The following is a 72089-nucleotide window of genomic DNA, read 5'->3' as shown; positions in this document are numbered from 1 at the left end:
AAATTGTGCGACAAATTTAACTACGTACAATCGGTAGACTTTAGGGAAATGAACCGTGGTAATTACACAAGCCGCGCCCTGCACCTAAACAGAAAAGGAAGGTTAAGCTACTTTCGCAGTCAAGTGAACTGTTCTACAAACGTAGCAAAGAAAAGGATGCTGTCGCCCTAGAAGCAAGATTTGTCAGAACATCTGCAGCTGATGTTTGCACTGCTTTTGCTGTTGATGTTGGAAATACTACTTCCCTGGACACTGGTGTGATGAACCTGCACACACACACACACACACACACACACACACACACACACACACACACACACACACACACACTCACTCACTCTCCTGGAAATGGAAAAAAGAATACATTGACACCGGTGTGTCAGACCCACCATACTTGCTCCGGACACTGCGAGAGGGCTGTACAAGCAATGATCACGCGCACGGCACAGCGGACACACCAGGAACCGCGGTGTTGGCCGTCGAATGGCGCTAGCTGCGCAGCATTTGTGCACCGCCGCCGTCAGTGTCAGCCAGTTTGCTGTGGCATATGGAGCTCCATCGCAGTCTTTAACACTGGTAGCATGCCGCGACAGCGTGGACGTGAACCGTATGTGCAGTTGATGGACTTTGAGCGAGGGCGTATAGTGGGCATGCGGGAGGCCGGGTGGACGTACCGCCGAATTGCTCAACACGTGGGGTGTGAGGTCTCCACAGTACATCGATGTTGTCGCCAGTGGTCGGCGGAAGGTGCACGTGCCCGTCGACCTGGGACCGGACCGCAGCGACGCACGGATGCACGCCAAGACCGTAGGATCCTACGCAGTGCCGTAGGGGACCGCACCGCCACTTCCCAGCAAATTAGGGACACTGTTGCTCCTGGGGTATCGGCGAGGACCATTCGCAACCGTCTCCATGAAGCTGGGCTACAGTCCCGCACACCGTTAGGCCGTCTTCCGCTCACGCCCCAACATCGTGCAGCCCGCCTCCAGTGGTGTCGCGACAGGCGTGAATGGAGGGACGAATGGAGACGTGTCGTCTTCAACGATGAGAGTCGCTTCCGCCTTGGTGCCAATGATGGCCGTATGCGTGTTTGGCGCAGTGCAGGTGAGCGCCACAATCAGGACTGCATACGACCGAGGCACACAGGGCCAACACCCGGCATCATGGTGTGGGGAGCGATCTCCTACACTGGCCGTACACCACTGGTGATCGTCGAGGGGACACTGAATAGTGCACGGTACATCCAAACCGTCATCGAACCCATCGTTCTACCATTCCTAGACCGGCAAGGGAACTTGCTGTTCCAACAGGACAATGCACGTCCGCATGTATCCCGTGCCACCCAACGTGCTCTAGAAGGTGTAAGTCAACTACCCTGGCCAGCATGATCTCCGGATCTGTCCCCCATTGAGCATGTTTGGGACTGGATGAAGCGTCGTCTCAAGCGGTCTGCACGTCCAGCACGAACGCTGGTCCAACTGAGGCGCCAGGTGGAAATGGCATGGCAAGCCGTTCCACAGGACTACATCCAGCATCTCTACGATCGTCTCCATGGGAGAATAGCAGCCTGCATTGCTGCTTAAGGTGGATATACACTGTACTAGTGCCGACATTGTGCATGCTCTGTTGCCTGTGTCTATGTGCCTGTGGTTCTGTCAGTGTGATCATGTGATGTATCTGGCCCCAGGAACGTGTCAATAAAATTTCTCCTTCCTGGGACAATGAATTCACGGTGTTCTTATTTCAATTTCCAGGAGTGTATATATATATACACACACACACACACACACACACACACACACACACACACACACACACACACACACAAGATGATGTGACTTACCGAACGAAAATGCTGGCAGGTCGATACACACACAAACAAACACAAACACACACACGAAATTCAAGCTTTTGCAACAAACTGTTGCTTCATCAGGAAAGAGGGAAGGAGAGGGAAAGACGAAAGGATGTGGGTTTTAAGGGAGAGGGTAAGGAGTCATTCCAATCCCGGGAGCTGAAAGACTTACCTTAGGGAGAAAAAAAGACAGGTATACACTCGCGCGCGCGCACACACACACACACACACACACACACACACACACACACACACACACACACACATATCGATCCGCACATACACAGACACAAGCAGACTGACATCTCTGCCCAACCTCTTTGCATTTACACACATTATATACTACACGGCAATCACACCAGTGTCCAGGGAAGTAGTATTTCCAAGATCAACAGCAAAAGCAGTGCAAACATCAGCTGCAAATCTTCTGACAGCAGAAGTAGCACCTGGATCAATGTTGAGAACCACAGGGAACAGGAAGCCCTCACAAAAGGCCCAAAACTTTTTATTCCCAAAGGTAGGGAAAAACCAGTATAACAAGTAGAACAATAGATTCAAAGAAATTCAATTTAAAAATACTGCATCCAAATGTTTAATGTGCATCCAACAAATCAGAAAATTGGAAGTGTTTTTACCTGCTGAAGTGCCCAACATTTTCGTAATGACTGCGCACGGTTTGAAGGAGAATGAACTAAATGTCTTCAGTCTAATGGGATATAAAAATGTAGCATATTACTGCAGAACTGTACACAGAAGTGTGGGAGTAGCAATATATGTAGACAGCAAAGTAGAGGAATTGCACTCCCTGGAGGATAAACTACACAGAATTTTGCTTTGAGTAAAAATCTCGAGGAAAGGTGCCTTGTAATAGGAATATATCCACCACCTACTTCATGCACTGAAAGATTTTCACTGGAAATTGATATGCTACTGCTTAAACTCACGAATCAATACACTTATGTAATACTAGCTGGTGACAAATACACAGGGTGAGTCAGTAAGTACTGCCACCTAGGATAGCTCCTGAAAGATGATAGCCGAAAAGTTGGTGTGACAAATGTTGCACGGGTCAACGGGGGCAATTATATGATGTCGGTTTTTTGTTGCTAGGTGGGATCACGTCAGAGATATGAAGGTACACTGTTTTTTTCACCTCTTCAGGGATATTTGCACAAATGTGGCCATTAACCTTATGCTGAATATATTGAAGGAAATGGAGGCCTGTAATGGCCAGTGGTTACATTTGTGGCCATTGTGTTCCCATAAGTTGGTTACCCTGTCTCTAGTTCATTATCTCTGACTGTTACGGAGAGAGACGTGTGGTGACTATCGACTGAGTCACGTGTAATATCTGTTTCGCCAAGCTCTTTGCGGCATTCTGTTGCCGGGCGCGAAAGTTTACACACGTGGACAGAGAATCACGAATGCATCTACTGTATGTGTGTGCCTCTGATAAATAAAATAGTGTTTATTACATGTGGTATAGTGTGCACCATTGGATTCGGCAGTCTTACAACAGTAAAACCCATACTGGTGACCCCGAATTTTGTGCGCGAGTGCTACGACAAACTTTTGTACCGTCGAGCAGTACACAGTGGATCGCTTGCCGCCCATTACACCACACACGTGCCAACTAAGTTGACCAACGGATGCGTCGGCACAGTTTTCCAACTATCCACGTTGTGTTCGCAATAGTTCGACGCAGTTCCCGCACACACCTACCAGCAGTACTCGACAGGAGAGTGCTCCTGCATTCCCACAGCCACAAATGCTGGTATCAGGTACGAACAATAACTTACCGTTATCTTACGTGATTCGGCAGTCTTGTGCCAGTGTTCCGTAACACAACGTTTTTCGCGCACAAAACTGAATTTGAACATTTTACGTCGAGTACGAACTTTCCACGTGTTCCGAGTGCTCGACAGCGGCCGACAATGTGCTCGAACCCCTGTGACTGTGTGATAAGGAACACCACTCAGTCCATGATATGAAGATTGTAGCACTGCATTGATACCGACGGTCATCGCTTTGAACACCTTCTGTAAATGGACGTTCGTACCAACTTTGTGACCTTCATTGATCTCCAAAGACCTTACTGTTCCACACCATTGAATTTGTCTCAAAAGCCACTATCAAAAAATAAGTACCAAACTATAGCATTCCATTTAAAATGGCAAAGTTGACCTTCATATCTATGACAACTCCACCTAGCAACAAAAAACCAACATATTATGGCCCCCATTGCCCCAGGCAACTTTTGTCCCACAAACTTTTCAGCTCCTATCATACTTTGAGTTGTTATTGTGGCAACAGTTAGTGACTCACCCTGTAGATATCCTTAAAGTCAGTGGCTACACAAGGAGTTTTCAAGGCATCGTAAGGACAGACACCCTCCAGTTTCATGTGACAAATCCATCACGGCTTACAGACACATCTGGCACATTAATAGACCATGATCTGTCAAATATACCTACAGACAGGTTATTACTACTGTTGTTGCAGACCATTTTGGACAAACAACTTAACTGCGAGATCACATAAAAACAGAGGAAAAAGGAAGTGGCTGAATTTAGACAAACTAACCTTAGAAATCTGAGCAGGCTAGAATTTTTGCTAGAAGAATAGCGTGGTACGATGTGTACATAGAACAGAGTGCAAAAAAGAGCTGGGAATCTTGAATTACGACACTACATAGGGACAGATTGTCCTAAAATATACAGAACTACTAGGGTTACACCACACAAAAAAAAAATGTTTACTACAAAAATTAAAAAGCAAGAGATGAACTGATTTAACTCTTTGAAACATCAGAAAGGAAAATGTCAGGTCAGTCTTGAGGCTTACAAGTGTAAGAAGGAAGCATACACTGGTATGATAAGAGAAGCAAAGGCAAGCCACAAAAAAATCTAAAATACAATCTAACATCTCTAAAACAGTCTGCAAGTACATAAATGGAAACAGAAAAGAATCGGATGCCTTGAAAAATACAAATATAGTTGACAAGAGAAGGGAAATAAGTGACCTATCCACAAATAGTGTGCAATATTTTCAACCAGCACTATATAGCTATACTGGAGAAACTTCTAAAACAAAACATATCAGCATCAAAAAGATTGGGAAGTCCTAAAAATGTGGCTGAGAGTTGATATGTCCTTCCTACAGATGAACCTTGAAAAAATTGTAGCACTAAAAAATAAAAATACAGGACTTGTGGATGGCATTTCAGAAAAAACAGTCACACACTGTGCTAGATATGTTGCTAAACCTATAGCATTCCTGATACATTTAGTAATGAAGCAACGAGTATTCCCGAAGTGTTTGAAGTAAAGATGTGCCAGTTTTCAAAGGAGGGGATATAAGAGACCGTGGAAACGGTCGGCCAATAACCGTCACACCTGTTTTGTCTAAATGGTAAAAGCAGTGATTACAGATGACAAACTTTGTAACACACATCAGTGAGGCAATGGATCATCAAAAGAAAGTATCTAGTGTCTATTTAGACCGTTCAAAAGCCTTTGATTGTGTCTGCCATTAAACTCCTACAGAATCTGGACTGCTATGGCACAAGAGAGAAAGCTGCTGGAAACAGACAACAGTGTACTGAAATAAAATAAAAATCTGGAAATACAGAGAGAAATGTTTACTCTTATTTTCTGCAGGTAAATTGTGCAGTAGGTCAGGATTCAGTACTACAATCTCTGCTCTATCTTTATATCAATGATATGCCCACTGCTGTAAATAAAGTGATCATGCATGCCGATGACAACTTCACTAGTATGTAGTGACTCAGTGACGGAGTTGGAAAAAAGAGCCAGTAAAAACTTACAAATGGCAGAAAGGTATTTTACAGATACTGACTTATTGGTCAACAGGAAGACGACTATGTTTACAAATTTTGAAACAAACAAAACCAACAGATCAGAGGAATTTACAGAGTGTATTGGGGTGTACACTTAGAATCAGTGGACTGTAACAGTTTTCTGGGTGTAGATGTGGACAAATGTCTCATGTGGAAACCACACTGACAGGATCTGTTCCAAAATAAGTACAAATATATTTGTAATGAAAAAAAATTGCTGTACAGTGGACACAGAAACCTTGCTTAATATGTACTATGGACTTTCCTTCCCACACGTATTTTACTGTACCCCAACACGAGGTGATGCAGCAGATGTCCATGAATAAAAAAATCCTAAAGCTTCAAAAGAAAGCCATTACATGCACAGCTAAACTAATGCCTCGAGAATCCTGCAAAAACAAATTTGAGGAATTTAAAATATTAACTGTACCAAGTCTGTACATATATGAGAGAATACTTCTAATGGTAAAGTGTACAGCACCTCTAAACAGAGAGACTACCACCTAGTATCAAGAGCATCAAGCAACTAAGCATGTTCAAAAGAAAACTCAAGGGACACCTCATCTCTGGATGCTGGTATAAGGTGAAACAGTACTTGCTGACAAATCAATAGGACAAATGTTATTTGGAATTAATCTCATGTAGTTCGTGAACGAACTAGTTCGAGAGAGCATTCCCACAGGCGAAGTACACGAAACAGTTCACGGATAACCTAGCTCCTTAGTTCGTTTGCTCTTTTCCGAAGACCGACGGACAACAGCGAGACGGAGAGAAAGCCTGCAGTTGGCTTTAAAAAAAATCACGTGCTTAGAAATCAAGAATAAAGTTGGTAGAGTGCAGTTACCTCAGAGGGAGAATCGAGATATTTTAGTGGCTGATCCTACTGCTAGTGACCCTTTGGCGTCTTATTCTAGTAGCAGCAGTAATGAAAATAAAAAAAGACTATATGGGACGAGTATGACCAAGAAACAAGAAAAATCACTAGACCAGATAACCAACTTGCTGCCGGTATTCGCGAACTCTATAAATACCTCAACGAAGAGTATTTAGATCGAAAAGAAGATCCGCTCGAGTGGTGGCACGAGCGTCTTCAGTTACATCCTCATGTACATGCATGTGTGTTAAAGAGATTTTGCATAGTAGAGACATTAGTGCCCTGTGAACGCGTTTTTTCTGTTACGGAAAAAATCCTTAATGAACGAATAACATTATCAATGAACAAAGTTTCCAAATTAATGTTTTTACATAATAATATGTACATTTTTGTAATATTTCACTTGAAAATTAGAAGACTGATTATTTAAAGAATGATAATGCAAAGCACAAAATGTATGCTTTAGAATATAATCTCACTCAGTCGGTCATAGTTATTTTTTCTATGTCTAATTGTTCGGTAGCAAATTAGAAGTGTTAGTGTTTCTTCTGTTAATGATGAAAGTATTATTGCTTGTGCCATATAGTACTTAACCTGTAGCTAAAGCAGAAATATTTTTGTTGGTTATTTCCAAAACTTTAAAAAAGTCTATTATTTATGAAAGTGTATTTTTATTTAAAAAAAAGCACAGAATTTGAAATAGACACAGGAGTACGACAAAGAACTAGACTGTTTAGCATTTGCTGATGACGTGGCACTGATTGCACAAGACATTACCGATGCACAGAAACGGCTAGAATTATTACAAGAAAAGGCAGCTAAAATAGGATTACAAATTTCATTTGAAAAAACAAAATTTCAGACTGACATCAAAGATGCGCCCTCTGATCTCAAAATTGGTAATAACTACATCTCTCGAGTAAAAGAATTTAAATATTTAGGTGAATGGATTGCAGAAAATTGTAATGAAAAGAAATCTGTCAGAGCAAGAGTCCAGAAAATGGAGACGGCGTTTCAGTTAACAAAAAACACCTACAACAAAAAGTCTCATGGAACTGCAAAATACGACACTATACAACAGTAATTAGACCCGAAGCTCTCTACGCATTTGAGACACTAAACTTTCAACACAGAATACTGAAAGAGGAATTAGAAGTGAAAGAACGTGCGATAATGAGGAAAATCCTAGGACCAAGAACTAAAGATGGGGTACATTATCCAAAACCCAATGCAGAAATATATAAAAATATCTCCAAAATAACAGACACAAAGCACATGAGAAGAATCCAATTCATGGGGCACTTAGAAAGAATGGACTCAAACAGGTTAATGCACAAAATCCATACATTTTTAAAGAACAAAACTACAAGACCGAACTGGTACAAACAGACGGAAAAAGACCTCAGATATTTAGGGTCTCCAAATCTACATGATAGAAATGAAATCAGAAAAATCACAAACACACAGGGTTTTGAGGAAGAAGAGAGAAAAACCTAACTGACATACATGGTCTACACAACGAAAGCTAGCCCATTCGTTGTTTATGAAGGAATACTGGGCTAAAAGAAAGGCCAACGAATGTTGATTACGCGTGGTCCTAAGTGATCCATCCGCGAAGAAGAATAAGAAGAAGATTAAAAAAAGCATTTAGCATATTCTGTAAGTAATATTCCTACACTGAACTAATAAATAAATAAATATTTTTTAAAATTAAAATACTACAAGTGCACTGTACATAAAGTAAAGTGGTTTACTACCCCATTTTACCCATTTGTATAAATAACTAGTTTATTTGCCCTTCCTAAGTCTAATTACTCGACATAAAACTGTGATAATACAGGCATTGGTACCACTGGTCATTATTTAAAAGACCAGCATAACAAATAAAAGAGCGTGTGCAGCAGCGGTACCAAAGGGAGTGAACTGTCTTTCCGGAAATCGAGATGGGAGCTAACGAACTAAAAGAGCGACCTAGTTCGCAACAGAACCGTGAGCTAAACTGAACATTCCCAGTCGCGAACTGTTATGCGCAAGACTAGTTGGAATGTCTAATTTTCCTGAAAGAAGGAAAAAGAAAATTAAGTGTAGTGCTGAAAATACAGAAGAAAACGTGCAGACTAAGACTCAGAATTGCAATAATGTATAAATGTCCTAATTTTTCTATGCAGTGTGTTTAACATAGATGAAGTAAAAGAGTCTTCAGTTCTTCTACACATATTATTATTCGGGACCTGAAGACTGACCTTGTGGCCGTAAGACCCATCGAAGGGCAACCTAAGTGTCGGAACCAGGTCCGAGCGCTGGCCACGCTACGCGGATAGGGGAACGCCTCCCGTAATAGGAGGTAGCTGCCGAATGTATGTCAATAGGTAGCTCCGGACCGAGGCCCCGTGGGCTTCTCTGGGGGCCCTCTGTAGTGGAGGGTTGCTGCTGAATATACTGAACAGGCAGTGCCACGCAGGATCTACAGGCCGACCTCGTAGTAAGTCCCCTTTTCTGCCGTCGGGGGGCAAACAAGAGTTGGAACCAGGTCCGGTCTCATATGGTGGGAGACCGTCACGAATATGTTGAATAAGTGACTGTTATGGGGCCCTCTGTAGTGGAGGGTTGCTACCGAATATGCCGAACAGGTGATGCCAGACCAGTCCACAGTTGAAGGGTTGTTGGCCAGGGCCATCGTTAGAGGAGTCGGGCCACGTTCTTTAACGTGGGAATCACTAGTAACAGAGAGCCATTTGGCCACGATGTTACCCTGTCAACTGCATGGCAACGACCCTTAGAACTGTCACGTTTCTACCCGATCCCTAGCTCACACGAGTTAGGTCGTAAAGGGCGAGACTGGCAGATCGTCAATGCAGTAGAGGATCGCGTCGGCGACCTCGTCGGAAACCCGTCACGCGCTGCAAGAGGAGTCTCGCTAACACGAGTAGCGTGGTGGTAAAAGACCATGCGAACAAGCGGTAAACGCTGGGATAGCCGTCTGAGGTGTCGGTTCACGTGGTGGCGTGAAATAGTATCCGAACTCTGTTTGGTAACGGCGATGTCCCTTGGCAGACCACACGGCGTTTACTCACAAAACTGCCGGAAGCTACCCAATCCCGCGCCTCAATAGGTAGAACCCACGGGCAACGGGCACTTTCTGGTATGCAGGAGATGTGTGGTAGAGGATTGCGCAAGCGACCTCTGACAGTAACTCGTCAATGTGACAAGAGAAATCTTGTTAAAACGAGTACCCCTTTAAAGGGAGCCATGGGGTAGCTGCTGGGGTAGTCGTCAGAGGTGTCGGTTCACGCGTGAACTAGTATCCAAGTTCTCCTGCGGGAGATACGATGAGCCCCTTGGCAGACCGCACAGCAGTTACCCATAAAACTGCCCTTTTCTACCTCATCCCTGGTTATCGCCTTTTTCCAGGGCAACGGGCGACTCAGGCAGTATAAGATGTGCGGTAGAGGACCCGAATTTAAATGTCCTCTGCGGTTACTCGTCTAACGTGGCGGGACTAAATGCCAACACGAGTAGTAATTATTATTATTATTATTATTATTATTATTATTATTATTATTATTATTATTATTATTATTATTATTATTAGCAGTATGTCAGAAAACAACAACAATTAGGTTGTAAACTTTCCCTATGTGTGCTAGACTGCTGTGTAAATGAACACAGGCTATCATATATCACTAAACAAAAATATTATCAGTAAACTTTACTACAGAATTATTTCATGGAACAAATGACAAATTTGCAAGAAATTTGTTTCTTTCTGTATAAATTTGCAACATAACACACCTAAATCATTGTAAAACTGATCAGAAAAAATATAAAAAATGGGAGACCTAATCATTTCTGAGAGTGAAGTGATTATGATCATCATAGTTTTAGCAGTGGTGATGGCTTGCCTTTGTCTTCGCTTGCCACTAATACATGGAGTAAAATTTATTGTGGTAGTACAAAGTGTCCCAACTTCAATGTTTATGTTGGTGTAATGGGCAAATTGGAAGATGAAGGTAGCAACATGGCACAGCATAATTTGCTTTCTGTTTTTCGGTTATGATTTGATTGAACATTTAACACTTCAAACTAACTTGCATGCCACCTAAAAAGCCACACGTGTAACCAAAAACAAAGTGTTTTTCTAGCAAATAATATTGTCGTGGGAATAAAATGCCCCCTTAGTTACTGTGACACTTGGTCTTGCTGTAAAGAGTTGAGGGACAACTGTACAAGTTCACTCATGCCCCTAAAAAGTTTTGGAGGGCTACTAACACACATCCATTTCAACAACGACAACATGACGCCACGAAGAGAGTCTCCAAATTATGGTATACTTTTATAAAGTAAGAGCTACGTTTGACCACATCAAGCAGTTGACGAATGCAAGGCGACATTCAAAGGTAGTATTATTTATAAATAATACGTGCCCAAAAAACCCACCAGAAGCGCATTTACAGTAAGGCTTCAGGCCGATGAATAGTTTGTGATTTTTAAGTGTACACTGCAAAAATAGATAGAGCTGAGGATAATTTAGGGCAAAGAGCTGTATCTGACTTGTGCTAGGGTCTGGAAATGGAAGGTTACCACACGATTTCTGACAACTGCCTTACAAGTTTGCCACTAGCAGAAAGCTGAAACAACATGGGATACACAGTTGTGGTACCTTCATGTGTGACCACAAAGGTTTGGCACAAATGAAGCACGAAGAACTCAGTAGAACGGAATCTAATTGGCCAGTAAGGAATGATGGAATATCCTGTATAACAATGGAAGGACAATTTTTTAACTACGATCAATTCTCCAGATGACGTTTCTGTCGTGAACAGAAACGAGACTGACGGCAGCATGAAGCAAATTTCTTATCCTGACACAGCTAACACATATCGTGCAAATACAGAATGCACTGAAAGCTGACACCGTTCTATACAACTGACAGAAAATCGTGAAGGCCGCGATTAATATTTGTTTCTGTATTTTGTCCATTTATCAGTTGCGATGTATACCGGTATGAGATTACGACTAGGAATTTAGAGTTAATGTTTTAACTGGTTAAATAAGTACTAGAAATGTGACAGGTTTACCACGTAATACACCACACCCCGACAGATTCAAACAACAGGTGCCGACAGAAAAGAAAAAGTCAGAAGCGACACACACACACACACACACACACACACACACACACACACACACACACACTCTCTGCAGCAGGGGCCTCTAAAATGTCGTGCAAACTGTGGTATGAAAAAACACTTATGCTTGTCACCTGACAAGACCGCTTTCATTCCTTTCCATAATTAGTTATTTTGAGTCTATCCAGGCTGTGACGTACGTTTTCTACTCACCGTGTATATCTCTAAGATTTGCCACAGTGTTTTCACATGAAGCCAACCTCCAACATTCATTCGAATGTGTAAGAATGTAATAAATTCAAATGTTTATTTCCTTACTCTGTATCTGATTTAATTTAATAAAATTCCACCTGAAATTCAGCAGTTTTATGTTACGTTCCATAAAATGATTACCAGATACGGCAAGATAAGAGCACCGCTTGTCATTAACAGCCCCGCCTTCGCACTCGTGCGGCTGCAGACCAGTGCATCACAATTTGCCAGAGACTGTGACCACATACTGGACACTGAGGTTGTCGTCAGGCACCATCTCCTCCGTGAAGTGTACACGGGTGAGCTGCCGCAGGGGAAGGGGAAGGGGAGTGGGAGTGGGCAAAACTACTGCCAGCTGCAGACAATTGTGAGCTCCCTCTCCACAAGGAGGCTCGTCAAGACTAATCGGTCCTGGGTTCGATACCGGAGGACGTGGCAGACCGTGCAGTGCCGGCCTCACGGCACGCGTACTCTCGCCTGCCGGACACCGCCGTCGAGCCGATCTCCCGGGGCTTCCCCGGATGTCTGGAGAAGGGAAGACTGACGAGACGGGGCGGCTAGCTGCCCACAGCCGACGGCACTAGTTTCGCAGTCGGTCGAAGAAAAAGAATCGAGTTTGCATAAAATTCACACTTTCGAAGTAACGGTTTGAGACGACCCTCAAGTTTCCTTCCATCCGTAATGCAGTAATGTAAATCTCACACGGTCCACAATCGGCACCGTCAATACACGTGTATTTTGTCGACAGACACACTCCGTAAATGATTTCTTCTTTGAAGGTATTTTGAAATTTTCATATCCTCGTGCAATATTTTTGAAGTCAGTCTCGTGATTTACAATCTATAGTGCTGATGACTTGATGCAGATATGGGATAGACATGTAGAGAGAGAGACTATCAGTTCCACCGACAAAATCCGAACGTGAAGCATTGTGCTTCCTTCTAGAGACACTAATATTCCTAAACTGACTAACGTTGCCACTAGGTATATCTCGCACATGCACTGTTTTTATGTTTGTACAGGGTGGCGTAGGGGAACGGGAAATTTTGAACGTTACAGTTGGCAGCACTGTAGCACCAGCAGATGTTGGAAACTTTGCACAACTGATGTTAACGCATTGGCATTTAGTAATCGTGTAGAACTGGACTGGTGCGGAACGTGCAGTAGCTGTGAGGGCGTTTTACAAAAATGGTGATAGTTCGACTGCCGCACAGAGAACATTCCGACAGCATTACCAGCTCGGACGTCACGGACGTGTCCCATCTGCGCATGCGATTACAACGTGGGTGTGTAATTTTGAAGAAACAGGATCTGCCTTGAAAAGAAACCTCCAGGTAGCATTCCAACGGTACGTACCCCAGAGAACATTGCAGCTGCTAGGGCTGCAATCGAGAGAAGTCCTCGCCGCTCCGTTCGACAGCACGCATCTTCGCTAGGGATTAAGCGACGAAGCTTACGGAGAATACTGCACGAATTAGACTTCCATCCCTATAAGTTTCAGATTGCGCAACACTTACACGAACACATGTGGAGTTTAGTAGCCAGATATTGGCTAAAATCAACGAGGACACGAATTTCCTTGGTAACTTATGGATATCAGACGAAGCCCATTTCCACCTGAACGGATTCGTGAACAAACAGAATTTTCGTTATCGGGCACAGGACAATCTTTGTGAGTTTCAACAGCGACCACTACATAGCGCCAAGGTCACAATACGGTGTGCTGAATCATGTCACGGTGTTATCGGCCCTTATTTTTTTGAACGTGAGGATGATAGTGCAGTGACAGTAACATCCGCTCGATATGTTGAAATGCTTCTAACATTCATTACACCGAGACTGTACGAGCTTAATCTTAACGTCGAAAACGTGTGGTTTCAGCAGGACAGAGCCACGTCACCCACTGCTCGACAATCGATGGCAGCAGTTCGTCAATTGTTTGGAAGACGCATTATTTCACGTAACGGTGACATTGCACGGCCTGCGAGATCCCATCTTCCTGTGGGGATATCTTAAAGGCGAGGTGTACCGTACATGTCCTGCAACAATCCATGAACTGAAGGAGAACATTGAAAATGAAATCACTGGCACTCCCCGAGATTTCCTACACCGCGCATTGCAGAGTTTTCGTAACAGGCTGTTAGAGTGTGAACACCAAATGGGAGCACATCTTTCCGATGTCACCTTTAAAAAGTAAAGAGACAGTTTTGGACATTTTGATTGTTAAGACATACTGAATAATGGCATACTGAATACGTTCACTTTCGTTAATAAACTACTAGTTTTATGAATTTATTCATGGAAATGACGTTATTTCCCCCCCTCCCCCCTGGGGGGGGGGGGGGTGCACCAAAGTGTTATCCACCTTTGCGATTGTGGCCAGTACAATGAACAGCTTTCCCTGGTCTGCAACCAGACAGTGGAACCCGGTACAGTGATGGTGACTTGTCCCGTGTAACACAGTTCTGTCATACGATGCTGCAGATAAAACCCTGGTGCTAGGCCAGCAACATAGATCAGAAAACGCGTGATTGGCATATCAGAGAGTGAACGTCAGACACAAAGCTGAGGAGAGTGTTTTTAGTAGTAGGGGCGAGTTATTTTGCGACTGACCTCAGACGTGATGCGCTATTTTTGACGAGATTCTCCAGTTGGGGGCGGCAGGGGGGGGGGGGGGGGGAGCAGTTGCTGTTGGGCCGCAGTGTTCTTTAATTTGGTAACTGCACTGTCAGGTGGGAATGAGATGACTATTTACGACTAAAGGCACCGAACAGCCAGGCCGTCAGTGCTCTCGTGTTAATGATGTACCGACGAGCACAGAGAACAATCTTATTTCAAAAAACGGCAATAAAATGGAAAACCGAGTTGCATTCCCCTTCGAGAACTGTAAGGCAACCACAATAATGTGAGCTGCAGGAAAGCCCGTAATAAAATCCCGACGAGATGCTGCACGACAACTAGATGAAATAGTGGATGAAGTAAAGACATCATTAACAAGGAGTCAGGTGTGTGTCGCTAGGTGACTACTTATAAATAATCAGTGACCGAGCCACTCTGTGACACGTTAAAATCTGACATTCTATATTAGGGAAAAATTTCCGGAAATCAGACAAAATCTTGAAACACGAACACTACTCGCCTCATTATCAGTTACAATAGAGGGCAAGTCCTATGGGAGAGCCAGATCGACACTCGTATCGACATATAACACACACTCAAAATACCTCATGCTGATGTCTGTGTCCCACATCAGTGACAAGCTGGGGGCAGTCTTGCATCTTAAAAAGAAGCCACGTGTCAATGTAGAATGTTCCACTACGAGCTGTATAACGGTTACTCCTTCAGACCCTCCCAGGTGGAAGGAAGTAACCCAAGGACACACTGAACGTTTTACAGAACGTAGTTCATTACTCCTCACTTTCAACAACTGAAAGTCCTGCCGACACGTGGCCTTCCCGGTCAGAAATGGGGGGACAGCGTACACGGAGGGGGGTTGTTCGACAGTGAGCGAGAGTCAGAAAGGGAGCAAGCCTCCTCGGCAGCCGCAGTGGTGAGTTCGTTTCCTCGAATCCCTACGTCCGGGAAACGGGCAGGAAATGGTCCCCTCGTCTCGCCTTTAAGGTGAAGGGGAGCATCCAGCACTTCTCGCAGGGTATAACACACTACCAAAATTTCGAAGACTAGCCATTCCGTACCGGCGGTGGCCACGTCGGGGACTAGGCATTGAGTCGTGGCAGAGCACGCAATGCCTCCGAATTGGGTCACGGTCAATTCCACGTGGGACCTGTCAGTTCGAGTCGGGACGTAAACTGCGGCACCTCAGAGTTTTCACCGAGTGCCGTCCACAGAGGGACCGCACCTCAGCAGAGGACAGCACGGAACACCACAGTTGCAAATGTGGCGAGCATTTTAAGCGGCACTGTGGAATTACACGCTACTGCCCGTCTCGAGATCGACAGTCATGTGTCGAATGCAAATTTCTGAGGTTACACACCGAGCTTTCGATCACTACTTTGTCTGTAATTGCGAGTTTACTAGGGGGGCACAGTAACTGGAATTTTTATTTTGCATTTTATTGAACCCTACATTTACAGTATTTTAGTCCCCTTCAAAGTATCATCCGTGTGCAACGGTACACTTAGCCCGATGCTTTCGCCACTGCCGGAAACAGTTCTGGAACTCTCGTGGCAGGATACTGTTCGAAGCCGTCAGTGCGTTTTCTTTGACGTCATCTACATCACCAATTCAGTTTCCTTTTGGACTTCGCTTCGTCCGTGAAAATAAAAAAAAAGTCAGACAGAGTGAGAGTGGGTGAGAGGGTGGACGAGGGACAAGCACCGTGTCACGTTTTGCCACAGACTGTCGGCCTGTCGGAGCTGTGACGGCTGGAGCATTGTCTCGCTGGAGCAACCGGTTCCCATTTTTCCCCAGTTCTGGCCATGTTCACTGCACACACCTTCGAATCTTCCTAACACATCCTCATAAAAATATCAGCTCACAAACTGTCTGGAACAACACACTCCCTGTAAACAATTCCATTCATATCAAAAACATAGATAAACACTGTTTTCATGTCGGACGGCACTCGACGTGCTTTCTCGGGCCGTGGCAATGTTCGAGTTTTCCACTGGCTCCGCACTCGCTTTTACTCCTCGACTCCAGATTGTACCCGTAGTACTGACTCTCATCCGGCAGTTGGACAGTTTTGCATTTCACTCTTCGAACCGTGGCAAACATTAACGTGGTTTTCTGTTCGGTCACCTGCGAGTGAGCGAGGAACAAATTTTGCAGACTCAGTCTCGTGTGCAAATCTTCAGTTAAGATTTACTGGACTGTGCTCCGTGACACTTTTCTTTCCTGAGAAATTTGGTCAATCGTCCTCTGAGAATTGCTAGTTTGATTGATTGTGGCAATCGTTTTCATCATTTCTTGATGTCTAAGTACAACCACAGTGTGGCACTTTTCAGTCGATGTTTTGCGAGATCTGAAATAAGAACCACTCTTAGCCCTGCGATTTCTCCAAAGCATCGTCACTAAAGGCTTGCCGAAGCATCCCAATAGTCTCTGCTGCAGTTTTCCCCGACAGGAAACAAAATTTCATGCAGACTCTCTGCTCGTTGTCAACCGTGTCATTAAATGCCAAGGGAAGCGAACAGAAACACTAACAACAGAGCACAACAAACAAACCACTGAACTCCAACTGATGCCAGCTTCCTGAGCCACGTGGAATACCCCTAACCAACACCACCTAGTACCACAACACGTAACAACAAAGCGTGCACATCCAACTGCAGCATTCCAGGTATTTTTTGATCCCATCTCAAAGTTTGAGTTTTCACTGTGGTTTATCAGTGTGTAAATTCACAGGTGAACCAGTAACACCGCTATACACTCAGTCATTAAACAGAATTTCAACACCAACAGACTTGTTAACAGTTTTGACAATCAATTTTTGTACGTGAAGTTAATAGATGGTTTTAGTGAATACATTTACATGTTGAAATGAAAATTTGTTTTACTCAGATATCTTCAATCACATTAAATAATATGCAAATCCCCGCTTAAGGATCTACGCCCGAGGCCACAGTTCAATTTGAAATTCCGCACATTAAAATTACAGGATATGCCTCAAATACGTGGCCTGCCAAAAATTAGTTTTCTGCGTTAGCAAAGGTAACCCTGAACAGGGGATTTTGTAGGGTGCTTCCCAAGTCAGATGTAATGTGGAACACCACCCTCTGACATTACTTTCAGTTCTACAAATGTTGTCAAGTAATTCTGTTTAACCTCAAAATCTCCTTCCCCATACTGGACCAAGTTGTCAAGTCTTACACGCTGCTCACGCAACTGGGTTTTTAGCACGTAATTGGCACGGTTATAAAGACTTTCAGATTTTCCACTGCGGCAACACATTTCCGTGGAAAATAATACGGCAAAGGAGCAAGACATCGAGAAGCAGATTCAAAATGCACAGGGAACGGAGACGCGGCCAAAGTCCTCGAGGTCTCTGCCAGGGGAACAGACGCGAGCAACCGGCGCGAATGCGGCTACACTCCACCGCACTGTACAGCGGAATTCTGCCGCAGTCGGGGGCCGACGTCAACATGCAGAACAAGCGGCAGCAGGGGGGCCTCCACATAGCGGCAGGATACAACAGACAGGGTGCCGCAAAGCTCCTGCCGGTCCCCAGAGTGAACAGAGATGTGAGGGACAGCGAGAGGCAGGCAGTTCTGCAGACCGCTGCGGCGCGTGGTGAAGTGGCCGCGGTGGGAGTGACGCTGCGGGTGGGTGTGGTCGAGTCCGCGGCCGCCAGTGACTGCTGCTGCTGCTGCTGCTGCTGCTGAAGACCTCTCCAGCTCGCCATAGCCTACAACAGGAAGGTAGTAATTGACACTCTGAGGGGGATTCATGCCATGTAACGCAGGCCTGTGATACGATGCTGTAAGTAAAACAAATAAAAGACTGGTATGCCACACATCAAGTGCCACCAAATTACTGAAATATGTATCCACTCCTCTTCCCCCCTTCCACCCCCACCCTTTCTCCTCCTCATACTGTCTTCCTTCCACATGTGATACTTCCTGAACTACTGCCTTTGACTTTGTTCAAAAATCTCTCGGGCTTTCCAAACAGAAGTTCGTGTTCACACCTCTCGAATATCAGTCATTAACAGTTGAACCTTTAGGTGTTTTTCGGTGGTGTGCACAGACTGATCTGTTGCATAGCACGAGGTCTAATCTGACTGCAGTTAACGAAGCCAACGAACGTGAATACGGGATATAGTGCGTGGTAACAGGAGTGATCTGTAGCACGTTTCATCACAATAACTGAAACTGCAAAGTAAATTCAGGAAAGCTGTATCGTAACAGACACGTCTGCGACACGTATTCCAATACGTACTAGGTGTACAACTTTGCTTTTGCCGTTTACCGATAGGTGGCGACAATGGGAAGTAGTGGTCGAAAGAAACAGATCGCAGATGTCAGGCAGTTAGCTCGGCCCTCGGTCAACATAACCTCGTTCAAACATTAGTCGATTTGTGTCTGCACCATAAAGTTGTTCTGGATTGAAAATGTCAGTTTACGAGCCTAATTCTAGTCATTTGCGGGAGGTGTTACTGTTTAGTTTCAATATGAAGAGAACTGCAGGTTAGTCTTATTGAACGCTCTCTATTATGTGCGGTATAAGTGAAAGAACGTTTCGTGAGTGATTTTAACTTCGCAGACCGGCATAGCGGTGGAAGAGAGAATGTTTTCGAAGATGCAGAATTGGAGACACTGCCAAGTGAACACTCGAGTCAAACTCGGGAAGAATTGGCACGATTAGTGGGAGTGACACAGCGAGCCTATTCAAAACGTCTCTAGGCTATGGGCACGATTCAGAAAGAAGGAACTTGGAGTCCCGTGTGAGCTGAAACCGAGAGAGACTGAATGGCGTTTGTGAACAGTTGCTTCAGAGGCAAAAAACGAAAGGGATTTCTGCATCGCATTGGGACTGGGGACAAACCGAATATTCACAGCTCAAAGATCGTGCTCTGCATTTGGTGGGACCAGCTCTGTGTCGTGTACAATGAGGTGTTAAAACCAAGTTAAACAATCACAGGTGCTCGTTATCAAACACAATATGTTTGAGCAGAGTGTTCGAAGACAAACGGCGACAATACAGTGGGAGGTATGATAAAGGGATTTTGCAGTATGACAACACTCGACCCCACATTGCAAAAGGGTCAAAACGTACTTTGAAACGTTAAAATGGGAAGTCGTACCCCACCCGCCGTATTGTCCTGACATTGCTCCCTCTGACTATCACCTGTTTAGATCAATGGCGCACGGCCTGGCTGACCAACACTTCAGATCTCACAAAGAAGTCACAAATTGGATCAATTCGTGGATCACTTCAAAAGATGAACCATTTTTTCGACGTGGGATTCGTACACTGCCCGGAAGATGGGAGAACGTAGTGGCCAGCGATGGAAAATACTTTGAATGATACGTGTGTAACCAATTTCTTTCATTAAAGCCTCAAATGCCGGGGGAAAAAAATGGCAGAAGCAAAGTTTTACACCTTGTATTACTCACGTATGTTGCACATAAATTATGAAAAATGCATCAGGGTACCAATTGAGTTTGTTGCTGTATACAGCGACCTGGAATTTGGCCTCGAGGAAATCTACGGATCACAATGGACAAATTAATGAAATAAAGAACGAAATGAAAAGGGATCCATTCTTACCGTGTCGACCGGCAACGAAGCGTCCAGCGATTCTTCCATTGCGGCAACAAATAGGCTGACGATTAATGTTCACAGGCGTCAACTTCTCCGATTTGGTTTGTGCTGCAGGGAACTGTTCGTAAACAGATATTTGAATCATTAACATCTTAACAGCAAATTGAACATTTTAACACAGATTGATTTCACATTAATTATCATTCACACACAGATTCACACTAATTTACATAGTTGTCTTAACTATGAATTGCCAGTAAACATGTAATCATCACATTTTTTGTTTTCTGTTTTTATTGAGCACAAACAACTGGACATGCTTCTAAGATATAAAATATTGTCAAGCCAAGTACACGCACAGCATTTTCTACGCATCTGCATCCACTGTCACACACTAACAGCAGTTCAACACTGAAAACATTTTAGTAATATGTATTTAAATCCAAATACAGTCCAATTGCATACATATGATGACAATGAGGCAGCTACCCAAGGGATAAGCAAAAGTCAGTAATTGACAGTGCCACACTACATTCAATCATTCTCTGCTCGGCAGTCTGGAGCAAAGCAGGCATCACCAAAATCTGAAGTGACAAGAAATGTTCAATAATCGCTAGAAAGACCACTGGATCTGTTAATTTTGACAGTGTGAGGCTGATGTGCTTTTCCATCAACACTTGGTATGAAAACTGCCATTAGTTCAAGGTTTTTATATATTGAGATGCAGTGGCAAGTTAAACTACTGCAGGCCTAGGGCAGCAAAAATAAACAAGGTCCCCAGTCGGAGTTACAAATTTGTGTGCTTGTAGTGTCCACTCTGTACAAAATGAGTCGGATGCTTCAGAAAAGAGTGAAGTATTGATAATGTATGTAGTCAATGCTCTAATGAAGGTCAGTTTTCACTGCCCATCACGTCACCTCACGTCATGTCGCGTCTAAACATTCCACAATGCATTTCAAATGGCGGCATCCACATTGGCCATCAAATCACTGTCGAGGTTTCTCAGGAAGGAAGTTTTGATGGCTGACATCACGCATTTATCACACGATCCAGAAACGCATTTCCTTCTGATATACAGTGACATATGGATCTCCTAACTTTGTTTTGTCACATTTTGTGTTATTTCTATTAGTTATTTGGTATAATTTGTTCCATTTTGTTGTTTATTTTGTTAAAATGTTTAATTCTATAATGAATGACAAAAGATTAATTGAAGCAGTGAGGTAGCTTACGAATTGTAGAACACGAGTGTACTTCATTACTTGCTCTATACTACATTTCTAAAGTGGACTTCTATACATACCACTATATTATTTAATATTTTACAATGAAATGGATGGCAGTATGCATGCAACTTTAAGCGGAAGAGATACTATGGTTAAAACCAGAGTACCGGTATTAAGTGGAATATATCTGGAAGTGGTCAGGCATTTATAATGTTCGATAAAGAAATGGACTGAAACCTTCAGGCATTGCATCTGCAAACCACTGTGAGGTGCATGGCAGAGTGTACGTCCCACTGTACCAGTACTAGGGTTTCTTCCCATTTCATTCACGTACACAGTGCGAGACGATCGAATGCCTCTGTACCAACAGTAATTATTTTAATCTTATCCTCACGATCCCTATTTGAGCGATACGTAGGGGGGTTGTCGTATATTCCTAGGGTCAGCATTTAAAGCGAGTCCTCGGAACTTGGTTCGTAGACTTTCTCGGGATATTTCACATCGGTCTTCCAGAGTCTCGAAGTTCGGTTCCTTCAGTCTCTGCGACACACTACCACGAATCAGACAAACCTGAAACCATTCGTGCTGGCCTGTACACGTTCAACATACCCTGCTAGTCCTATTTGGTATGGGTCCCACACTCCTGAGCAATATTCTAGAACCAGTCGGACGAGTGGTTTGTAAGCAGTCTCGCCTGTAGACCGACTGCACTTGCCCAGTACTCTACCAATGAACTGAAGCCCACCACCTGCTTTGCCTACAACTGATCCTATGTGATCTTTCCATTTCATATCCCTACAAAGTGTTAAACCTAGGTATTTGTACGAGTAGGCCGATTCCAGCAGTGATACTCTGATATTATAGTCATAGGGTACTACATTTTTTTCGTTATGTGAACTGCAAAATTTTACATTTCTGAGCATTTAAAGCAAGTTTACAATTTTTGCACCACTTTGAAATCTTCTCAGGATCTTACTGAATAAATCAATATGCAGATTCTCTTAGATAGTACTTAATTCTAGATAACAGCATCAGCTGCAGAAAGTCTGATTTTACTATTAACATTGTCTGTACGGTTATTAATACACAACATGAACAGCAGTGGTCCCAACACATTTCCCTGGGGCACACCTAAAGTTACATCTACATCAGATGACAACTCTCCACCCAAGATAACACACTGTGTCCTCCACACAAAAAGGTCCCCAATTCGGTCACAAATTTCACTTGACACCCCTGAGCTGTGGTACCGAATCAAATGCTTTTCACAAGTGGAGAAATACTGCAACTACCCGATTACCTCGATGAAAAGTTTTCAGTACGTCTGCGAGAGAAGTGCGAGTTGGGTTACTCGTGACTGACATTTTCAAGATCCGTGCTGCCTGGCATTGAGGTGGTCACACTGTTCACAATACCTCATAATGTTTGAACTCGGGATACATTCTAAGATTCTACAACAAACCTACGTCAAGGATATTGGACAGTTGTTTTGTGGATCACTTCTACCCTTCTTGTACACGGCTGTGGCCTGCGCTTTTTTCCTAGAACTGGGCAGAGTTCTTTTGTTCGAGAGATCTACAATAGATTATAGTAAGAAGAGGGCTAACTCGGCAGCAAATTCAGTATAGAATCAGAAGGATTCCATAGGGCACTAGAGCTGTCCAATTTTAAGGATTTCAGATTTTTTTCTCAACACCATTAATACTCGCTTCCATTCACCTTTTCTGTGTTATAAGTATTAAATTAGGGTAATTCTCCTGGATTTCCCTTTGTAAAAGAACATTTGAAAATGAAGTTAAGCATTTCAGCTTTTGGTTTGCTAACCTCAATTACAGTCCCTGGCTCTTTTGCTAGGGGCTGGACACAACTTTGGTGTCAGCCTTTACATATGACCAGAATTTCTTTGGGTTTTGTGAAATATCACCCTACAACATTCTGCTGTCAGTCACTGAAGGCATCACACACTGCTCTTAACAGCTGACATTTCATTCGGCATCTCTCTATCTGTAGCCCGACGCTTTGTTTTATGCCTATTACATAGTAAACTCTGTTTCTTTAGAAGTTTCTCCACAGTAGCTGTATACTGTGGAGGTTCTCTCTCATTATTAGCTGTTCTACTGGGTACGTATCCATCCAGCACATGGTCAGCTGTTCTTTTAAACTTTACCCGTAGTTCCTGTACACACTCCTGCACTGTGCTGGAAGTTTGAAGTTCTTCAGTGAGATATGACACGACTGATTTTTTATCTAGTTTCTGCTTGTTTTAGTTGTCCTTTTTACTTTGGTACTCACTGTCGCCACAACTGCATCACGCTCACTGATACTAGTTTCGATGCTGACATCCTCAAAGAAGTCAGATCTGCTTGTTGCCAATAGATCCAACACATTTCCATCACGAGCGGTGCCCTTAACTATTTGTTCTAGTAGTTTTCAGTTAAGGCATTTAGTAAATTTTCACAGCTCGTCTTATCGTGCCCACCAGAAACAGAACTAATTTTCCCAATTAACTGTCTGACGATTGAAGTCTCCACCGACGATTACAGTACGATCGGGGAACTCGTACGTGCAAGTGAACCGAAGCTTTCTCTGAAGGTTTCTGTTACATCAGGAGACGAGTCTGGTGGGTGACAGAAGGATAAAAGTATTTTACACCCGCCATCGATACTGCGCCTCGCTCCAACAATGTGAAGTTTCAATTCCTATCTCAGTCGATACGACTCTTTTCTACTGCAACAAATACACCACCTCCATTCCCCAACTGCCTATCCTGTCAATATACACTCAAATTTTTCCCGAAAATCTAACCGCCATCAATTTCAGTTTTCAACCAGCTTTCTGTACCTAGTGTTATGCAACCTTCACCACATTTCACGAGCACTTCGAACTCTGGCACTGTTGCAAATGCTTCGAGAGTTAACCGTTAAGATTTTAATACTCTCACCTGCGGGAGACATTTCTTTCTATCTTACACTGATACTTCCCTGTATCGTACAAGTATCACTGTCTGGACTGGACGGAGAGCCGTCTAATCTAAAAATCGCACCCCACACACAGTCTGCTACCTGACTACTGCCCTCTGCCGTATAGGGCACACCTGATTCATTTAAGGGGACCCTGCAGTTCTCAGCCCTATAGCACAGGTCCAGGAAGTGACAGCCTAGCTTGTCACACAATCTTCAGAGTCTCCGGTTCAGTCATCCACTCGACTCGGAAACGAGCGGCCACGATCAGTTCTGCGAACAGTGCAGCAAATTGTGAGCTTCGTTAAAACTTATCACGGACCCTCACTACTACGATGCAAAGTTATTCCCGTAAAGACACCGTCACGGTGTGGCTGACATATGTAAAGTAATCTGTAGAGATAATCCACGCTGTCACTTATCTCGACGCTGCCGAATAGCCACCGTGCACGTGGCTTCGTCATCTAGGCGACGATCGATTCCTTTGCTGCTCCGGATGAAAAAGGTGTGGGTTTTGACTATTACCAGAAATCACGAAGCAGGAGTCAACTATTTTTGTTTAGAAAATCTCTGATCACAAAAATAAAGTACCACGTGCGCTGTGGATACCACATATTTATCGAGAAACACACAAAAACAACAACTCTCGACCGCAGCCAAAACGCGAGTGGCCAAAATCACGTTGCTGACCAATGACCTCAGAGTTGTATCGACAAAGAACTTACAATTTCTGTATCGATTATTGATACTACATTTTGAAGTTGCGTGAAATATCAAATAGCATAAAGGATAATTCAGTGACAATAATAATAAGAGTGAGAAAATTGTACATATAAATAATGCAAGTCAAACTTTTAGAAATAATAAAAGTTTTAATTTAAATATACTTCCAAATTTGAATTGATCGCAAGACCTACCTTATGATCATACTAAGTGATCAGTTTTCGAAAACTACTTTAATTATCGTATAATGTCTCACAAAAAAATGGGCTCTATTGGTAAGCTCCATTACAAACTAAGCACAAGTCGGGTCTTCTCAGCTGTCTATTCCAGTGACTGGAATGACCCAAGAATGACCTCAGAGCCCGGACAGGCATTTGTTCTAAAGTGTGGGATAACGTGCAGTCGGTTGGATGCTGTCCCTTCAATGGCTGCTGGAACAGCCCCTTCAGCATACTGAATAACACCCTCGAGCAGACACACTGAGGGCTCCCGGTGTCCTTTCCCGATTCTTGCAGCCATTTCTCCAAGTGGTACCATCATTCGCCGTATGTTCGAACTGCCTACAATTAGTAGACCCCTACACTTTTGCGTTTGCCTCCTCCTGACTCGGATAAAACAGGTTTCCCCACAAACAGGTGAAGTGAGTCCCACAGAGTCAGTTCCAGTTTAAGTGAGAAACTCCAACTCCAACTCGTCGGTTACGGGGATCGGTACGACACCCCGAGTCCTCCCCAGTCCCCTTCCACGTTGTACAACAGGCCCGGATCTACCACTGACGTGCCACTTACATTTGAGTGCACAAGTAATGGCAGCTCCTGTACTTTCTGCAGAGGACACTCGACTTACAGGAGAGGGCGGTACTTGAGGTACCTCCGGTACCAGTACAGGAGGTACACAGCTCTCGGCAGCTCTCCCGACGCACCGCTTTGCAGCAACTGCCTATCTTTTGACAATACTCGGGACGATTTCCAGCTGCGTATGAATGTCAGCCAATTAATTCCATGTTGGAGAACAACATTCACAGTGAGGCAGCATTTTGGCTGCAACAATGGCAAAGTATTTTGTGTGTAGTATACCTCAGACTTCTAGAAGAATATAATAATTCCAATCCCAAAGAAAGCAGGTGTCGACAGATGTGCAAATTACCGAACTATCAGTTTAATAAGTCACAGCTGCAAAATACTGAAGCGAATTCTTTACAGACGAATGGAAAAACTGGTAGAAGCCGACCTCGGGGAAGATCAGTTTGGATTCCGTAGAAATATTGGAACACGTGAGGCAATACTGACCCTACGACTTATCTTAGAAGAAAGATTAAGGAAAGGCAAACCCACGTTTCTAGCATTTGTAGACTTAGAGAAAGCTTTTGACAATGTTGTCTGGAATACTCTCTTTCAAATTCTGAAGGTGGCAGGGGTAACATACAGGGAGCGAAAGGCTATTTACAATTTGTACAGAAACCAGATGGCAGTTATGAGAGTCGAGGTGCACGAAAGGGAAGCAGTGGTTGGGAAAGGAGTGAGGCAGGGTTGTAGCCTCTCCCCAATGTTATTCAACCTGTATATTGAGCAAGCAGTAAAGGAAACAAAAATTCGTAGTAGGTATTAAAATCCATGGAGAAGAAATAAAAACTTTCAGGTTCGCCGATGACATTGTAATTCTGTCAGAGACAGCAAAGGACTTGGAAGAGCAGTTGAACGGAATGGACAGTGTCTTGAAAGCAGCATATAAGATAAACATCAACAAAAGCAAAATGAGGATAATGGAAAGTAGTCGAATTGAGTCGGGTTATGCCGAGATAATTAGATTAGGAAATGAGACACTTGAAGTAGTAAAGGAGTTTTGCTATTTGGGGAGCAAAATAACTGATGATAGTCGAAGTAAAGAGGATATAAAATGTAGACTGGCAATGGCAAGGAAAGCGTTTCTGAAGAAGAGAAATTTGTTAACATTGAGTATAGATTTAAATGTCAGGAAGTTGTTTCTGAAAGTATTTGTATGGAGTGTAGCCATGTATGGAAGTGAAACATGGACGATAAATAGTTTGGACAAGAAGAGAATAGAAGCTTTCGAAATGTGGTGCCACAGAAGTATGCTGAGGATTAGATGGATACATCACATAACTAATGATGAAGTATTGAATAGAATTGGCGAGAAGAGGAGTTTGTGGCACAACTTGACTAGAAGAAGGGATCGGTTGGTTTACATGTTCTGAGGCATCATGGGATCACCAATTTAGTACCAGAGGGCAGCGTGGAGGGTAAAAATCGTAGAGGGAGACCAAGAGATGAATACACTAAGCAGATTCAGTAGGATGTAGGTTGCAGTACGTAAAGTGAGATGAAGGTTGCACAGGACAGGGTAGCATGGAGAGCTGCATCAAACCAGTCTCAGGACTGAAGACCACAATAACAACAACTAATGTATCAGAGTCTTGTTTACATACATATTTGTGGCAGGCTTATTTACTGTAAAATAGCGCTCTGGACTGTGTGTGAAACAGTTTTGGAAGCATCAGTGGTCAACATTTACGTGGTTTCACTAGTTCACTGCAATGAAGTTTAACTATTAAAAGCCAAAGACACAATGTAAAGAAAATTTCTAAATCTTGAAGGGAAAGGTATTGAGGACAATATCACTATTGCACAAAAATTTGCACCGAACCAGTAACTAAACTTAACCTTGAACAAATTGTTTCTCACAGGGTGTGATGGCAGGTCACAACAGTCTGTTGTAACAAAAAATTGTGTTTCAACTTTCTAAAATATTTATAAAATGCAGATTCCTCTTCCTCGGGCTCTTTGTAGAGTGAGAAATCCCCCTCTGTACCACGTAATAACATTTTTTGGACCCACTGCACTGTTTCACACTTCTCTCTTCTTTCTCTAATATACAAGCTATCCCTGCAAGCTGAAAACCATTTGAGTCCAACAGATGTCATTTCCATACAAATGTGGTATCCAGCATCCACATATTTATGTAACCGTAATTGAACTGAACTGGCCTGAACAGTAATATACATACTCAAAGATATTGGTCGAAACTTGCAGTGTATATCAGCATTTAGCACAGCAATTATCAGGTAGAGAGCAACAAAATAAGAAAATTACCTTTTATTTTGATGCCTGAAAACAAAGCCTGTAAAATTACAGTAACAGTTTGGTAACCACAGTACAAGACACTAGTTGTTATAAATATTGCTATTGTACGTATGTTTGTGCCTTCATTTTAACAACATTCTCAATTATGTCATTTAAATTCATCTCCTTTCAATTGATAAAATGGCTCGACTGGCTAGTCATTCTAGATTCATCATTAGTTTCAGAGAAACTGCTCTCGGATGATGCGACAGAGATAAATGATCCAGAAGTATTGCACTGTAAGTGACACACAGAGTAATGATTCGTGGAAGTCCCATCTAATTATAAATTTGAAGGTTTCCTAGGCCATCAATCTAAGAGCAACTTCCACACACTTATAGATTTGTACAGAGATGCCTAAAATCTCTTTATTTCTTTCAGCACATGCTCCTTATCAATCTCTTACATTTCTACCAAATACTCCAGTGCTACAGCCAGAACATCAGCAGCTTCAAGCATAAATTTAGTTTCAACCATTTGGAACAGTTTGGCCATTTTTTCATGGTTAAATAGCATTGCAACATTTTCTTTATAATTCTGTCAATGCATTTAATCGATGATTGACGAACTTCCTGAATTGATAATCCAGCATTTATTTATTTTTATTTACAAGTCAAGTTCCATAGGACCAAATTGAGGAGCAAATCTCCAAGGTCATGGAACATATCAGTACATGAAATTACAACATAAAAGTAATAATACATAAAAATAAAATGTTTCTGAAACCGAAAAAAAGTCAATCCGTAAGTTTACGTAAATGCAATCAACAATACAACAAGAATCAGCTTAAGCTTTCAAGGAAAACCTAAACAGAACAGAAGGAGTGACGCATGAGGAAACTTCACGTTTCGACTTGAATGCACGTGGATTACTGCTAAGATTTTTGAATTCTTGTGGTAGCTTATTGAAAATGGGTGCAGCAGTATACTGCACACATTTCTGCACAAGAGTTAAGGAAGTCCAATGCAAATGCAGGTTTTATTTTTGCCGAGTATTAACAGAGTGAAAGCTGCTTATTCTTGGGAATAAGGTAATATTGTTAACAAGAAGAATGGGAAGAGTTACTCCAAAATATAATACCATACGACATAAGCGAATGAAAATAAGCAAAGTAGACTAATTTTCGTGTTGAATGCTCACTTACTTTGGATACCATTTCAATAGTAAAAATGGAAACATTAAGGGGCTCCGGAAAGGCTCAAAATCATGAAAAGTTCAATTTTTACTTTTTTGCGTTTTCTGAATCTGCAGACTATTACCTTTTAATAGATATATAATTTATTCAATTCCGAAGAGTACAACTATTTTTAAATTTTTTTTAAAATGTGTTCTACATGGGCGTGACCCACTGTGGCGCTGTTAAACTGCTGTCAAATGGTGTTATTATTAACGTCCGTGTTCATCAGGTACATTTTAGTGATGTGAGAAAGTATGTGTTGTGGCTAACCTGTGATGGTTCAATATATATCGCTGGTGTGATTGTCGATTGTTTCATGTTTATTTACTCTGTCGTTATCTCGAAAATATTCGTAATTAATTCTGTTTCTTGAGTCTCTGTTTTGTTGAAGTATAATAATGAGTAAAAGTAAAGTTATTAGAAATCCTCTGAAGGCTTTTAAGAAAAGGAGAAATGTTGGAAAGCCAAAGGTATATGTTATTACTGTAAACAATAAAGACGATAACCAAGTGAGTGAACCTAACCTCTCAAGTACACCTGCCCATAGCAGTCAAAGTCGGAAAGAAAATACTTCACAGAAGAAGCTTGGTTCAATGAGTGAAAAATATGAATGTTTTATGGGCGAATCGGATGTGAATGAATTATTTGATATGTCGGTTCTCAAAGGAATTTTTTCAAACTGTGTAAGATGTATTCATTGTAGTGAAGTTGGTCTGGAACTCTCCATAATAAAGCACGTAGGACTTGCTAGTGAAATACAACTGAAATGTGATAAGTGTTCATACATGACCACCTTTTGGAACAGTGTTGCAGTAACTGCAACTGAAGAAAATGGTAGCAAAATCTACGAACACAAGAACGAGCGATGCTTGCTTTAGACAAGGAACACCTTCGGGCCGCAGACAGGGCTGCAAAGAGTCTAGAAATACAAGCAAGAGTAAACAGGAGGAGGAACAAGAGGAAGCTGGAGGAGGAGTTTGCAGAGGATGAAAATAATCCGTCCTATGGACCTGGAATGCACTAAAAAGTTAATCCAATCTTTGTCGCTCGATTCCCAAAACTTTTATTTTCTCATACTAATTACATGTTTTCTAAGGATCTTCCAAACATATTTGTTTCAAACTTTCAGTAAATGTTACACAGTACCTTCTGCATAATTTGACACAGCCTTTTTCCAAAAAACTGTATATTTTTGAATATATAAATAAAAAATTGCAAAAAAATGTTGTGAATTTTCATTACAATTGAAAAAAATCATCTTTAATAACTGAACTAAAATTTTGTAAAATCCCTGTGCTAAGTTGTAGCCCATATTCCAATAAATAATCTGTAAAAAGTTCAACTTCCTACTCCAATACTTTGTGAGGAAAGATGTAATTTATAAGCGTTATTTTAACATTGCAAGTATAGGGCGTTCCGGAGCCCCTTAGTCTTTGAACAAGATCCTGAATGTGGGCTTTCCACAAAAGTTTACTACTATCTGAACACTCAGAGAAATTTGAACTGTTCAGTTTCGCTAATCTTATGTCCATACTGTGAAATTAAAACATCAGAATTTGTTGAATTTTGTGTTAGAAACTGTACAAACTGAGTCTTACTGTGATTTAGCATTAGTTTATTTTCTACAAGCCATGAACTTATGTCATGAACTGCACTATTTGAAACTGAGAGTGTTGCACACAACATCCCTTACTACCAAGCTAGTGTCCTCAGCAAACAAATATTTTAGTTACCCTTAATACTAAAGGGCACATGATTTACATAAGTAACAGGAGTGGCCCCAACACTGATCCCTGGGGCAAACCGCATTTGACCGTACCCCACTCAGATCCCACATCACAGCCATTATCAACATTGTGAATAATGACGTTTTGCTGCCTGCTGCTAAAGTAAGAGGTGAACCAATTGTGAGCTACTCCCTTATTCCGTAATGGTCCAACTTCTGGAGCAATATTTTGTGATCAACACAGTCAAATGCCTTTGTTAAATCAAAAAATATGCCTAGCGTCTGAAACCTTTTGTTTAACCCATCCAAAACCTCAGGGAAAAGAGAATATAGCATTTTCAGTTGTTAAAGGACTTCTAAAGCCGAACCATACATTTGATGGCAAACTATTATCCTTACATACACAGCCTTTTCAATAACTTTAGCAAACACTGATGGCATAGAAATAGGTTCAAAATTTTCTACATTATTCCTTTCTCCCTTTTCATAAAGCGGCTTTACTACTGAGTACGTTAATCGTTCAGGAAACTGACGATTCCTAAAGGAAAAATTACAAATAAGGCTAAGTACAGGGCTAACATGTGCAGCATAGTACTTTAATAGTCTGCTAGGCACTCCATGATAACCAGGAGAGTCCTTAGTCTTCAGTGATTTAATTATTGACTAAATCTCCCCCTTGTCTGTATCACTGAGTATTTCAGACAACAACCTCAGAAAGGCATTTGCCAAGAGTATTATACGACTCCCTGCAAAAAATATATTTTTATTTAAATCACCAGCAATGCTTAGAAAATGGTTGTCACATACTGTGCATATATCCAATTTATCAGTAACAGACATTTTTACTACAAACTGACTTTATATCGTCAACCTGCGTGTAGCATCATGATGCTAGTTCGCATGGTATTTTTTTATTTACCTTCCCCCTTCCTTGTTTGTCAATGTTAATGCCCATATCATTGCATTTTTTGAAGCAAAAAGTGACAGAACTGTTACAATTTTAAACACGGCTGACGGCACCAAGTGTGTATAAACTTGCAACAAATGATGTTTACAGCAAATTGGTTACATAACATTTATTGTAATAAGCAATGGCTGGGTTTCAGTGTCACTACAGGTGTCTTCTTCAGTAGAAATATCATCTAACTTTCATTACATTAACATTGTAAGCACATTCTCAAGTAATTTTTTGAAAGTTAACAGCATTGTCTGTAACAGTTCTTTCCATCACTAAAAACTCAATCGGGGTTTTAAATTTGACAAGTCTTTAATCCAAAGTCATTTTTGGGTACTGCACATATTGTCGGACTAAATTTACTTCCTCCAGTGCTGTGCGTCTAAAGTTGATGTAGGTCATAAAGATAAATATCACATGCAGCTGGAAAGAGCAAACTCGGACATCTATTAAGGTTTGCCATAGATGGATCTTTCATACTTTCCAAAGGGCTTACAATTATTTTCACATTTCCTGTTATGACTGACAATAGTATTGAGCACTCCAGCAAATACCAGGCAATTATTTCAAACTGTCCCCTATTTTTTTTTCCCCTTACAAGTAATTCAAATCTATAAGTAGATGACAAAAAGAATGAAATTCTCTACAGTTCCAAAACAGGAATAGACGCGAATGCACAAACTCCACAGAGATTTAAGAAACAATTGACACAGACTGAACACAGCTTGTGGATTGACTTTTCTGAATTGTTTGTTTCACTTCTCCATGTACATCAGACAGACATGGCATCATGTTAACCTTCATCCATTCACTGCAATATCCAGACCATCTTTTCCCAGGTGTTGTTGAATATATTTTCACATATCCTCTGCAGTCTTTCCCAACATAAATAAAAAGCTAAGATGGGTTCCACAACTTCCACAATCGTGTCTTCTATACTGGCTTAACTGTAATTACAGTAAAGCTGTGTAGATGGTACAGTCATCAAAATGTTTCCTGCAGAATAGCTGCATCCAGCTCATTATCTACATTTACATACATACGCCACAAGACACGGTATGACAGAGCTTACCTCGTACCACTACTAATCATTTCCTTTCCTGTTCCACTCATACAAGGGGTGTTCAATAAGTAATGCAACACTTTTTCTCAGTCAATATCGGTTGAAAAGAATTCAGAATTTGGGGAAGGACATCACGGAATTTCAGCCCCTATATTTTCATGAAGTTCCAATAGCTGGCAGCACTACACATAGCCTTCAAAATGGCATTTGTAACGGACTGTTTCCATCTCCGTGACAACACGAGGCCTCACACAAGCCCACGCACCTGAGAGAAACTCTCGAAACTTCATTCGACTGTTCTTCCTCACCCGTCCTACAGTCCGTATCTCTCACCTTCCGACTTCCGTCTGTTTGGTCCGATTGGGGACGCACTTCACGGGAAGCGGTACACGGATGTAGCGAGGCAATGGCTCCGATGTCGACAAGTAGAGTTGTACCGTGCGGGCTTCTAGGCCCTTCCAGTAAGGTGACACGAGGTTGTCACACTGAATGGAGATCGTGTTGAATAATAGTGTTTTGCAGCTGAGCAAGTGGGGAATAATAGGGTGTACTAGAATTCTGAATAAAATCAACCTGCTTTCAGAAAAAATATCAGGACACCCCCTCTCCTCCATCCACAGACAGACAACCCAGCCCCCCTCCACTTGCAGCCCCCTCCCCTTGTCTGCCACTGATGTAATGTACCAGATAAGGCACAATCCTCAATGACTCGTCTTCTAAGATGGTGTCAACACATCTTGTTTTTTGTACTGTCATGGCAGGGAAAATATGACAGCTGGTTTTGACAGTACCTAACTTCTTTTGCTCCTTTTACCAAAACACAGCAGAGCTTACAACAGTCCATCATGAAACATTTAATTTCTTTATTTACGTTGTTGCAAAACCCCACAACAATTCACTTGTCCCCACCTACCAACATCCCTTAAAAATTTATATTATTTTATTGAAAAATCTGTAGTTATTTAAACATCATGAAGATAAGGAAGTTTTGCATTTTAACTATATGGAAAAATACTCTTCTCTTTGCATGCTATCCTTTGCCAAAATTTTGTTTCTATATCCCAAACTGTTTGTAAGATACAGGTGAGATGTTGTGGCACGATCTGAACCAAGTCCATTTCATACAATCCATTTTGCCGAGATCTCCTCCCAAGTTTAAAGACTAGTTCAATACATTAGCTGCGTTTCGTTTGCAGAAAGTATGCAACACAAACAAAACGCAAATTCATAGCAATCCTTGTTTTCCCATCCAAACTATTCAATTTTTTGCAATAGTTTACTTAATATGAAAACATCACAATAATTCTGGTTTTTAACAAAATGACAGACGTTACTTCATTACGAACCTGCCGAATGAGGTGATTAGACGAGAGAGAATCAATCTGTTTTACTCAATAGTTTGAGAAAGACTCCAAACCTCGACATTCTGTTTCGTCTCACGTTAACTGGCGTTCTCTGTGGCTTCCCGTCTTGCAGGCTGTGGTGGTACTCGCCATGTACGAGGTTTGTCCAGAAAATACATATAAAAGTTGAATAATAACTATTTTACAATTATTCAGGTATTACAATATGGTCTCCTTCGAAGTGCCCACCCTGAGAGCGATACACTTCTGCCAACGGCGTTTCCACTGTTGATAACATTGCTGAAAGTCTTCAGTTGTGTTGTCGTTCGGTTGCCGTGTCGCTTCCGGCTCGGTGGCTTCCACATTTCCCGAGTGCCACCCCCAAAGCACCATATTGCATTTCGGGAACGTGAAGAAGTCACACGAGGCTAAATCGGGTGAATAAGGTGGGTGGTCTGTCATGGTGATTGAGCTTCGGGCCAAAAACTCGCGCACAATGAGCAACGTGTGAGCGGGCGCATTGTCGTGATGAAGGATCCATCTGCCCCCTTTTGCCAACTCCGGTCGAACTCCAGCCACACGAGCTCTGAGACGTGTCATAACTTTGGCGTAAAAATGTCCCTTCACTCTCTGGCCGGGAGGGACACATTCCTTGTAAACAATGTCCCTAGAATCAAAGAAAACAATCAACATAGTCCTCACATTGGACCTCGATTTTCGCAACTTTTTTGCTCTCGGTTCTCCAGCTAGTTTCCATTCCTCGCTTTGAGATTTGAGCTCCACATCGAATTCGTAAAATCAGGACTCGTCTCCAGTGATGACTCAGTCGAGGAAGTCCCCTCGTTCCTCTGCTTCCAACCAATCCTCACAGCACTCGACCCTCTTCGCTTTCTGTTCTGGCATCAAGAGCTTCGGTATGATTTTCGCACACAATTTCTTCATTTCAAGTTTTTGTGCCAGGATTTCGTGAACGATTGTTTTGGGGATTGACAGCTCGTCAGCAATCATTCTGACCGTCAATCTACGGTCTTTAAGAACACGAGCCCGAATTCGTTCAACATTTGCATCGGAACTCTATGTCGACGGGCGTCCCGGGCGAGGACCACCGTTCACTACTTCTCGGCCATCCCGGAACCTTTTTAACCAGTTGTTCACGGTCGGTTCCTTCGGAGACTTGTCTCCGTAAACTTGTTTCAGACACTCAAAAATCTCACAGCCATTCTTGCCTAGCTTTGCAAGAAACTTGATGTTGACGTGCTGTTCCTCAGAGAGAGCTCCAGGCCGACGGCAGGTGAAAAAGGGTGACTGTCACAACAAGCTGCCGCACACGCAGAGTGCTCCAACTCGGACTGAGCGTTGATGGGATTGATTACAGCAGTAGTCCCACCTGGTGGTGACTGCAACTTTTAACAAAGACATTCTTGAACTTTTATACGTATTTTCCAGACAAACCTCGTAATGTAGTTGAAGCACAGATAGGCCCATCCTCTTCTGGACATGACCTTTATAACAGCAATCAATAGCCTTCCATATAAAAAAATTACCGATTTTGTTACATCTTTAAGTAATACACATACAAATTTTAACTAGTGTACATTATATTTAGAAAATAAAATACTTCCCACGTGAGTTTATAAGTGATACACAAATCATTTTATTCAGAAAATTGCAAATTTTATAAAGAGATAAAAATCTGAAAATGTGGGAACAATTTTTTTTTTCCATTATACCTCCCCTTAAATGTGCCTGTCTGCAACTTAGTGTGTTATTATGGTAAGTAGCAATCTCTCTTCCGAGACTTTATATTCCTACCTGGAATTTCCATTGTTTGATTTCACTTAATATTATTTTTTTAAGAACCTCTTCACATCATCTGTAAAATTTAATGAAACAGAATTACGAGGTTCTTGTTGCCTACCTCTGATTTATCTCTAGCACCTGAAGGACCATCTATCGAGATTGGTAATTTTATTGCTTGCTGCCTGGAAAAATTGTGGCAGTAACAATACCCCTAGCGAACCTTCACCGAGGGTTTTGGAGAGAGAAGAAATGACAGTTGTCTAGTGGAACCAGGCTCATTGTCAAAATACCAATCCCAAATGTCATCAAAGCAACAATTCTGAATGGCAAGTCAAAAAGGAAGCGTGCCATTTGATTTCAAAAGACTGGAGCTCCCTATTCATCTTGCATTCGTAATGACCATTGAATCCCAAGTCAGTCGTTTTAGGTACATGTAGGCTTTTCGAACAGTCAATTATATGAAACTTCCTGGCAGATTAAAACTGTGTGCCCGACCGAGACTAACTCGGGACCTTTGCCTTTCGCGGGCAAAGGCAAAGGTCCCGAGTTCGAGTCTCGGTCGGGCACACAGTTTTAATCTGCCAGGAAGTTTCATATCAGCGCACACTCCGCTGCAGAGTGAAGATCTCATTCTGGAGTCAATTATATGTTGCACGCTCAAAAGTGTCTGCCAAAAAAATTGTTATTGCGAAAGACAAAGACAAAAATGCTCTGTGTTCAAAAGTATACCAACAAACTTCAAATTTAATTACTGCACAAAGAATCCTCGTCTTTCATTATTTTGCACATGCAAATGTGTGTGCTTCACATGTGTGTACATACTCCAAAAGAAAAAGAGCCATCGCAACGCATGCTGGGCACAGCTCATGTTGAATAAAATCTGCTACCAGCCACAATCAAAGGTGGGTTATTTAGATCGCAGCCATTTTCAGTCTTACGCCTATCTTTAAGTAATCATACCTTATAGGTTATAAATTCTGTTTTCAAATGTAGTACACATTTTGAATGTGTGAGTTTATGTCTCGTCTGCAGGTAACAACATTTTTAGTGGCATTAATGTGTGGAAATCTGAATATGGCGGTGCAAGTGAATACTTTGGTGAGAAATGCTCAATTGTGATACGGATATTCCATCTAACAGTGAACAATTAACTCTAATCGAACGTCACAACATGAAACTGAATGTACAGTCATTTGAAGATCAGCATACGTACAAAACTGGTCCTGATTTAAATAAACCATCTCAAACAGTGATGACAGATTTTGTGTGTTCCGTTTCCTTATTTGCTGAAACTGCCCAAAGAACATTTATTTTCTTACCAGGTAGCGCACTATTGCTGTTTATAGAAGCCACTTGACACCAATTTCTCTTGATCCCCAGTCAGTTCAACATAAGAACTGATGCTTCGTGATTTGGTACTTTTGCCACTTTGTAATGCACTGTCACCCTTGGGGGTTAACCGAAGCGTCCGATTCCACCTGTCAGCTTTGACCCGTGACAAAGACGATGGCGCAGAGTTTAGTTTGTGAGAGTGGCGTGCTTGCATGTGTTTCGTTTTGATATGATTGGTGATGCTCTCTGGTGGTGTGTTTATGTGTTGTGTATTAGGTCATGCTTTTGGTTCAGTGTGTGTGTTTATAGGCAGCGCATTGTTGTGGTCGATGGTTCTCTCTGGTGGTGTGTTTACGGTTAGCGTGTTATGTGGCATATGGGGTTCACTTGCATGGTAGCATTGCATATGTGTGGTATTGGTTGTGACTGTGCTTTCAGCGGAATATTTTTCAGTGAGTGAACAATTTTGGTTTTGTTATGTCGATGTTATTGTAGTTTTGTTAGTCGTGTGTGAATTTTTGTAAATCGCTTTGTTTATGTCTTTGCTAGGTGTTGATATGACTGACAAGGTGAACAGTTTTCGGTTGTCGTCGATGATGGGGGACAGTGAATTGTCTCTAATCAAACTTCTTCAGCTATTCGGCCTGTTGGCTGAAGTTGTGAAGTGTTCAGTTTCTCGTGAAGAAATCGGGCTTACTAAAGTTCTGGTGTCTCGGCTAAGGGACAGCTATATGTGGAGATGTCTTAGGGATAACAGGTCAAGAGAATTGGTCAATTTTAATTTTCTAAGTTTTTTTTTTTTTTTTGTAGGATTAAGTGTGGTGGTGGTGAAAGTTGAGACTTATGTTGTGTCAGTAGTTGCTGTTGACCTATATAGGTCAAGGGAAGTGTTTGATTCCAGTGTTTTTAGTTGATTTTGGGAAGGTTGTGGTTTTATTGTACTGTTTTTGTCGTCCAGTTTAGCAGAGTGTGTTTATTTTTAGTTTGCCCCCACCCAAATACCCCCAAGTTCCCTCGCTTGTCCTGTTAGTTTCATTATACTTTTGGAGGAATATGTATTTGATGGTTTTTTGATCTATTTTTGTGTTTGTTATTTTTATGTAATGACGTCATGGTCGCGATATGGGAGTTGCCGTGAATGGTCATTTCCGCCATATTGGTGACGTCATTGGTCAAAGCAGATGGGTGGAATCTGACATTTCTGTAAACCAACCCTTGGCACACTAAGTTGTTTGGCTGTGGCAGCCATTAAGTTGCCTGCCTGGACAGGTTCTATAGCTTTTGCCCTTTATTTGCGCCTGTAATTTCTACTGGTTCTCATTCCTGGAAGAAGGTGCTCCAGTTACTGACCACACCAGACATTGGAACCCAAATTCACAAGCATAAAATTCCAATAGGAATTCTTAGTGTAATTAATTTTGGTCACATATGTTTTGAACTCAAACCATAAATAAGACCCTGGAGCCAATCACTGTTAGGTGGTATGAAAGACTGGACCATGACAATTATTACCAGTCTTCTATACCTTACCTTAAAATTAACAGATGGGAATGATGATATTTTTAAAGAGTCTTCTGTTCTTAATATACATTAATGACTTGCCATTCTATATTCACGAAGATGCAAAGCTGGAACTTTTTGCCAATGATAAACTCTAGTTATCACACCCAACAGACAAGAATTAACTGGTGAAATTGTAAATGATGTTTCTCAGAAAATCATTAAGTGGTTCTCTGCAAATGGGCTCTCATTAAACTTTGACAAAACAATACATACAGTTCCACACAGTAAATGGAATGACACCATTAATAACTCCAGACTTCGATCAGAAATTGGTAGCTAAGGCAGAATATTCTAAATTTCTAGGTGTATGCATTGATGAGGGGTTGAACTGGAAAAAACACATGGGAGATCTGCTGAAACGTTTGAATTCAACTACTTATGCTATCAGGGTCATTGAAAATTTTGGCGATATACATCTCAGTAAATTAGCTTACCACACCTATTTTCATTCTCTGCTTTCATATGGCGTCATATTCTGGGGTAACTCATCACTGAGTAAAAGAGTGTTCATTGCACAAAAGCGTGTAATGAGAATAATTGCTAGAGCTCATCCGAGATCATCCTGCAGACACTTATTTAAAGAGCTACAGATCTTCACTGTGGCCTCACAATATATATATATATATATATATATATATATATATATATATATATATATATATATATATATATATTCACTTATAAAATTTGTTATTAACAATCCGAACGAATTCAAAAGTAATAGCAGTGTACATGGCTACAACACTAGGAGAAAGGATGATCTTCTCTACTCAAGGTTAAATCTAACTTTGGCTCAGAAGGGGGTAAATTATGCTGCCACAAAAGTCTTTGCATCTTAAGTCTGACAGCCATATAGCATGTAAAAGGAAATAAGAATTTCTTAATGGCAACTCCTACTCAGTAGATGAATTTTGGATATAGTAAGTGGGTAATTTCCCCAACAGCCACAAAAAATAAATAAAAAGATTAAGTGTCATGTAATATTTTGTGTAATGTAATATCTTGTATTGACACCTTTTATTAACCTGATACGTTCCACATCATTACGAAGTGTCGTATTCATGATCTATGGAACAAGTACCAATCTAATCTAATCACTGATATCTTGTTGTTCAACTGAGGAAGAAAATACCAGTGTTAGCCACGAAGGAAAAAGTAAGCAAGCAGCCAAACACTGGTATTACCAACAGCCAAAAGAAGAACATACCTAACACTGGTATCGTGTACTTCAGTTCATCTACGAATTAAGTATTGCGAAGAAAACTATAACTCTTCCATTGGTATCCTGTAGGTCAGATGACATTACCTATTGTGGAGGAAACCACAAACACAGTATCTCATTTCCGGTCACATGAATATTAACTGATGGGCAGAAAATGACACTTAACACTGGTATCCTATACAGATCAACTGAAAAATACGATATTAGTGTTACCCCCAGCAAAAAGAATGACAAACCTGACGTAAGTGTCTTATTTATTACGGCACTGCAGTAAAGTAAATGGTACACAAATTCCTTAAAACAAATGAAAATCACACACACACACACACACACACACACACACACACACACACACACACACACACACACACACACACACATTCTTTCTTCCTTTCTTTTAAGGGTACATTCATTCATTCATTCAAATTTAGAACTTGACACTTCGTTTCCCAAGCTATGCAATTTACTATTGAATTTAACTGAATTTTATCTGATCCTGTAAGATTACATTGTGTACAGTAAATGTACATGTAATACAGGACGTGTGAAAGTAGTAACATTCATTATCACTTATTTTTCTACCCCTTTAGCTTTTATTACATAATTGATAATGAATAACAAACTTTTTCAATGTGAGAGTAAGTTTCTTCGGAAAGTTGTCAAGTACACTACGTTGCACTTTTTAGACAGACTTCTTAGTAGACAGATACCAGAGTACTGGGGTCCTGTTCTAGCATTGCCAGTCGGTGGGGTATGCTCCGTACTTCATTCTTCCTTCTTGTATTGTGGGTGTGCACACTAGCATTTGTAATCCAGTCCTCACTACCTTTTGTCATGTGCATTATTGTTTTGTATATATACAATGATGAAGTTAAGATACCTAACTTCTTGAAGCAGTTAGGTCTTTCTACTTAAAATGGTCCTAATTGCTTTTTTTTGTAATGTGAACACTCGTTTTGTCTCTTGTTTGAGTCCCCCCCCCCAGTCACTCCATACAGTAAGTATGGTTTGAAAAGTCCATGATACACTGTACACAGAAGGTTGTCTTAATACTGTGATGGCTGCATCATTAAGAATATGACAGAGCTGTTTCTTACAGACATTATTAATATGTTTTTTTCCCCCCATTTCAGTTCATTATCCACAAGAATACCTAAGAATGTAATAGATTCTAATTCTTCCAGCCTTGTTCCATCAACCTCTAAATCCACGTCTACAGCCTGCTTGTTTTTAAACACTGCATACATAGTCTTTAGATTTATAAGAAGTTCACTTTCCAACAGCCATTGAGCTGTGACATTTGCAGATATGTATGCTCTGCTCTATGACTCAAAAATAAAATGTCATCTATGAGTTAAATATGACATCAATGGACAAAGCTAATAAGTTTTGCACCATTCTTCAGTTGACATAACATTTTCCTTTGCAAAAAATATTGAAAACTGGTCTCAGAACACCAACAATCACTTCATAGTTTACTCTTCCACTAGAACAAAGCTGTGTTGAGGACCTGCTAACCTACAATTTTGCCACATCGTAAGGCATTAGACTTTCACATCCACGCCACAGAGAATGGTCCTACTGTCTACTACTAATCGAAACTCAGATAAATGTGAAGGGCTGTTTCTTCTACCTTAACACTTTACCATCTCTAAGCCCAACATATCCCTCATTACAGATGGATGGTGAGCCACCTCCCCCCCTCCCCTTGTTCTTCAAAGTAGCAAATGGAAAGCTGCAGTTCACAAAATGGAAACCAAATAATGTCGCAGCAGTTGAGATGTCAGTTGATAATGTGTAGTATCACTACATTATGAAGACTTGTGCATAATGTGAAGATGGACTGGTAGTGAGGTATGACTGAACAGTGAAGCACCAGCCTTTTACTTCTTAGCAAACAAACCCCTGCACACTAGGGGTGAACCAAATGAGGTCTTGCTGTTTTAAGTGGACTGACCCCTGCATTTGCGTGGGTGGAGGTTCCCATCTCCATCTGACCATCCAGATTTAGGTTTGTGTCATTTCCCTAAATTACCTCCAAGTCAATTTAAGGATTTTTCCTACTATTAGGCTAAGGCCAGTCACCTGCCCCATCCTTGTGAAACTAGACCAGTAAGAATGTAACTGCCTCTCTAACCTATACGGTGTTGTTCTTAAATTGCACTGCTGTACATGTACAACACCCTTGCAACAATAATCCACCAATAAATAAAACAAAGAATGTTCACCATAATGTTGGGTTATGTTAATTATTTTTAGCTACCTTTTCCACAGTGGACCATTTCACAATACACTCGAGGCAGGTGGATTTGTAGAGGAAATAAAGAATTAGGCACACGCAAGCTTAGTTAACAACCAGTTATCAGAATATGAGAAATGTACTAGAGCACAAACTGCATCAGCTTTTTTAGGGACAGCAAAGAGAGAAGCCCATCAATTACAGTGCATACAGAGGTGTTTAAACAGGCATTCTTCCCACAATCACAACTGGAATAGGAAGAAGGCCTGATACCTGGTAAGGTAGGAGGTACCCTCTGTCATGCACCTGTGTATACTAGTGACAAAGAGCTCCACCTTACTGGCGAGTGTCAATGCTGAGACAATACACCGTTTCAAAGAATGTCTTCTAGCAACGACAAAAAGCCATGGTATTTAGATATTTCCAAATGACCAGAAACCTGAGGTTTTCACGACACTTGTCACTTTTCTCTAGCAACAGAAAGTGACTGGAAACAGGAAAATGTGTATGAACTTTGCATAACTAAAACATTCTTGTTAATTTCTCAACTAATTTTAAGTCAAACGGATGTATGACAAATACAAACTCTTTGAAGTTATGTACCAAGATGATACTGCCCGTCCTGATAGAATACGCAAGTCCAACTACTGCTTTCACATATTTCATCGGAGTGTTGGTAATAATGTACTGGGTCATTCCATGTTAAAGAGACTTTGTGACAAAAAAATTAAAATGACAATATTACAAATATAACCTTAAAAATGCCAAGTTAAAAGTACATTTGTTCATTGCAAAATAATCATGAATATGAAAAAAATAAATTTCTACCTTCACTAAGTGTTAAAAGTGCACTACTCTATGGCACCACAGAGGTATGCTTTATGCTATTTCCAGATGAGTATTAGTTGTGTTATCTATGGCTGATTGTTCTATTGTTGCAAAGAATATTGAAGTCAACATTGTTATAGCTCATAATAATTTGTTTTGTTGAAGTAAGCTAATTGCATTTGTTTATTTTGTTAGTTTCATAACATATATGCAGCTTGTAACACCCGTAACAAAAATGATACAAAAGTTTAATTTGTAATCTAGTAAATTTGTTCTGTACAATACCTTTCTGTAAAAGTGAGGTTATGCACATGTTTTACAATATCATACCATTACATGGCATTTTGAAATCTTATTTAACACTCTTAGAGCTGTTACGGGTGTTACTAATTTTCGTTTCGGGTGTTACTTAACACATGCATAACACCCGTAATTTGAATTGGAAGGTTTAATGCCACCTTCATCTTTAGTAGGCCTAGGCCCTACATTTAAATTATAACCAAAGGGTATTATTATGAATGAAAAAAGTTTTTACTATGTTTATTACATATGAAAACAGTTTTAAGCATGAAAACTAAAATTTTTATTCCTCTGCATACATTTTTTAAGCACTACCCTACATTATAAAAGTTAATTAGAGCATTAACCTGACTCAACTGATGTTCTCCTAAAAAGTTAATTAAGCCCAAAATTCTTTACATATAGTTTATGTTTTCCATTCTAACTTTTCCAAGAACAATATTTATAACCTCAGTTTTAAATTTTACATAGGCCCAGTAAACTGCTTATTGAGGCAAATTCTAGTCATTCATAAGAGCCTATGTTTAACAATGTACTGTGCTGGGCAGTTCAAAAATAAATATACTTTGTCCAATCTATGTTATTTTGAGAGAGACTTTGGATTGACAGTCTAGTGGAATTTTTTTGCCAGTTCACATGGTAAAGGCGCCATGGATGGCATTGGAGGTGTGCTGAAGAGGAGCATGTGGACACGCTGTTAGATCTGGGAAAATTATTATTAATGACACAATTGAGTTTTATGACTACACTCTGAAGAATTTTTCTAAATTTAAGGTACTATGGGTTGATAAGATAGGAGCATAACATTCTTATTTTGGATGAAAGGTGGAAAAATTTACAAGCGATTCTTCAAATCCAGGGCTGACATCACTTTTGGCCTTATAACACAACTGATTTGCTGGTTTCAAAAACAGCAGAGTCATTAATGACAAGGGTGTCATTATTTCTGACGACGCCAAAGTTAAAACCTTACATGCAAAAAGATGCATAAACTTCTATGAAGTGTGCAGTTCTGATGATTCTGATCAGGAGACTGCTTCACTATCTGAATCACAAGACAATATTGGAAGTGCTTGTGAGTTAAGCCTAACTAATAAAATTGAAAAGTCTGATTTAAAATTTGGGTTATTTGTCTTGGTTGACATTGCAAGTGATAAAAAGAAGCCAACCCTATCCAAAAGTCAGTACTGTTACTTGGGAATCTGCCAGAGTGAGGTTGATGAAGAGGAGGATGTGAAAATAATCTTTCTGAAGTCAGTAGGAAAAAGTAAAACACTTTTTAAACTAGATGAAACTGATGTTTGTTTTGTGAAATTCAGTCAAGTACTATCTAAGGTAACACCAGAAATCAAACAACAAGGTAACCGTTCGTACTTTGAGTTCAATTTTGAGTTGGATGTTGCTGAAAAAGGTTATTAAATGAAGTTTTTAAACCTATCAATAATAAGAAAACATTTTTGTCATAAATTTATTAGGCCTACAAAATTAGGTTAATGTAAGCAATGATATCTTGGTCTAGTTGTACTATAAAATTGTAACAAAATTTTTTGTGTGATAAATAGCTTTATCCTTCAAATATGTTTTCTTAAGTACATACTTTTATTCCAAATAAACTACAGTACTTCTTTTACTTTGATGCAAATTGTAAGAGGTAGATTTATTCCTCAAGAATCAAATCTGATGCATCTATGTAACACCCGTAACATTTAATGTAACACCCGTAACAGAAAAAAATATATATATACTGAGTTATGATGTCCAAAAAAATAAAAATTTATATTTCAAAATAAAATTTGGGGCAATACCTCTTAACAGTTGTTTTACAAGAATAAAAGCTTCATCAAGTTTGCAGAAATTAGAGAGTTCCCTAACTCATAACAGGGGCCAGGTCTACTTTTGGTAACACCCGTAACACTACTTTTTTGATTAATAACCAGGAGAATAATAAAACAATTCCAGTATCAACATTTGTCACATGAAATATAATGTAAGCCCTAAAAGTTTTGAGTATTAAATTCAATAAATATTATTCCTTACATTATTTTTCCTAATTTTAAGGTGTGTACATGTAACACCCGTAACTATGGAATTGCCCTACTGCAAAATTGTGACTTGATAACTAAATTTGTAAGCCAACGATTATCTTCCTGTGTTGTCACGCAAATATTAAACTAGCAATATGAAATATGCAGTGAACTACTTGATAAGCTTAAGGAATTTGCTGATTTGCTCACAGTACTGGTATATAGGCACTAGTCACTTTCTAATTTACTCGACTAAGTTTTGATGTCATATGTGTGAACAGCATTCAAATATTATGTCAGCTTACTGTTAATACTGTATACAGACAGTTTCTAGGTTTCTCATGCTTTTGTTCCATATATCTCGTCCATTCTGCATCCCTGATGGAACTCATTTTCGATGGGAGCTAGGGAACACGTTGAAAAAAATAACGAATGAAAAGGGACGCGTTCTCACCTTATAAACAGGAGCGAAATCAACCAGTGGGTCTTCCTTCCCGGCAACACGAGGAAGCGACAAATGGGCTAATAATTAACGTTCACCAATGTTCACTTCCTGGAATAGGGTCGTGTTCACAGGAACTGTTGACATAAGAAGAGGCACTAGAATCTTCATTACCACATACACCAAGTAAACTGAACATTTTAACACAAATTAGTGTGTTATGACAAATCATTCACGATTCTTACCAATTCATGTAACTGCCGTAACTATAAATTGCCAGTAGACATTTAAGTATCACAATTTTGTTTTGAATTTTATCGAGCACATCCGACCACACACTCTTACAAGACGTAAATTATCGTCAAGCCAGTCACAAGCGTAGCACTTCTGGTCTAATGAAGCAGGGAATATCATCTGTCCGCTGTCGGCTTTGACCAATAACGTCAATCGTCATGCATTAGTCAGAGATAGTAATGTCTTCACTTCGAGGCATAGATAATAAAACAGTTCTGTGTCCCGGATAAGCGCTATCATTGTACATTAAAATAATTATTCGTAATGATATTGAGGTAATTTGGAGTATTAGTTTGTTATTGTAGAAAAATTTTTAGTGTCTTATTTTCGTTTATAGGAATGGATTTGTTTGTTTGTGGGTATGGAACTTTCGTTACTGTCTGTCTAGGTGAGCTTCGGTTATTCCTCGATATTTCCGTGTGGTAAGTTCACTTTTCCATTTGCTTCTTTCACTGTATTTCACTATTTTGACATATTTCACTGTTTTATTCCACCAATATGTGTATTTTCGTGTTGTAAAGTACGTAATAGAAATTTCTCAGCTGTCGATCTTCTTTCGTTTCCCAGCACTAGTATCAGTACGACATTTTCGAATGTGTACTTGCTATATTACAGGCTAAACCCCCGGCACAACTAAAATTTCTATCATGTCCTTCACTTCGCATTAACACTGACGACACAACGAAAATTTGTATCCCATCCTTCACTTCGCCTTTAACTGACACTATATATGTCAATTGGCGAGCAAGATACAAATGTTGCGTATAGCTATATAGCTCAAGTAACGAATGGGATACCATTAGCTTCCAAGGCAACAAGGAAACTGTACCCCAAAGTGAAGTACGGGATACAAATTGTACATGTGTCGTCTTCTTGTCTCCGTGTAGTACAATTGAGGTACAGTTGCGAATGTAGCGTACGTCTATTTCCACCGTTTCGTCACCAGTGTACATATATAGAGGTCAACGGAAGTCTGTTATACATATATTACATACGTAGGTCCTTCTGTCATCAGTGGTACTGATATGTACATAAGAAAAGACTGTTAGTAATAGACTAAATAAACAACACATCTACAATTTGTATCCTGTATTCCACTTAGGGTTTACTGAAGCGGAGGATACATCGTTCAAGTGAAGAACAGGACAGTAATGCTGGTGAAAACGAGGAAATCGACTTATGACAAACTCGTATTCCGTACTGTACTTAAGCAACACACTTCGGATGAGCTTTTAATTTGTATCGGGTTTTTCATTTATGGTTAGTGAAGCAGGGGATACATAGTTCAAGTGAACAACAGGACAGCAATGCTAGTTGAAATTAAGAAATCGACATACGCTAAATTTGTATCCCGTACTGCACTTAAGCAATACAGTTCGAAAGAGTTTCGACATACAACTGACGTACATGTAACTTGATGTCTTCTTTGCTAGTAATATATTTCATTCATGTATTTCCATTGTATTTTGCGGAGAAATACTAAGATACAAACACGCGATATCATTAACGTGAAAATACTACTAGCCCTTATATATGTGAAGTACAGTCTTTCTGTCTTGCATTCCTTTGTTTCTGAACATTCTTCTCAGCTCTTTCATCTTTATAATACATGATTTCTGGCCAATTCCGAAGCCATTGGTCAAAGCCGACGGGTTGTATCCCCTGCTAAACTAGACCTGGACTTTTTGTGGGCAAGTTTTAAGAGTTCCGCATTAAATACATTCTACAAGCATGCATTTAAATGCACATTTGGTCCTGTCGCAAACATACGTGTACAAAGATACCGCGGCACAAGAAAAAGAATAATCAAATTTCCACTCTTCTGTTGCCTTGATAACATTTAATTCATTTCTTTCCATCCCACGGGGACTTGCGACCAAAGATGAATTACCTATGTCTGCAAAAATCCTATCCGTTCGTTTCGACAACAAGCTAATGAGTAACGAATACCTTCATAATATCCTGGTGGGAATGATCTTAACATTCGACAGTGTTACTTACATCGTCAGACTATCGATTAATCGATAGTATATGCGCTATCGGTAGTCTGGTTTAACTATCGTTAGTCCTATCTTTTATAATGTAATTGGCGCCTGAAAAATTGTTGGTTCCTATTACCTCCATGGCGTTTGGAGTGCAGAGGAAATGTAGACTGTATGGTGCTATTTAATCAACAACAAATACGGTGGCGCCTAAGCCAGTCTAAGTTGTTTATAAGCTATGTTGTTAATGGATTGTTCGCTGTGGGAGAGGGGTTCGTGAAAAAGGGAATTTTAATTTTCTTGTTTGTCTTCCAATGATGACAACTCATGGTCGTGTGTCTCGTACCGATCAGATGCTTATGGCGAAAACTACACAGCTAAATAACACGTAATTGTGAATGTGCGTTATACTGATTTTCATCTTCAAATGTGTGGGCTTACTTACTTGTAAAATGGAATACAAATGTAAATAATGCTGTTGTAATACAACGCAGTTAGTAGAGGAAAATATGACATTTTAAAGATTTTTTAAGTGTTTCTGATTGTAACGTGTAATGCATTTTAAAATAAATACAATTATTGTCGTTATCAAGTAAACACACCTGCTACTGCCCTCTTCTGTTTCTGAGTCCTCAATGCACTTACAAGTGTTTTCAGTTGTACATATTAATACGTAAAGTGATGGCTGGACACAAACATTAAAATATACAGCTGTATTTACATGCTATATGCTTTCACAGCATTGTAGGGCGTATTCATAAGTAATTCGGGCGAAATGTGAATGTTTTAGTGGATGTGAGACAAAACTAATCACTTCTTGCCAAGAGTTGACTGAATGTCCACGGCTGTTTTTGCAAAGCTCCAAATCCTGTATATATTTCTTAAGCTCTTGCTCGTTAATGCTGAAACCCCTTGTTTGAAATTTATGCAGCAGGTGAATAAGCTCACCATTTTTTTTCATTTTTCGTGTTTACATCTTTCTGCAACCTGATGAATAATTTTTCGAACGTCACGAGAAAGAATTCTATCCCTTAAGCTTCTCGCTCTACGAGGTACCATAGGGGGCGACCACAATATGCCAACAATCGCTTCTTCGTCACTCACTTCGTTATTTAAACGCCACACAACATTATTATTGATCATGCAACTATAGTGCCACAACTGTTCAACCTCTGTCGGCAGCAGTGAGACAAAGAGCACAGTAGCGAAGAAGTTTTCCGAATGGTGCCGACATGAAGCGATCAGTACTTTTTGCGTGCCAGCGACAGTCTCTGTTGGCTGAGGAAATTCCGCGCTTTTGTTTATGTAAGAGCTGCGTCTTATTGTTCTGAAAATGAACCGTAAAAATCAATAATCCATGTGGAATTTTTTCAAGAAAGCGAGGGATAACAGTCAGTTTGTAAAGTGTACCATCTGCATTTGAGATAATAAACATGATCAGCGAATAGGACTAATTTAAGAGACCACTAAAAAGAAATCATGGTGAAAACTAGGAACCATGAATTAGCAATAGAAGCGAAAGGGAAGGGATCGAGTTGTGAGCTAGATCAAGTGCAAGAGGTGAAACCAAAAACATCGAGAACCTCTACAACCAATTATTTTAACACAAGACAGTTGTACGATGCCAGTTCAAATGTAAAAAAAAGAACTTGGTTCTCTTTATGCACAAATGACTGCTATCTACATTCTGCCATACACAACTTCCGACCATCAATGCTTGAAAAAAATTGTTTGTGCCTTAGACAGCGGATAAAAACCACACTTAAATGTTTACCGATCTCAAAACTATAAGAAGCGATAAAAAATAAATAGGAGTAAGCCCTTACAAAATGTAATTTTTTAGTGTTATAACAGACATGTGGAAAAGCGACACATATAACTCATACTGCCATTGACTTGCCACTCTATAATAAACGAAAAATTAGTTTCACCCATATTAAAAGTGACAAAAACTACAGGCTACACAAGGCATAATCTATGCACATGCAACTAACATTTTTTAAAAACGTTTCCTCCTTTAACTTGTCAATGCCATGCTGAGTTTCGTTTCGTTCTTGTGATCGGTACATGTCGGTATAAGTCAAGTCGGCGTAACTTGTAAGATATTTCTTGGCAGTTTCACCCGTCCCCTTCCCGCCCCCACTACACTCGCCAATCTTGTCGATAGAAATCTGACGTTATCGTGTATTTGTGTTCTGTTTAGACACTGCCAGCTGCAACAGATCATTGAGTAATTGTGCTACAACAGGCTTAGTATATTTTCTTATTCATTACTACAAATAAACAACACATTTGAACATAGATGTCTCTGTAATGCGCTCTCTCAAAATATTGTTACTTCCCCGCCCATAGTTTTCTCTTGAGAGTTCGTGCAATAGCAGACTAACAAGTGAGAAATGAATGGTAACCCCAACACGATCTGAACCAAAGTTAATATAGCATAGAAAAATCAGCTGCAGTGGCATTACAATTACAATGTTGCTGTCTTCTGAGTATATAAACAACTTGCTTTTGTGGCGATTTATGTGGAAGTGTTTCCCTTATGTCAGCGAATTGGAAAGAATTAAAACTTTCGGTGCTTATAAAATGGCATCAAAAATTAACACATATATTTGCCATAAAAGACTAACCATAGCAAGTTGTAAATATAAGCCTTACTAACAAATCGAAACTTACCAGTGGTAATGGTAAACTCTGAGCTATTGAGTAATGGAAGCTGTCGTATCGCCACTGCAGTGAAGCTGACGAAACGCTATCTCTCAGGTTCTGTCAAGTGTATAATTCGAGCAACGCGGGTATATTATAGGAATACATGGGTCTCTCGCTGCACCTTACCTTATCCTTCATTAATACCGTGCTCTTTATACCGCTCCGTGTGTTTCCCCCCGACGAAAGGCAAAACACCCAACAAAACTTCTACAAGCTACATGCTTTATGTCAACTGCACTAAGATCACAAGTGCTGCCGATCTCTGCGATATAGCAGCTGTAGCACTGCAGTAGAGTGATGGCCCTTTTGTTTCGTACTGAGTGTCAACTCAACCGAGAAAAAACATGAGTGAAGGAGCCACGCTTGATCTCTTCAACCCAGTTTCAGCCTTGTTATTCCAATGTGCAGTTTATACCATAACTGCTGCACTTCATCAGCAAGCATGCACACCTAACGTAGCAACATTGCGTAGCTGAACGGTGAACATTTCCCCTCTCACATCCCTATTCCATACGACCACCTTCTTCTTCCTCTTGCTCTTCCTGTTTTCCCCATGCTTCTAAGACTCTGAAGCTCGATGTAACATCGACAAATAATATATTGGCCAAATTTTTATGTGAATTATTTTTTACGTATGAAAGTAATTTTTCAGATAACAAGACGCTAAACAAAGAAATTTTTTGACAATATTATGCAAAATTTCGGACATACTTGCAGGTTACATTAACATTACATATTTTCAGATCAAATCTTACTAGAATACAATACCCGTGATAAGACAGTAGTAGTGGTTACAGACAACACTGCAATTACGAAAAATCTGTCTAAATTTTAAGGATTCGACATTCACCCTGTTTTTCCCACTGCATCAACTTAAATGTAGAGTTCTATGTACTGACTTGGCAGAAAATCCTTACTTCGAAGAGGTAGGAAGATCAAAACAAAATGTCCAGACACTCTGTGACCAAAATGGTACTGAAACAGAGGATGACAGACTAAAGGCCGAAGTACTAAATGTCTTTTTCCAAAGCTGTTTCACAGAGAAAGACCGCATCATAGTTCCTTCTCTAGATTGTCCCACAGATGACAAATGGTAGATAACGAAATAGATGACAGAGGGATAGACAAACAATTAAAATCGCTCAAAAGAGGAAAGGCTGCTGGACCTGACGGGATACCAGTTCGATTTTACACATAGTACACCAAGGAACATGCCCCCCTTCTTGCAGCAGTGTACCGTAGGTCACTAGAAGAGCGTAGCGTTCCAAAAGATTGGAAAAAGGCAGAGGTCATCCCCATTTCCAAGAAGGGACGTCGAACAGATGTGCAGAACTATAGACCTGTATCTCTAACGTCAATCAGTTGTAGAATTTTGGGACACATATTATGTTCGAGTATAATGACTTTCATGGAGACTAGAAATCTACGCTGTAGCATGGGTTTCGAAAAAAACTATCATGTGAAACCGAGCTCGCGCTATTCGTCCACGAGACTCAGAGATCCATAGACACGGGTTCCCAGGTAGATGCCGTGTTTCTTGATTTCCGCAAGGAGTTTGATATAGTTCCCCACAGACGTTAAATGAACAAAGTAAGAGCGCATGGACTATCAGACCAATTGTGTGATTGGATTGAAGAGTTCCTAGATGACAGAACGCAGCACGTCATTCTCAATGGAGAGAAGTCTTCCGAAGTAAGAGTGATTTCCGTTGTGCCGCAGGGGAGTGTTGTAGGACCGTTGCTGTTCACAGTATATGTAAGTGGCCTTGTGGATAACATCGGAAGTTCACTGAGGCTTTTTGTGGATGATGCTGTAGTATATCGAGAGGTTGTAACAATGGAAAATTGTACTGAAATGCAGGAGGATCTGTAATGAATTGAGGCATTGTGCAGGGAAAAGCAATTGAACCTCAGTGTAGCCAAGTGTAATGTGCTGCGAATACATAGAAACAAAGATCCTTCATCATTTAGCTACAATATAGCAGGTCAGCAACTGGAAGCAGTTAATTCCATAAATTATCTGGGAGTAGGCATTAGGAGTGATTTAAAATAGAATGACCATAAAAAATTAATCGTCGGTAAAGCAGATGCCAGACTGAGATTCCTTGGAAGAATCCTAAGGAATTGCAGTCCGAAAACAAAGAAAGTAGGTTACAGTACGCTTGTTCGCCCACTGCTGGAATACTGCTCACCGATGTGGGATCCATACCAGATAGGGTTGATAGAAGAGAGAGAGAGAAGATCCGACAGAGAGCAGCACACTTCGTTACAGGATCATTCAGTAATCGCGAAAGTGTTACGGAGATGATAGATACACTCCATTGGAAGACTCTGCAAGCGAGACGCTCAGTAGCTCGGTACGGGCTTTTTCTGAAGTTTCGAGAACATACATTCACCGAGGAGTCAAGCAGTATATTGCTCCCTCCTATGTGTATCTCGCGAAGAGACCATGAGGATAAAATCAGAGAGATTAGAGCCCACACAGAGGCATATCGACAATCCTTTCCACGAACAATACGAGACTGGAATAGAAGGGAGAGTCGATAGAGGTACTCAAGGTACCCTCCGTCAGGTGGCTTGCGGGGTATGGAGGTAGATGTAGATGTAGATGTAACAGTGAAGATTGTTTCTAAGCAGAAACGTTTTCCAAAATTTTATTGAAAATAAAGGCTATTGTGACTTTCCTTCATAGCTCTAAACTAGCCAGTGACAAACTGTGCAACGTTCAAAAAAGAGCAAACAAAAAAGAAGTGAGACTGATGCAAGAGGTGCTGATTCGATGGAACAGCTCATGCCACATGCTCGAAAGAATTTTGGAAGTACGAAGTGAGCTTGGCATTGTGAACAATGAAAGTTCAAAAGCACTGCCCTCACAGCAGAAAATTACCTAGCTGTACAAAATATAATAGATCTTTTTGAACCTTTTGAAATAGTAGCAACAACAATCTCGGGGGAGTCATACATCACTGCTTCTTTAATTTTACCTCTTATATGAGGTGTCGCTGCAAAATTTTCGGACTTGTAAAGCAACTTGACAAGTAATGAAGGACAAAGTGTTCTGGATTCCTTGATTAGTCAGTGAAAGAGTGAAATCATTTAACACATTGACTGTTAATATGCTGGTGACGTTATTAGACCGTAGGCTTAAAAACTTGTTTCAGGACATTTCAAGAGGCAGAGAACGCTGCACAAGTACTTCAGAACGAGTATGCTATCATTGCATCAACTACAAGAATAGTACCTGTAACAGAAGCATCCATGTGCTGTGTTAATATGTCCACTGATACGTCTAACAGTTTGAAAGTGGATGATCTACTTTTTTTTCCAATTAGCAACAGTGTAACGTCGATGTCACCACACTAGTCAGTGCTTTGATAATTGAACTAAATCAATATTCTGAAAAACGTGTTAGACAAGCGTGCCTGTGTGTTGATGACAAAGCTATCTGAAAAATGTTCTGTGGACATATGTTTCCCAAACTATTCTCTTCAGTGCAGTCTACATGTTGCCAAATTAAAACAGAATATTTGCAGTTCATAAAAGAGCAGTGAGGCAATTGTAAAGAATATGGCACAGATGGTCATGTACGGAAGGCTTTGTGCAGCATAATACACTGCCAGAAAAAAAAATTCGACACTCTCAAGAACTGTGTTCAGACACACAGCGTATAAGATGTGCATTCTGAGCGGCTGTAGTGTTAGAGATTCTTGATGCTCGGTAGGGCTATTTGAGGACCCTGGGTTCTGACTAAGCATGCAATAACTGTGTCGAGTTTAGAGGTGAAAAGTGTTTGAAACATTCATTCTGGCATACAACCATACCTCACCAAAGAGGGCATACTCTTGCTGAACAGCTACAGCCAGCAGGAAGATGGATGGACAGATTGCTACACATGTTGGGCACAATGTATTGGTAATGCGTCGCTGCTTTCATCAGTGGGCTGTGGATCATTTCCATGTCTGTAGGCCATGTTCTGGACTTTCACTTAGTACAGATGAATGTCAATGTCGACCCATTGAGTGAAGAGTGGTGGCCGGCCGAACATCATGAAGGATCGAAATCAGGGCTCATGTTGCATCTGCTGTGTCGTCAGGGATAATTGGGAACCATCAGCTTGCAGCAGGATTAAGATCACATGCATCTTTGGCCAGGATACCACAGCCTCCATGACACCACTAACCATGGCTACCAGCACTCTGGTGTCGTTAAAGTGTTGACTGTAGAGTGGAATGGAGCTGTTGTCTTCAGTGATTAGCGAGTAGGTTCTGTCTATATGCAAGCCATGGACATACTTCTGCTGTACACCTGATGAACTGCCTATTCTAGAGTGCATTCACCTATGACACGTACGTCTCATTCCAGAGTTGATGGTAGTGGTGGGAGAGAGGCAATCACTTAAGTTAGTGGTCATACCTGGTGTTTCTGCAAGAGAAAGTAACCAGTGCCCAATACATTACACAGGCATAGACCATTTCTTCGACAGGAAGGTGATGTGCCTTTTTAGCAGGATAATGTATGAGTGCTTTGGTGCAATGTGCTCTTCGTCATGTGCATCAACTGCCCTCATCTCTAGTAAATTGCAATAACTTACTCATTCTCCAGAGCCTGGAATAACCATTGCCAGATTACAACAAAAGGTAAAAGATGCTCAGGACAGTTTATCACAGAACATCACTTGGCACCTTTATGATGGTTTGGACTCAAAAGTACACGTCTGTGCAATCACCAGGTAGGGGTACAGTACACCATTTGGTCAAAAGTATCTGGGCACCCCAAAAAACACGATTTTCATATTAGGTGCATTGTGCTGCCACCATATCAGCGACCTCAGTAGTCATCAGACATCAAGAGAGAGCAGAATGGGGCTCTCTGTAGAACTCACGGACTTCGAACGTGGTCAGGCGATTGGGTGTCACCAGTGTCATACGTCCGTACGCGAGATTTCCACACTCCGAAGCATCCCTAGATCCTTTGTTTCCAATGTGATAGTGAAATGGAAACGTGAAGGGACACATAGAGCACAAAAGCGTACAGGCAGACCACGTCTGTTGACTGACAGAGACTGCCGACAGTTGAAGAGGGTCGTGATGTGTTATAGGCAGACACCTATACAGACCATCACACAGGAATCCCAAACTGCATCAGGATCCACTGCTAGTACTATGACAGTTAAGTAGGAGGTGAGAAAACTTGGATTTCATGGCCTAGCGGCTGCTCATAAGCCACACATCAAATGGGCAAATGCCAAATGACACGTTGCTTGGTGTAAGGAGCATAAACATTGGACGACTGAACAGTGAAAAAATGTTGAGTGGAGTGACAAATCACGGTACACAATGGGGCGATCGGATGGCAGGGTGTGGGTATGGCGAATGCCCAGTGAACATTATCTGCCAGCGTGTGTAGTGCCAACAGTAAATTTTGGAGGCGGTGGTGTAGTGGTGTGGTCATGTTTTTCAAAGAGGGGGCTTGCACTCCTTGTTATATTGCGTGGCACTATCACAGCACTGGCCTATACTGATGTTTTAAGCACCTTCTTGCTTCCCACTGTTGAAGATCAATTCTGGGATGGCAATTGCATCTTTCAACACAATAAAGCAACTGTTCATAAGCACGACCTGTGACGGAGTGCTTACATGACAATAACAGCCCTGTAATGGACTGGCCTGCATAGAGTCCTGACGTGAATCCTATAGACGCTTTTGGGATGTGTTGGAACGCCGGCTTTGTGCCAGATCTCATCCACCAACTTCTATACCTCCCATCAGTGGAGCAGTCCATGAAGAATAGGCTGCCGTTCCCCAAGAAACCTTCCAACACCTGACTGAACGTATGACTGCGAGATTAGAAGCTCTCATCAAGGCTAAGAGTGGGCCAACACCATACTGAATTCCAGCATTGCCGATGCAGGGCGCCAGGTGTCCGGATACTTTTGATCACATAGTGTATGTATTGATGCGACTGTTTGGGCACATTTTACTGTGCTATATGTGTTTTATTTGGTCAGAAGTTATTGTCATATACTGCTACAGTGATGAATTATCTATCATCTCACTTATCATTAAAAAGACCTTGTCACTGAGTGTGCCGCAGTCTTGTTCCAGCACCGAATTTTGACAACACACACACTATGTGTTGCTGGCATAAGCTGTCACCAGCACACCGATCGGCAAAGAGTTTGCAAGAAGATCGATAATAGGCGATGAATCAAGCGCACTTATCAGAAGAGAGGGGAAAAACAGACTCGCAAGCAATGCGCCGCCAAAGTCCTCTCGGCCTTCAGTATTTAGATCGCCGCCGCGCCCAGTCAGTCACAGACGGTCAACCAAGTCGGTCAGTCATAGTCAGCTCAGTTACTAGCTCAGTCACTATCCTGGTTCGCGTCTGCCATTTTACATTACCATTTATAGTGGGACTTGTACTTCACCAACAGTGAGGCTAATGTGGATTATAACTGAAGAGCTTGTACCACAACAACTTGGTTAAAGAGCTCCTTCTTCTTATGAATAAAGAACCTTGTTAAAATATGTGTGCAGTTGTGTTATAGAAAGAGGACAGCAGCTACCAAGCAACATCCTCTCCTTGCTTCCCATGGTACAAGACCCTACAGTAGCAAATATTACACCTAAATATGTATTCATGTAAAACGCGTCTAAACATAAATATACGTAGATACCGCAAGAAAAAGACTTTCTAACTTCTAAGACAAATAAGTATATATTTGTTGTGGATTAAAGACACACCAACAAATTTGTTTTCCAGCCAAAAATCTGGATTTTCTCTGCCCTCGTTATACGTTAGGGGAACAATCACTTCACTTAGTGTGATCAGATGACAGGAGACGTAGATATCGGCTGGAAATACGTACAACTGTAAGCAGTAATTCATTAATGTAAAAATTGTGTTGCATACTATTTTCTGATCAACCAGTATCGTGTATAAAAGCAAAACTGTGCAGTTCCAGAATAAATCCACTGAAGATTCCTTAAAAGGCGAAACTGTAGTGGAGTATAGGCAAATAAAGACTGCAGCAAGAAAAATACGTTTCCATTTATAAATTGGATATCGCAGTACTATGGCTCCTAATAAAAAAATTATTACACTAGACAGATGAATGTGAAACCAACGATGAGTGTACCTGGTGAAGCAGTCAAAATACTCTTTAATAAGCAACTGAAATCAGTTATGAAAAAAATGTGAAATGTCTATAACATGTGGAAGTAGCTAAAATGGAACTAAATCTTCGAGGCTATATTGTAACTGAAAGTATATAATAACCTGTTATGTGCCTGATAAGTGTAGTTCTGTTTTCTATGATTCTATATATATATATATATATATATATATATATATATATATATATATATAAAGTCGTGATTTAATATTGCAGGGTAAATGCTGTCAGGAGACATGTATTTAAATTTGTATGATGCATCCAATACCCTCACTGGTAAACTGTTTGAATTGTGTGGACAATATATTTCGTGTGTGACGGTGCAAAGTGCACTGTGTAAAATAGACCTCTTTGACATTGTCTAACACTCTTTGTGTGCGCTAATTATTCTGTTGTGTTCGCTGTTAATTTTGTTTGTTCTTGAATGTGCAAATATAGTTATTAGTAAAATGTCCTTTTTTTCTCCTTAATACTTATTGAGCTGCGCAAATTCCAATAGGTTATGGGCCCAGTGTGCATTTGGAATAAGTATATCAATAAAATGGTAGGGAGAAAGTATTGGAAAAGTTCCAATTTACGTGAAGTGCGAGTTATCCTTACAAGACGATCGCAGTTTTTTCCGCATTATTTTTCGGTGTTCTTTACGGCAATAAAAAGCAAGTTACCGTTAAGAATAAGTGCGGCACAAATTCCACAGATTGAAAGACTTATAGGTTGCGAAAACTATGCAACCTGGGAGTTCGCAGTAGAAGTGTATTTACGTTTAGACGACCTATGGGACGTGGTAGATGGGACAATGAAATTCACAGATCAGAATTGTTCAAGTAAGGATAGGAAAGCAAAATCAAAATTGATATTACTGATTGATTCGGTGAATTATGTTCACGTTGAAAAAGCTGCTACAACGAAAGAAGTCTGGGACAATTTACGAAGTGCATTCGAGGATGGTGGTCTTACGAGAAAAGTAGGATTATTACGCGAGTTAATTACCACTCGTCTGGACAAATGTAAGAGTGTAGACGAATACGTTAACAAAATAACAACCACGTCGAACCGACTGAGAAACATCAGATTCGAGATCGCTGACGAATGGATAGGAACATTGCTGTTGGCAGTACTGCCCAAAAGGTATGCACCTATGATTATGGGACTTGAAAGCTCGGGTATACAAATCAGAGGCGACAGTGTTAAGGTGAAAATCCTGCAGGACGTAAAGAGTGCTCCAAGCTGTTGTACATTGGAGAAGGAAGGTGCATCTGCTCTCTACTCAAAAAACAAAAAGAAGAAATTGGTGAGGTGCTATAAATGTCAGAAGATGGGACATATTGCGTCTCAGTGCAAAGAAAAAGTAAGTCCAAGATCAGACACTCAGCAAAAGAGGTATGTTACTGATAGCCCAGAGAGAAGGTCCAATAACAAAGGTAAGGCACTCTCCTGTTTTTATTCTTTTGGTGTACCTGGCTGGGAAACTAGATCTACATGTAAGTGTAAATGGTGAATCAGATATGGTTACAGCACACAATGTTCATTACGTGAAAAATGTGGCAACTAACCTGCTGTCTGTAGGGGAAATTGTCAAGAAAGGAAATACAGTCACTTTTGACATGCAGGGTGCAAGAGTAATCAGTGAAAGTGGTGAAGTTATAGCTACAGCAAGTAACGAAAGGGGTATTTTTAAGTTGGATACCATTGACAGTAAACATAAAAATGTTAGTGATTCAGTATATTCAGCAGAAGGTTTTTTATGGCACCCGAGGCTTGGACATCTAAATAGAAAGAGTATGTGTATAATAAAGAATATGGTAAAGGGAATACAGAATTTTAGTGTGTCCAAGGATCCTTGTGAGGCATGTATAAAGGGAAAACAAGCAAGGTTACCCTTCAAGACTAGTAAGAGTAAATCCACAGAAGTCTTACAGTTAATCCACACAGATGTATGTGGCCCGATGGAGTGTGAATCCATAGGTGGGAGTAATTATTTTCTTACGTTTATTGATGATTACTCACGATATACTCATGTTTATTTTCTTAGTTCTAAAGACCAAGTGAGAGATATCTTTGAGGAATATTGCAATATGGTTGAAAGGTGGATGGAAAAGAAGATCAAGATCATCAGGTCTGATAATGGGAGAGAATATATTAACCAGAAATTGATGAAACTTCTGGCAGAAAAGGGAATCAGGCATCAAACTACCATAAGGTACAGTCCATCTCAAAATGGGGTTGCTGAGAGGGCTAATAGGACCATTGTTGAGAAAGCAAGGAGCATGATGACTGACGCTGAATTATCCAAAGATTTTTGGGCAGAGGCAGTGTCAACAGCTGTATATTTGAACAATAGATCACCTACAAAAGCATTAAAGAATAGAACCCCTAATGAGATATGGATAGGAAAGAAACCTGATCCAAGCAATATAAGGGTTTTTGGGTGTGTTGCAATGGCACATATTCCAAAACAGCTAAGAGGAAAATGAGATCCGAAAACTAAAAAGTATATTTTTGTAGGCTATTGTGAAAATTCAAAGAGCTACCGATTAATGGATCCATTGACTAAAAAGATTGTCACAAGTAGAGATGTAATATTCTTTGAAAATAGAAAGGACTCAAAAGAGAGCAAAACCACTAAGTCAACTGCACCTAGTTCAGAAGGTGAAACCTTGTGTGAGGAAATAGAAAGTGAAGAAGAGGAAGACGACAGCCAAGGACAAATGGATACAATTTATGATGACAACGAGTTAGAGGATGAAAAAAATGAAGAAAACAATGTAAGGCGTTCTTCTCGTGTACCAAAACCGAAGGAATATCCATATTTTGAGATGTATACAGCACAGTCTTTTAATGATGAGCCAAGAACAGCAGAAGAAGCAATGAGTGGCCCAAACTCTCAAGAATGGAAAGAAGCGATGAAGAGAGAATTAGAATCTTTATATCAGAACGAAACCTTTGAATGGGTAGATACGCCAGGAGATAAGAAACCACTACAGGCAAGATGGGTATTCAATTTGAAGAACCCTGAAAGCTCATCACCAAAATACAAAGCAAGACTTGTGGTAAAAGGATATTCACAAAAAAAAGGGTAGATTACGAAGAAACTTTTTCACCTGTAGTCAAGTATGCATTATTGAGATATCTTTTAGCCTTGGCAGTAAAACGAAATTTAATAATTCGTCATATGGATGTTAAAACGGCATATTTAAATGGGAAATTGGAGGAGGAGATATATGTCATTCCTGTGTGGAGTTTGCTGGTCTCCCATCGGGCGCCTCCCCAGGTGGCGGATAGGGGAATGCTCACCAGATATGGTGGGTACCGAGGAAATAAAATACCCGGGGTGGACCAAAACTAGCAACTGCTGCCTTGTAGTATGATATTGGCTTATCAAAGGCTAAAGGAAGAAAACCTTGAGTAAAAATTACCTGGTCCTCCAGGTTGGGGGTTGTGCAGTAGGCCAGCTCCTCACTTACATAAAAACATAAAAATGCTAAAAAACCTAATAATATGCCTCGGAAAAATTGGAACTTTGGACGACAAACTGGCAATGAGAAACGGAAAATTATGTTTGGATGCTGGAATGTGCAAGGTATTTCCACTAAAATACATTTACTCCCCGCAGAACTTGACATGTTCAACATGGATGTTGTCGTACTCTCTGAAACAAAGAAGAAAGGCCAAGGAGAAGAAGAACTGGATAATTATGTACATATCTGGAGTGGGGTATCAAAAGCAGTAAGAGCCAAAGCAGGAGTCTCCATTATGATAAAAAAATCATGGAAAGAAAGAATCACAAATTGGACATTCATCAATCAACGTATAATAACTGTTGAAATGACATTATTTGCTAGGGAAGTTGTGATTATTGGCGTGTATGCACCCACGAACGACACAAAAGATAAGGAGAAAGATACATTTTGGGACACCCTCAGGAAGACTATTGAAAAAATCCCAAGAAGAAAGGAACTGATTATCATGGGAGATCTGAATGGAAGGGTAGGAATTAGAGAATCTTGTAGAGGACGAATATAATGACAATGGAGAACGATTGATTGCAATTTGTGAACAATTTGATCTAAAAATTACCAAGACATTTTTCAAACATAAGGACATTCATAAATATACTTGGCAACAGAACACCAAAGAACTTCGTTCTATAATAGACTATATTATCATTAGGCAAATAAGTAGTTTCAAGGCAGTAGACGTCAGATCTTATAGAGGAGCCCAGTGTGGATCAGACCACTATCTAGTTAAAATGAAGTCTTTCTGGCCATGGAAGAATGCAAGGAGTGATACAAGTAACATAAATAAAATGAACCAGACTGAGAAAGATGAAAATTTACCTTTTAATATTGACAGCCTACAAGACGAAAGTATCAGAACACTCTTTGCGGCCAGGATGGAAAGGAAACTGGTTGAATCATTTGAAGGAAGTACAGAGGAAATATATGACTATATAAAAGCTAATGTGAAAATCATAGCAACAGAGGTGTTGGGTAAAAAAGATAGCAACCACAACCGTGCAGCAGAGTGGTGGTCAGAGGAACTAGAGGTCCTCATTAGAGAAAAACGAAATGCATTCCTTCAGTGGTTGAATGATAAATCAGAAGAAACAAGGTCAATATGCAAGGAAAAGAAGAATGAAGCGACAAAAAAAATAAGGATGGCAAAAAATGAAGCATGGGAAAGAACATGTGCCAAGGTGAATAGCAAATTAGGATTTGGGAGAGCAAAAGAAGCATGGTCAGTATTGAAAGGGCTTCGACAGGATACAAAAAGCAAAACTAATCTCCAACTGATAACACAAAAGGAATGGGAAGAGTATTTCCAAAAATTATTAAATGAGGACAGAGAAGACGGAACAGGGGAAGATAAAGGACATGAAGACGATGAGATCCATATTTTAGAAAGTGAAGTACTTCAGGCGTTGAGAACAGGAAAGAATGGTAAATCACCGGGACCAGGCAATATCAATCTGGAGTGTCTGAAATATGGTGGTGACAAAATTGTGAAACTGATAACACAGCTCTTCAACAAAATGATACATGGAGATTCAATACCCAACGAAATGAAGCTAGGTTACATTAATACAATATTTAAGAAAGGGGATCGCAAAATTTGTTCAAACTATCGAGGAATTTGTGTTACAAACACATTAATGAGAATTTTTGCGAAAGTAATTAAAAACAAACTGGAAAAAAATTTTAGAACCCAAGAAGAACAATGTGGATTCACGGCTGGGAGATCATGTGTAGACCATATTTTCACATTACGACAGATTTTGGAAAAACATAGGGAAAAATCAAAAAGTATAGGATTAATTTTCATAGATCTAGAAAAAGCGTATGATACTGTTCCAAGAAAATTACTTTGGAGAGCACTACATATGGCAAACATAAACCCTTCCTTGATTAAAATAATACGACAGATGTATAAAGATAACATTTGCCAAGTGAAAGTTGGTAATAAACTTTAACAGAAATTTAGAACAAGCAAAGGCCTTTTACAGGGCTGTCCCATGTCACCATCATTATTTAAAATCTATATAGATATTAGCCTTAGAACATGGTCTCGTAAATGTAATAGTATGGGATTAGAAATAAGAGATGGAGTTTACCTACATCATTTATTATTTGCTGATGATCAAGTAGTCGTAGCACAAGATGGGGAGGATGCTAACTATATGTGCAATCAACTAGCAGTAGCATACAAAACTTGGGGTTTGAAGATTAATTACCAAAAAACAGAATACTTGACTAATGATTCAGATGAGCTTTACATTGAAGGAAAGAAAATCAAAAAGATAAACACTTTCTGTTATTTGGGATCCATTTTAGAAATCGAGGGAAAATCAGACTCAGAAATCAATAAAAGAATTAGTAGCGGACAGAGGGTCATTGGGGTGCTTAACTCAGTCTTATGGAGCAGGAATGTAATGAGCAGAACTAAAAAATTAATATACAAACCCATATTAGAGAGTGTGGTTCTGTATGGAATGGAGACCTGGACAATTAACATGAAGCACATTAAAAAATTACAAGCTCTAGAGATGGACTTTTGGAGAAGATCGGCAAGAATCTTCAGGAAAGAAAAGATAAGGAACACCGAAGTAATAAGGAGAATGGAAATAAAAGAAAGAATATATGACGTAATGGATAGGAAGAAATTACAGTGGTACGGGCATGTACGACGAATGGAGGAAGCCAGAATACCAAAATTGATACTGGAGTGGGAACCGGAGGGGAGAAGAAGAAGAGGACGACCTATGACCACCTGGCTCCAAAATGTACAGCACACAATGAGGAGAATGGGCGCAGAGGAAGAGGACACGCAAGATCGAAACACCTGGAGAAATATTTTGAGAGTATAGTTTAAGAACGTTTATTGTTTGCATTGTCATTTCCAGGTAAATTATTATGTTGGAGATAAGCCTCTGTAATGAGTAAAAGCTCAAAAAAATAATAAATAATAGATATATGTCATTCCACCAAGGGAAGCCATAAAAACCAGATCAGAAAGTAAAAAGATTTGGCGTTTGAGAAAAAGTATTTATGGACTTAAACAAAGTGGACGTTGCTGTAATCGATGTCTACATGAAACTCTAATAAATATGAATATGAAGCAATCCAAGGCAGATTCCAGCATTTACTATAAAGGGATAAAAGAAGAAATAATAATAATGGCGATATGGGTGGACGATTTCTTTATCCTGACTGAAAGTGAAGGCCAAATGAGAATTTTCAAGGAACAGCTGCAAACCAAGTTTAAGGTGCATGATTTGGGAGAAGTCAAACGTTATTTAGGTATGCAGATTACTAAGGATGAAGAAAGACAAGAATTGAGCATAAGTCAATCATCATACATGGAAAAAATATTAAAGAAATTTGGCATGAGTGATTGCAAACCCATAACTACTCCAATGGAAGTAGGAATGAAGTTAAGTGTAAATGAGACTGATGTGGAATGTGACAAGAATGTTCCTTATTTAGAAGCAGTAGGGAGTCTGTTATATTTGTCTCAAACGTCACGACCCGACATTGCTTTTGCCACCAGTGCAGTGAGCAGATATTGCAGATACCCAAAGGAAAAGCACTGGAAAGATGTAAAGAGGATATTCCGATACCTAAGAGGAACCTCAAACTATGAGTTAAAATACCATAGAGATGATAATGCAAAGCTAGAGGCATATAGCGATGCGGACTGGGGGAGTGAATTGGGAGACAGATACTCCACCCCTGGCTGCTGTTTTAAATTAATGGGGGGCCTCACATCATGGTCCTGTCACAAGCAAAAAACTGTTGCATTGAGCACCGTAGAGGCCGAGTATATGGCACTATCTTACACCACACAGGAAGCATTATGGCTACGAACATTAATAAGTGAAATAGAACCCAATTTAATTGAGGAACCTACAATCATCTTCTGTGACAATAAGGGAGCCATAAACCTAGCTAAAAATGATGTTACTAGTGCTAGGACAAAGCATATTGATATCGGCACCATTTCATTCGGGACCACATAGAGCGACAGAACATTGCCGTGGACTATCTGTGCACAGAAGACATGTTAGCTGACCTTCTGACCAAACCCTTGGAAAGGGAGACGTTTGAGAAGATTGTGGGACTATTTGGCTTATCTTGTGGAAGCAACACACAAAATATAAGTTCAAGGAGGAGTGTTGGAATTGTGTGAACAATATATTTCGTGTGTGACGGCGCAAAGTGCACTGTGTAAAATAGACCTCTTTGACTTTGTCTAATACTCTTTGTGTGCGCTAATTATTCTGTTGTGTTCGCTGTAAATTTTGTTTGTTTGAATGTGCAAATATAGTTATTAGTAAAGTGTCCTTTTTTTCTCCTTAATACTTATTCAGCTGCGCAAATTTCAATAAAAACTAAGAGTTAAGCCCGGTCCACACGCAACGATCTGTCTGCGCAGACATCGGCGCAGATGTCTGTACATGCAAAAGATCGCTGCAAATGTGGTGTGTTCACACGACACAAACCCCAACCTACTACTCGCCCGCCATCTGTCGGTGTAGAAAAGAAATATCAGTGGCAAGCGACTACGCTCCCCGAAAACGTCAAAATTTAATTCAGATATTTTGAAAAATAGAAATGGAGGAAGTTCTGTTGTGGTCTGTGTTCGCAACTTGTGTTGCAAAAAACATTCAGACCAACCGCAGGAAACAGAGAAAGCGGTCAAAATGGTGCAGACAGTAGCTGCTAAAGCGAAAGCAGTTTTGTCACGTAAATTTACTGCGAGAGTTGCAGGGCGAACCTGTTTTGTTTTACATAACCTCGTGATCCATTTCCTCGCACATTGGCACTCCAATTTCATCTTCAATTGTACTCCTGCTTGGTCTTGGCGTTTCTTGATCACTAAGAAAGCCAAGTAGATCAAAATACCATAACGTTAGCTGGTATACTTGATCTACTCCTACACCAGGTCTTCTAGATTTCTGAACTTTGGATAACTCTTTTCGGTAAACAGTTCGCTGACAGACTAATTTACTTGACTTGCCTTCATGAACTCATCCTTCAGGAAAGCGTAAATAGCTTCACATGTGTTGGGTATTATTTCACTCAATGCTTGTTTCGATATTGCAGATGAAAATTCCAAATCATTGTAGCTCCTTCCTGTTGCTAGGAATCTTCATGTTACTGCCAGGCGTTCATGAGGAGAAATTTCCCTTCTCATACAAGTATTTTTTCTCATAATATGAGGGGTTACATGCTTTAAAAGATAATTATAAGTTTCGACATCCATCCGCAAATAATTTCGCCAGTTCGCAAAGAAATTATTTTTTTATTACCGTTTCTCTGTTTGCCGAGGCGCCAACTGCCCGCAATTTTTCAATTAGAGCATTGTATGCTGCTGTCTTTTTGTCTCGGTCACTATATTCTTTACTTTTAATCTTCCACAAACATGGGTGATTTCTGTATATTTCAATGAATTCACTTACAAACTCTCGAGAACACTGACGAGTATCAGCCATTTTAATGCCCTGTGCACACAAATACAAACACTAGACTGAGCAAACAGCTGTTTCGCGCCAGATTTGCGACGATCTCCTGTCCACACGCTCCAACTTGTCTGCGCAGATGTGATTTGAACCGATAGATTTGAGAGGTTTCGCTCAAACCTCCAACTCCAACTTCCAGGTTTGCACACACCTTAGGTTGGTGCAGATCTTCTGTCCACACGCAACGATCTGTCTGCGCAGATGTGATGTGCGCAGACATTTGCGCAGACAGATCGTTGCGTGTGGACGGGCCTTTAGGCCGCAACAAAGAACCAAAGATGTACCTATAAGTTCGACCATACCGGAAAGAAGTTGAAACAATTCATGGTGCTGCAGGCACTGCTGTCATTTCGTAGTCATCGGTGTTCATTTGTCTTCTGGGACTCGGTTTGAGTAGCCGAAAATTAGTTACTGTTTGCCGTTCATTTGTCTGGTGGTTGAGTTGGTCAGTCATTGAAACAGTTGAGTCCTAATTTTTGTAGTCGTACTACAAAGGATTTTTCTCTGATGCGAGAACTTACTTTAGTATTGTGCATGAAATACATTATAGATTCGTCCGCAGCAAGATTATGGTACATTAACGAGACAGTGTGTTTGCGCTTTGTCGCTCGTAATAGTTACTATAGATGATGTGATGTATGTCAGCTCAAGGAAGTTGTGCGTCCTGATAGTAGGATACGGAAAAGGTAATATTGATGCAATTTTTTTTGTAGGTAACAATAGTAATTTTGTTGGCCTTCCTTGCAAACTTGTAATCGGTATCATTAATTTTACAGCCAAGTGGTTTCGAACAGCATGTGGTCTTCAATTTCGCTTAAGCGGAAATGAGGTTGAATATGTGAACTAGGCGGATTTTCGTAAAGATTAAGAATTCATTTATTCATGTACAGAATGAAGTTAGCTGTAATGCGTTTACAGTAAGGCATTGCTTTCATAAATAGTTTTTGTTTCATAAGACAGACAATAATAGTAAATGTTATGTAATGGACTCCATTGAATTTTTGTAGTTTGTGCAGTGTGTGTACGTGTTATGGGAAATACGGAAGCGTCCGACCCCGCCCGTCTGCTGTGACCCATGACGTCACAAATATGGCGGAAACAAAAACAAACACACACACACTTTCCACAAGCAGCCTAATGACACTAACGGGACAAGCGCGGGAAATGGGGTGTTTTGGGTGGGGGGCAAACTAAATATAAACAAATTTAGACGCCTTGCGTAGCTACAACGTGCAAGTGAAGAGAGCCATGCATGAATACCCACCCACCTCCCCAGGGGTCGTAACCCCTGCAACCCTTAGAAGATAAAGATGCTTCAGTAGCTGATTAGTGTTTTTTGTCTTAAAAAAAAAATCTCACGGGATAGAACGAACAGATCAGACAAGTAAATAAAATAAGATAAAACAGAACTGGAGACAGCCACACTCAAACCAAACTCCGCGCCGTCATGACGTCACACACAACACCCTTACGTCACCGGTCAAAGCCGACGCGTGGGATCGGACGCTTCTGTCGACCCGTGTTATGCGTAAAAATATTCGTTAAGCCATATCCAGTGTTTAATATGGGTTTCCTGAATTTGCAATTTACTCTTTTGTAAATAAAAAAGGTGTTAAATATGGCACGAACAAAAACATTTGGCTAGACTACAGATTAGTCTGTTACTACTAGTACTACTAGTATTATTACTACCACGAATATGTCTGGGTGCGGTGTTGCTGGATTGAGGGGGGGGGGGGGGCAGGATGCGGATGTGGTAGTGTCCCATGTGTGCTAGGTTTTGTTTAAGAATGGTTACTTGTAGTGAGAACTTTGTTGAAATTCGTAGTTATTCAGGTAGTATAAAAATGGTACATATTCTACAGTTAGGCCACAGTCTACTCACATCCCTTTTCGCCTGATATAATCTCACTCTACTACGATTCACAACTCTTGTGGGAACCAAATGTCCCTGCTATGTTTTGCTATTGATATAGTAACATATGAGGTAACAGATTGGAAAGTGCAAATGTAAGTAGGTCCTACTTGAAGTTGAGCAGGAATTGTGATGTAACAAGAATTGAGGACACATATATGTAAAACATTTGGAATTAATCAAAAATGTATTCCCTAATATAGCAGATATTTAGTTAGCAGGATCTGTGTCTCAGAATAAGATTAGTAAATTTCACCCTTTTGTCATTGTTTGATATCCACAGATCAACTGCCATTGCCCCTATTGGTCAATGTAGCTGTTCACTGTAGACCTCGATGTAATGGTGTTGGTAGAAATACTTATTGAAATTGGTTGGTAAATGGCTCATTTGTTGGAGCTGAGACATTGACAGATTGCAGGTGATACCAGCTGCTGGCATTGTGTTGCTGGTATGAGGCTGTCTGCAGTCAGTTTGTTGTTATCTGGGGAAGAGTTATAGTGCGTTTAAAATGAGTTGCGGCTTTTGACAGTTCAGTACAGAGTGAGTGGAGGGAAGCGCATTTGCCAGCATGTGCGGGGCGCATCGGCAGGTGACGACAGTATGTTGTCAGGCCTTCTCAGTGTGGAACCTGGCAGACTCGCTTGACTTGTATGAACAGCAAACCGATGGATCTGCGATTTTTCTAAAATTACTTTAAAGAAACTATTCTGTAACAAAAAACTGATTCTCGCATATCTTGTAGTTTAATTCATCGGCTTCATGGTGAACCCCCTATCATTTTGTTGGTGGCATAATTATTGTGATATACCCATAGTAGGTAAACTCCGGAGAGAAATCCTTAGTTTGCAGCGAAAAATAGGTGCCGCAATGAAATTGTTTTTTGTGTGTGTGTTAGGTTGCGTGTTGCTACGTATTAAATGTTGACAATATATTGAATTATTTCTTAAATTTTGAAGGAAAGCTGTCTGGAAATGCAATATATGTAAAGTACTCAGTCACGAACTCAGGTGTCGGTGGAAAAAAGTAGAATGAAATATTCACAAATTCCTCATATCTCAAGATTTTGGCAAATGACAGCATGCAAAGATGAGTGTTTTGCCATATGATTAATATGCAAAACATCCATATCTACCACGATATTAAAGCGACTACAGATTTTTCAGTGATGTAATGTAATTACTTAGGGCCATTGATAGCTGGTGAAACGAGAACTGCTGTTTTTGCAACAGTATAGCTGAAGAGGTTACTGTTTATTTTTATACTGAGCATGGGCTGTTTCATTAACTATTGACCTGATTTGCACTCAGTTGTTAGTTTAATAATTCACTACCTCAGGATTCTGTCACAATTTCAAATGCATTAGAAAGTTAGTGACATGAATATTTCTACACTCTGGTATGTTTTGACAAAAGAAGCAGATTTTAACAGGGCAACAAGAGAAGTTACGTATTCCTCAAAGCTTGCCACAGTCCTTCATGAATCAGTGTTCCCTCAACTACCTCCTTGGTATGGCTGACATCTCAAGACCAGTCCTGTTGTGTAACATTTGCAGTGGCTTCTTTTGTCAGCATTTCAATGTCAGTGAGCGTACACTTCCTGTTGCTTTTTGCCAGTGTACTTTTCACTTAGGCCCATATACTCTGTCGGATTTACACGGGCACGATACGGAGGGTGCCCGATTAAACTACGCCCTTCACGTTTAGCCAGTTCGTCGACCTGGTAGTGTGAAGTTTTGACTTATACTGCACTAAGAGTTCCATTAACTTTGCTTTATACATGTTACGTTCAACTTTATCTCGGGCAACATTTCTTTGTACACAGAGCAAAACATCCCTTCCCTCCACTGCATTATTGGAGATTTATGCATAACAGCAGTGTGGTATGGCATTCTGCCCATTACTGTTGTCATTCCGAGGAATGTTTTGCAGCACAGTGTTTCCTGACCGGTGAACAGTGACTCACGTTCCCAACATGTCCACACCACTGCATTCGTGTGGACATGTTGTGAATGTGGGTCTCCTGAGGAGCGTGCAAGGGATAAGTCCTTGCGGGTGCACTATCCTCTGTGCCCTCAGTGGCTCTGGTGGATAGAGCGTCTGCCATGTAAGCAGAAGATACCGGGTTCGAGTCCCGGTCGGGGCACACATTTTTCAACATGTCCCCAGTGAAATATATCAACGCCTCTTTGCAGCTAGGGTGTCTATTTATTATAATTTAAATACAAAACACTTCTTCAGAATACAGGACTACACAACATTTCAGTGCCATAAAATAAGACTTAATAAGAGCTGACACTGCTGAATATACTGTGTGATGCCATTCAATATTTTTACTTGTGCTTTGGCAACCGGGGCACTTTACCAGCCGGACTGCTGCCGGCACGGCAGGGAAAACCGCCTCGCCATTGGTGTTACCTGGAAAACGGCGTCGTGTCCCCCCTCTGGTCAGCCAAACGTCAAGCTGCAACTAATTTTAAATGCGCTGTAGTGCAGGATATGGTATAACATTCCTTGTCCACCATTACATCTGCTTTTTAGACGATTTAAATTTTTGGTGATTGTAGTAAATTGTGCTATTGGAGATAGGGAACGGGGGTTGGATTTATGGTGATTGTGCCAAAGTGTAGCAGATATGTTGTGAAGTTCTCGATTCGAGAATTATAGTCGAATATGTGATGTGTGTCAGTTCAGCAAGTGTTATCCCATAACTATGGCAGTCTGTGATGTAAAATGTGCTG

The 72089-nt window shown here is 40.6% G+C and overlaps 1 long non-coding RNA gene across 1 annotated transcript; it reads right to left on the bottom strand.

The window, feature by feature from the left end:
* Nucleotides 1-17466: 17466 nt before the first annotated feature.
* LOC124720294 lies at nucleotides 17467-46709 on the bottom strand. The gene is made up of 4 exons (XR_007006118.1): nucleotides 46505-46709; nucleotides 46272-46396; nucleotides 20202-20313; nucleotides 17467-18336 (listed from the first exon to the last, which is right to left on the bottom strand). It is a non-coding gene; the product is annotated as an uncharacterized LOC124720294 (long non-coding RNA).
* Between the last annotated feature and the right edge of the window lie 25380 nt (nucleotides 46710-72089).

The sequence above is a fragment of the Schistocerca piceifrons genome, chromosome 11 (assembly GCF_021461385.2).
Source record: "Schistocerca piceifrons isolate TAMUIC-IGC-003096 chromosome 11, iqSchPice1.1, whole genome shotgun sequence".
Taxonomy (NCBI): domain Eukaryota; kingdom Metazoa; phylum Arthropoda; class Insecta; order Orthoptera; family Acrididae; genus Schistocerca; species Schistocerca piceifrons.
Note: the sequence above shows the minus strand (reverse complement) of the source record. Positions and strands in the feature narration are given on the sequence as shown.